Below are 72,089 nucleotides of genomic sequence, written 5' to 3' on the forward strand. Positions count from 1 at the left end.
ACCCAGACCAACCAGAATTCTCTGTGATAAAGCCATGCCAAATGTGAGCTCATAATCCAAAATTTCAAAACACACATGAAAATAATCCACCAAAAAGTGAGCACCAGCAGAAACATACAGTCCAATTAGACTTCTAAGAGCTTCAGATAATAAAGACTGTCAGATATAAAGTATAAAATAAGTATGTTAAAATTAAAGAAATTTAAAAGCACTTAAAAACATAAAAAAGGATAATATGATTTTTTTAAGATAGATTAAAAATAACCAGAGAGTAGTAGAAATTTAAAAATATAGTCATTAAAAGTAAAAATGTAATAGAGGAGTTAAACAGCTGATTAAACACAGCTGAGGAGAGAATTAGTAAATTGGAAGAGAAAGCTAAGGAAATTACCCAGGATGTATATACCACAGAACACACTGGTGGAAATTTAGAACATCAAAATAAAAATAAAATTCTAAAATCTTACAGAGAAAATAAAAACAATCATATACATTACCTATAGAGAAACAATACAATAATCAAAATGATATCAGATGTCTCAACAACTCTGATGGAAGACAGTGATGGAACTAAGGGGAAATACTTTGAGTAAGAGTTATTAACCCACCCAACTTCATTAAATTATGAGGGTTTTAAAAACTAAAATAGTTTCACATATTATAGTCCCAAACTGGAAATAACCTAAACATCCATCAACAAGTTAATAAAAAAACAAATTGTGGTATATTCACACAATGGAATACTGCTCAACAGTAAAAGGAACAATCTCCTGATATATATAACAACATGGATGAATCTCAGACATTATGCTAAGGGACAGAAACTTGACACAAAAAATCACATACTGCATGTTTCCATTTATATGAAAGTCTAGAAAAAACCAAATCTCATCTGTAGTGATAATAAAATAGGCCAGTGGCTTGATGGGTATGGGCAGAGAAGGTGAAATAGGAAAGGGCACAGGGAATATTTCTTGGGGAGGTAAGATGGAAATGTTCTACAGTTGAGATGGTTGTTGTAAGAAAATTGCCAAACTCAAACACTACAATTGATATCTCTTCTTTTTTATTGTATGTAAATTTTGCTTAATAAAAATGAATAAAATTGTTTTTATTCATGTATTCATTCATGATTGTTTCTGTAAAAATATTTAGTTTCAACCCAAACTAAAATCCCTTATTATGCCCACCTGAGAAGTTAGCTGACTGACATGAAGTAAACATGTGCTAAGGAGGCTATAATTGTTGATTGACTAGATGTTTATAAGAAATAGAGGTTTAAATGATGAACAACACAATAAATGAAATTAAAAATTCTCTAGAAGGAATCAATAGCAGAGTAACAGAGGCAGAAGAACAGATAAGTGACCTGGAAGATAAAATACTGGAAATAACTACCACAAAGCAGAATAAAGAACAAAGAATGCAAAGAATTGAGGACGGTCTCAGAGACCTCTTGGACAACATTAAATGTACCAACATTCGAATTATAGGGGTCCCAAAAGAAGAAGAGAAAAAGAAAGGGGCTGAGAAAATACTTAAGGAGATTATAGCTGAAAACTTCCCTAACATGGGAAAGGAACTAGTCAATCAAGTCCAGGAAGCACAGAGAGTCCCATACAGGATAAATCCAAGGAGAAACTCGCCAAGACACATATTAATCAAACTATCAAAAATTAAATACAAAGAAAACATATTAAAAGCAGCAACGGAAAAACAACAAATAACATATAAGGGAATCCCCATAAGGTTAACAGCTGATCTTTCAGCAGAAACTCTGCAGGCCAGAAGGGAGTGGCAGGACATATTTAAAGTGATGAAAGGGAAAGACCTACAGCCAAGATTACTCTACCCAGCAAGGACCTCATTCAGATTCGATGGAGAAATTAAAACCTTTACAGACAAGCAAAAGCTAAGAGAATTCAGCACCACCAAACCAGCTTTACAACAAATGCTAAAGGAACTTCTCTAGGCAGGAAACACAAGAGAAGGAAAAGACCTACAATAATAAACCCAAAACAATTAAGAAAATGGAATAGGAACATACATATCCATAACTACCTTAAACGTATATGGGTTAAATGCTCCAGCCAAAAGACATAGACTGGCTGAATGGATACAAAAACAAGACCTGTATATATACTGTCTACAAGAGACCCACTTCAGACCTAGGGACACATACAGACTGAAAGGGAGTGGATGGAGAAAGATATTCCATGCAAATGGAAATCAAAAGGAAGCTGGAGTGGCAATTCTCATATCAGACAAAATAGACTTTAAAATAAAGACTATTACAAGAGACAAAGAAGGACACTACATAACGATCAAGGGATCAATCCAAGAAGAAGATATAACAATTGTAAATATTTATGCACCCAACATAGGAGCACCTCAATACATAAGGCAAATGCTAACAGCATAATAGGGGAAATCAACAGTAACACAATCTTAGTAGTGGATTTTAACACCCCACTTTCACCAATGGACAGATCATCCAAAATGAAAATAAATAAGGAAACACAAGCTTTAAATGATACATTAAACAAGATGGACTTAATTGATATTTATAGGACATTGCATCCAAAAATAACAAAAAAACACTTTCTTCTCAAGTGCTCATAGAACATTCTCTAGGATAGATCATATCTTGAGTCACAAATCAAGCCTTGGTAAATTTAAGAAAATTGAAATTGTATCAAGGATCTTTTCTGACCACATGCTATGAGACTAGATATCAATTACAGGAAAAAATCTGTAAACAATACAAACACATGGAGGCTAAACCATACACTACTGAATAACCAAGAGATCACTGAGGAAATCAAAAAACACCTAGAAACAAAAGACGATGAACACATGACCACACAAAACCTATGGGATGCAGCAAAAGCAGTTCTAAGCAGGAAATGTATAGCAATACCATCCTACCTCAAGAAATGAGAAACATCTCAAATAAATAACCTAAACTTACACCTAAAGCAGTTAGAGAAAGAAGAAGAAGAAGAACAACAACAACAAACCCAAAGTGAGCAGAAGGAAAGAAATCATAAAGATCAGATCAGAAATAAATGAAAAAGAAATGATGAAAACAATAGCAAAGATCAATAAAACTAAAAGCTGGTTCTTTGAGGAGATAAACAAAATTGATAAACCATTAGCCAGACTCATCAAGAAAAAAAGGGAGAAGACTCAACTCAATAGAATTAGAAATGAAAAAGGAGAAGTAACAAGTGACACTACAGAAATACAAAAGATCATGAGAGATTACTATAAGCAACTCTATGCCAATAAAATGGACAACCTGGAAGAAATGGACAAATTCTTAGAAATGCACAACCTTCCGAGACTGAACCAGGAAGAAATAGAAAATAGAAACAGACCAATCACAAGCACTGAAGGTGAAACTGTGATTAAAAATCTTCCAACAAACAAAAGCCCAGGACCAGAGGGCTTCACAGGCGAATTCTATCAAGCATTTAGAGAAGAGCTAACACCTATCCTTCTCAAACTCTTCCAAAATATAGCAGAGGGAGGAACACTCCCAAACTCATTCTACGAGGCCACCATCACCTTGATACCAAAACCAGACAAGGATGTCACAAAGAAAGAAAACTACAGGCCAATATCACTGATGAACATAGATGCAAAAGTCCTCAACAAAATACTAGCAAACAGAATCCAACAGCACATTAAAAGGATCATACACCATGAGCAAGTGGGGTTTATTCCAGGAATGCAAGGATTCTTCAATACATGCAAATCAATCAACGTGATACACCATATTAACAAATTGAAGGAGAAAAAGCATATGATCATCTCAACAGATGCAGAAAAAGCTTTCAACAATATTCAACACTAGTTTATGATAAAAACCCTCCAGAAAGTAGGTATAGTGAGAACCTACCTCAACATAATAAAGGCCATATAAGACAAACTCACAGCCAACATCTTTCTCAATGGTGAAAAATGGAAACCATTTCCTCTAAGATCAGAATAAGACAAGGTTGTCCACTCTCACCACTATTACTCAACATAGTTTTGGAAGTTTTAGTCACAGCAATCAGAGAAGAAAAAGAAATAAAAGGAATCCAAATCAGAAAAGAAGAAGTAAAACTGTCACTGTTTGCAGATGACATGATACTCTACATAGAGAATCCTAAAGATGTTACCAGAAAATACTAGAGCTAATCAATGAATTTGGTAAAGTAGCAGGATACAAAATTAATGCACAGAAATCTCCAGCATTCCTATACACTAATGATGAAGAATCTGAAAGAGAAATTAAGGAAACACCCCCATTTACCATTGCAACAAAAAGAATAAAATACCTAGGAATAAACCTACCTAGGGAGAAAAAAGACCTGTATGCAGAAAACTATAAGACACTGATGAGAGAAATTAAAGATGATACAAACAGATGGAGAGATGTACCATGTTCTTGGATTGGAAGAATCAACATTGTGAAAATGACTCTACTACCCAAAGCAATCTACAGATTCAATGCAATCCCTATCAAACTATCAATGGCATTTTTCATAGAACTAGAACAGAAATTTCACAATTTGTATGGAAACACAAAAGACCCTGAATAGTCAAAGCAATCTTGAGAAAGAAAAATGGAGCTGGAAGAATCAGGCTCCCTGACTTCAGACTATACTACAAAGCTACAGTAATCAAGATAATATGGTACTGGCACAAAAACAGAAATATAGATAAATGGAACAGGATAGAAAGACCAGAGATAAACCGATGCCCATATGGTCACCTTACCTTTGATAAAGGAGGCAAGAGTATACAATGGAGAAAAGACAGCCTCTTCAATAAGTGGTGCTCTTTAAACTGGACAGCTATACAAAAGAAAGAAATTAGAACACTTTCTAACACCATATACAAAAATAAACTCAAAATGGATGAAAGACCTAAATGTAAGGCCAGATACTATAAGACTCTTAGAAGAAAACAGAGGCAGAATACTCTATGACATAAATCACAGCAAGATCCTTTTTGACACATCTCCTAGAGAAATGGAAATAAAAACAAAAATAAATGAGACCTAATGAAACTTAAAAGCTTTTGCACAGCAAAGGAAACCATAAACAAGACGAAAAGACAACCCTCAGAATGGGAGAAAATATTTGCAATGAAGCAACTGACAAAGGATTAATCTCCAGAATTTACAAGCAGCTCATGCAGCTCAATATCAAAAAGACAAACAACCCAATCCAAAAATGGGTGGAAGACCTATATAGACATTTCTCCAACGAAGATATACAGATTGCCAACAAACAAATGAAAGGATGCTCAGCATCACTAATCATTAGAGAAACTCAAATCAAAACTACAATGAGGTATCACCTCACACCAGTCAGAATGACCGCCATCAAAAAATCTACAAACAATAAGTGCTGGAGAGGGTGTGGAGAAAAGGGAACCCTCTTGCACTATTGGTGGGAATGTAAATTGGTACAGCTACTGTGGAGAACAGTATGGAGGTTCCTTAAAAGACTAAAAATAGAACTACCATATGAGCCAGCAATCCCACTACTGGGCATATACCCTGAGAAAACCATAATTCAAAGAGTCATGTACCACAGTGTTCATTGCAGCACTATTTACAAGAGCCAGGACATGGAAGCAACCTAAGTGTCCATTGACAGATGAATGGATAAAGAAGATGTGGCACACATATACAATGGAATACATACATATACACTCAGCCATGAAAAGAAACGAAATTGAGTTATTTGTTGTGGATGGACCTAGACTGTGTCATACAAAGTGAAGTAAGTCAGAAAGAGAAAAACAAATACCGTGTGCTAACACATATATATGGAACCTAAAAAAAAAAAAAAAAAAAAAAAGGTTCTGAAGAACCTAGCGGCAGGAAAGGAATAAAGACGCAGACATAGAGAATGGAGTTGAGGACTCGGGGAGGGAAGGGTAAGCTGGGAGAAAGTGAGAGAGTGGCATGGACATATATACACTACCAAATGTAAAATAGATAGCTAGTGGGAAGCAGCCACATAGAACAGAGAGATCAGCTCGGTGCTTTGTGACCACCTAAAGGGGTGGGATAGGGAGAGTGGGAGGGAGGGAGACGCAAGAGGGAAGAGATATGGGGATATATGTATATGTATAGCTGATTCACTTTGTTATAAAGCAGAAACTAACACACCATTGTAAAGCAATTGTACTCCAATAAAGATGTTAAAAAAAAGAAATATAAGTTTAAATATCTTAAAAACTTGTGAGAAACCTCTAGAGCAGTGGTTCTCAAACTCTAGCAAGCATTGTATTCATTTGGGGGGCTTATGAAAACAGAGATTGGTCGATACTACACCTAGAATTTGATTTAAAGGGTCTGGGGTTGGACTGAAGAATTTACATTTCTAATAAGTTCCCTGCTGCGGGTCCATGACCACGATTTGAGAACTACTGTCAGAGAGTAATGGAAATAAAAAAGGAAACCAATGGAAAAATAAAATCTTTAAAAAATTTTGGAGCTGGACATACGCAGTTTTGAATCAAGTTTCACTACTTCCTAGCAGTGGGATCCTTGGACACCTATCTTGTTTGAGTTTCAGATTCAGTTTTTGAGTCTTGATAAGGATTAAAGGAGATCACAAGCATAAAGCTGTTGGCAGAGTCTCTGCCACATAGCACACATTTATTCCAAGGTAGTGGCAGTGGTAGGTGTCGTAGCTCAAGCTCTTAGCAATGCTTGACATATGTCCTTAACAGAACACAGCTTTGACACACTCTTCCATCTCAGATCGTGTGTGTAGAGGATGGGGTGGGCAGGGGAGGGTTCTAAGGGGAAAAAGTGAGGGACAGTGGATGAAAGAAGACAATTGTCACTCAACAACTCAGCCAGTATTGTCCCCTACACCTTTTATTGAAGGAGGACCACTCATTTTAGAATTGGCAGCAAGAGCCCAAGTTTCAAAAGTTCTGTCCTAGGGCCTCTTAACTCTCCACTTGTGGTAACAAATCACATGCCTGGATGTTCCATTTTCTCAGGTGCCTGGTGTCTCCACTTCTGAATTTATGTACCTGACTCTTTGTGAAATCACTCAGGTGACTCTTAAGACTGGGAAAACTCATCAGTCATAAACTAAATCTTTCTAGGTTGCAAGAAGCTTTCTGGAGACCACACTAAAAAGTGAAGATGGGCTTCCCTGGTGGTGCAGTGGTTGAGAGTTCGCCTGCCGATGCAGGGGACACGGGTTCGTGCCCCGGTCGAGGAGGATCCCACATGCCGCGGAGCGTCTGGGCCCGTGAGCCATGGCCGCTGAGCCTGCGCGTCCGGAGCCTGTGGTCCGCAACGGGAGAGGCCACAGCAGTGAGAGGCCCGCGTACCGCAAAAAAAAAAAAAAAAAGTGAAGATGTGGACCTGTCAAGAAGCTTGGGTCTGAGATAGATCAGTCAGCTAAGAGCAAACACAGCCAAGATCCCGAGGCGTTTACCGTAAGTCCTGTGGAGCATCTGACTGCGGGCAGTTGGGGTCCTGGCTGGCTCCTGGAAGCCAGGAAACCCCTCCATCCCAGGCCTGCTTAGCTCCGCCCTCTCTCCTTCTCTTGAGCTGAGAAGGCGTTTCCTTAGAAGACAAATGGCATCAGCTGGGTGCTCATTGAGCTTCTCTGCATGGCCCACTCCTTCCCTTCCCATTGGGCAAGGCCCTTCCTTTTTTTTTTTTTTTTTTTTTTGTGGTTGTGGTCTCTCCCGTTGCGGGCCACAGGCTCCGGACGCGCAGGCTCAGCGGCCATGGCTCACGGGCCCAGCCGCTTCGCAGCATGCGGGATCTTCCCAGACCAGGGCACGAACCCGTGTCCCCTGCATCGCCAGGCGGACTCTCAACCACTGCGCCACCAGGGAAGCCCTAGGTCTTATTTTCTAATTGAGGAACATAGTAGTTACCTCTTAAAGCAGGCGGACTCTCAACCACTGCGCCTCCAGGGAAGCCCTAGGTCTTATTTTCTAATTGAGGAACATAGTAGTTACCTCTTCAAGCAGGGTTGGGGGTTAAATTGGATGTCTGAAAAAATTTAGTGCAGTGGTTCTCCAACTTTGGTCCTATCGGAATCACCTGGTGAACTTGGTGAAAACACAGAGGTCAGGCCCTCTGCTACTTTAAGGATCCTCAGCCTCTGTGTGCCTTATTCCTCCCCCAGGTGATTCTGATACCTGCCAAAGAGGGAGAACCATTGATACAGTACATTATATACACTAAAACATGGGGAGAGATAGAAAACAAACAAGCAAATATAAAATTCCCAAGAGGTCAGGTGTAACGAGAAAAGAGGGTGGCCAAAGATGTTGGGCCAGGAAAACCACCAGATTTTGATAATCCCCTCAGTGCCCTGCTTTCTGGAGGCTCTGCCCCCTGGACTTGGGAGAGCCAGGCCTCAGGAACAGGTATTAGTAATGGCTATGGCCATAGCCACGGCCATCCTCGTGCCCACAGTGTCCTCAAGACAGCCACTGGGAGCATGTAAGTGTGTTTGGATCAGTGCTGGGCTGGTGAGGAACATCTGGTCATGCTGCCCTTGGCTGGGCAGACTGCCCACCTCAGCCATGGATGTGAATCAGATTGAATGTTTCCCGAAGAAGCCACTGGATTTGTCTTCACCTGGAGACCCAGGAGGAAAGGGACCTGGGACTTCCTTCAGCCACCAGGCAGCAGTGGGCCTTGCTTTAGTTTTATATAAATTGTGCTGCTTCTCCACTTTTGCTCCCAGAAGGCAGGACGGAAGAGCAGGAGTCATAAACCCTCATTGTGGGATCAGATTGCTCTGACCCAGGAAGGGACCCATTTGCAGTTCTCTTGTCCTCCACCCTCCCCATCCCCTTACTCAGGAGAAGGTAGAGAGCTGGCAGGGGTCACCCTAGACCACCTTTTCCCAGGGGGGATCTTCCTGCCTCTCCAGGAATCCCTGAACTGCCCTTGGCAGTCACACCGGATGGAAACTTCTTCCCACTGACCTTTCCTTCCACCAGACCTAAGGAGTGTCTGACATTTCCATTTAATATATCTTGGAAATCTTTTCAAATCAGCACATGTGATCTACTTCATTCTTATTTATTTATCTCTTCATATTTTATTGCATTTTTGAACAGGTAACATATTCACATGGTTAGAAATTCAAGTAGTATGAAAAAATATATCAATAAAATGAAAATTCTGGGTCACCTGTGCTCAGGTCCCACTGCTGCTACTGCCAAATACGAAACCATTTGTATTAATTGCTTGTGTATCTTTTCAGGGTCTCTTTATGCACGGAAAGCCAAATATCAAGATATTTTCTCCCTCTTGCCTGTTTATCCAAAAAGGAAAATACAACAAACTTGGATCTGCATTTTTCTTTTTACTTATCTTGGCAAACTTTCCATATCAATACAGAGACTTTTCTCATTCTTTCTGACTGTCTTATAGTATCCTATTGATTACAAGCACCATAATTAATTTAGCCTGTCCTGAGTGGAAGGTCATTGTGTTGTTACTATTACTTGCAGTTACAAACTATGCTGTTCTGATCTATCATGTACATATGTTTTTGTGCAAATTACAGAAAATGTCAAAGTGGTTTTCAAGTAGGTTGCCCCAGTGTATGAGAGTTCTTATTTCATCACATTCTTGGCAACCCAGTGTATGAGCAAATAATTTTAAAAAACTTTGTCATTCAGATAGGTTTTTTTGTTTGTTTGTTTGTTTGCGGTATGCGGGCCTCTCACTGTTGTGGCCTCTCCTGTTGCGGAGCGCAGGCTCAGCGGCCATGGCTCACGGGCCCAGCCGCTCCACGGCACGTGGGATCCTCCCGGACCGGGGCACGAACCCGCGCCCCCTGCATCGGCAGGCGGACTCTCAACCACTGCACCACCAGGGAAGCCCCAGCTAGGTTTTTAAAAATGTATTTTGTTGTTTTAAAATAGATTCTTTATTATAACTACAGTTGAATGTATTTTCAAATATTTGTGAACCTTTTTTCTTTTTCTATGAGCTGCCTTTTCATGTCCTTTGTTCATTTTAAATTTGATTGTTAGTCTTTTTTATTGATTTAAAGAGTTTTTTGTATATTAATGAAATTAATCTTATTATATAACTGTTACAATTATTTCTCTCAGTTGCTTTTACCTTTATTACACCGTTTTTTTGTATTTTCTACTTTTCTCAAAACAGTGCATGCAGATATTACAAAAATCAAAGTACTACAAGGCTTATAATAAATGGAGAAGTTTTTCATATGACTCAGTAATTCCACTCCTGGGTATATGTCCAAAAAAACCAAAATCACTAGCTCAGAAAGATACATGCACCCCAATGTTCATAGCCTCATTATTTTCAATTGCCAAGATATGGAAGCAACTTAAGTGTCCATCAACAAATGAATGGATAAAGAAGATGTGGTATATATACACAATGGAATATTACTCAGCCATCAAAAAGAATGAAATTTTGCTATTTGCAGCAACATGGATGGACCTACAGTGTATTATGCTTAGTGAAATAAGTCAGACAGAGAAAGAAAACTATGTATGATATCACTTATATGTGGAATCTAAAAAATAAAGCAGACTAGTGAACATAACAGAAAAGAAACAGACTTGAAGATGTAGAGAACAAACTAGTGGTTACCAGTGGGGAGAGGAAAGGGAGAGGGGCAAGATAGCAGTAGGGAATTGAGATATAAACTACTGTGTATAAAATAAGCTACAATGACATGGTGTACAGCACAGAGAATATAGTCAATATATTATAATAACTATAAGTAAAGTATAACTTTAAAAATTGTGAATCACTGTGTTGTACACCTGAAAGTTATATAATATTGTACATCATCTATACCTCAATAAATTTTTTTTTAAATGTAGACGTCTTTTATCCCATCCCTATTCACTAACTTCCTACTTCCCAGAAGCAACTCTTTTACCACTTTTAGCTGTTTTGCTGGCCCTTGCCTCTGCATTTCTAAAGAAAATTATATCGCTTCTAAAATTATATCAATTTTAAACATTTTCTATTGACTTCTGTCAATGGGTGTTGAAGATGTAGCACCCATACCAGCTCCTCCTTCCCCTCCCACATATACATTTATGTCCTCTATTTGCTCTCTTTTATATATATATAAAATATAAATATATATATATATAGTCCAGTGGAGAATATAAATCTCTGTAAGTCAAATCCTCATTTGAACCAGTTGCAACATCTTACTGTTTGCCTCATTAATTAATGAGTTAATTTAAAATCTTTGTTAAGTGTTCATTTTATGTTTGCATGAGAGTTATGATTTCATCTTTCTTTTTAAAAAATCATCTTTTAACAGTTTTGGAGTTCTTGCTGAGATGCACAATAGATTCACCTTGACAGAGTCAGGTAGTCTCTGTGCCCAGAGAATCCTGCATGAACAGCTGAAGCCAGAGCACATGTCTTTCTTGGATCCTAGAGGTGAGTCCCAAGTGTCAATAGAACTTTAACTTCGCCAACTCTATATTCTCTGGGGTTTTTTCAACTCTCAATTAATTTTCTGTTTTGGTTTTGGTTTACTTAGAGCCCATAAGTTATACCTCATGGGTGACAGCAATGACTGGGAATTTGGCTTAACGGTCTGACCATTGGGTGATTTCTGTAGATGAATGATAGGTATCTATTCTCTGCTGGGTGAGCGATAACAGAGAATCTGGATATTTATTTATGTTTACTTATGTGTTTGACTACAAATTAGTTAAAAATTCATGCCCACTAGGAAAGAGAACATTTCTTTTGGATATATGAAATGGTAAAGAAAATTTTTTTGACTAAAATCCTAAAATTAAAGCTGTCAGCTCTCTGTCTATAATTTGGAAAGACCTTACCTTTCTTCTTTTTTAAAAAAATATTTATTATTTCTTTATTTGGCTGCGTTGGGTCTTTGCTGCTGCCTATGGGCTTTTCTCTAGTTATTGCGAGCAGAGGCTACATTTCGTTGCGGTGCGTGGGCTTCTCATTGCAGCGGCTTCTCTTGTTGTGGAGCACGGGCTCTAGGTGCGCGGGCTTCTGTATTGTGGCACATGGGCTCAGTAGTTGTGGCTCACGGGCTCTAGAACACAGGCTCAGTAGTTGTGGCACACGGGCTTAGTTGCTCTGCGGCATGTGGGATCTTCCTGGACCAGGGGTCGAACCCGTGTCCCCTGAACTGGCAGGTGGATTCTTTTTTTTTTTTTTTTTTGTGCGGTACGCGGGCTTCTCACTGCTGTGGCCCCTCCCGTTGCGGAGCACAGGCTCCGGACGCACAGGCTCAGCGGCCATGGCTCACGGGCCCAGCCGCTCCGCGGCATGTGGGATCTTCCCGGACCGGGGCACGAACCCGCGTCCCCTGCATAGGCAGGCGGACTCTCAACCACTGCGCCACCAGGGAAGCCCCCTTGCAGGTGGATTCTTAACCACTGCGCCACCAGGGAAGTCTGGAAAGGCCTTTACCTTTCAATGTGTGTGTGTATATTTTCCTATTTCTGGAGGTGTAAATGAATTAAATTACAAAGTCTTTTAAATTAAAGGAGCTATGTCCTGATTGGTTTATGGAGTAATTAAGTGCCAACATAAAATCCTGAAAAATAAGATAAGTAAACTTCTAATACTTTAAATGTGCTATAAAAATGTGCCAAGAATTGTTCTTTGTGCAGCTCACTCAGAAACATTTCAAGAATCCAAATTCACATAATTAAAGTAAATGTTTGGCAAACAAGACCAGTTTACTAATGTGGGTTTAATAAAAACAACTTTGTCTTCCTCTAATTTATCACTGTTAAGTATACAGCTGATCCTTGAACAACACAGGTTTGAATTGTGTGGGTCCACTTATACACAGGTTTTTTCACTAAACAATTTTTTTCATTACACAATCCACAATTGGTTGACTCCACAGATGCTGAACTGTGGACAGGAAGAGCTGACTGTAAAGTTCTATGGGGATTTTCAGTTGTGTGGAGGGTTGGTGCTCCTAACCCTCCTGTTGTTCAAGGGTCAACTGTAATACAAGCAAACAGTTTTTTCTAATTGGGTATATTTTCCCCAAACATTATAACAGGTTTGCTGATTGAATTAGCTCACTTTACTCCTCTATAATGCTTAAGATGATGAAAAATGTAAACTTATGTCTGACTCAATCGAATCATCATTCTGACAAACTTAATTTCAACAGTAATTGTGTTTTGTAGTATGTCAGCTTGAAGATCATTTGCAAGATCTCTTGGTAACTTAAAAATTTTAAGCTGATATTAAATTAAATTAATCATGTAATCAATGGATATCTAGGCACTTTCTAAGTAGCCTGGAACACTGACACATTGATTACTAAGCATAATTTTTCTTATTTGTATGTGCTATAAGTAATAACCACAAGTCATGTTAATGAATGTGCTCATTTTTGCCACACAGGAATGTGTGTGACTGTAAAAAATTGTATTATAAACTTCGCTAATCTGCTAAAATGCTTCAGTGTGACAGAAAGTTCTCAATGATCTGCTCTCTAGTTTTCTCTGTGAAATAGAACTTAATTACTTTAGTGAAAAGTTATAATTAATATGAGTGGTTGCAACTCCAATAATCACAGAGAAATACAACTGAGAATATGCTTTTGCTTTTCCATAAGCAGTGGTTCTTGGGATTTTTGTTCTTCAAACTACTTCACGTGTATCGAGGGACACAAAGAGCTTTTATTTATGTGGTTACAACTATTTGTGTTTACTCTATTAAAAATCAAAACTGAGAAATACTTAAAATATTCATTTATCCATTTGAAGATAGCAATGATGAATGCATAGCATGCTAATAGAAATAGCATCTAAATACTATTATGAAATTAGAGGTGAACGTGTGGACCCCTTGAGATCTGTGTTAGAATAAAAGTGTCACCAGAGTATAAAAGAGCATAATAAAGGATAAAACTTGGATTTGTCCTGAATCAAGCAAGTGAATTTTACTTGTCCTGGTTTATAATACAAGCTATAAAATGTGTTAAAATGTTTGCAAAGTTCTCAATCATGATGGACTTGCTCCCTTGGTTTTCTGATTAATGTCTTCAGCTACAGTGTGAATGGTTTTTCTTTCTAGGGTGATCCACCTTTCTGATTGGCCTGGGACTATGGGGTTTCCAGGGATGTGGAATTTTCAGTGCTAAAACCAGGAGAGTCTTGGGGAAACCAAAGTGGATGGTTACCTTTTTTACTCTCTGTGTAATCTGCCTAGAAAGCAAAGATTCTGTGATTTACCCGAATAATTTTGCACGCTGTATGTTGATTTTACACTCTTAATTATAAAAAAGAAGAGGAGGAGGAGGAAAAAGAGGAGGAAAAAGAGAAGGAAAAAGATTCCTTGTTTATGAAAATATTAAGGTTCTTGTTTATTTTTAAATGTTTTATTCTCCCTTTGATTCAATAAGCAACCAAGTATTGTTTCACAGGTACTCATGAACCTGTCTTAATCAAGTGCCCAAATCTCCTCTGACAACTCTTTTGATTTTTGCCTTCCAAAAACCAGGTCTGCAAAATAGAAGAAAATACAACTTGCCAGACATCTTATACACCTAAAATAGTCTTGGAGATTTCCCATAGGGTTCCTGGAAAAAAATAAGGAAAATTTGTCTTTTTACCTTATAAAGAGGGATGCTAGATGTAAGCAGGTTTGGTGAGTTGCGTGGGAAGAGTTGTCATATCAGAAGAGATGCTCACCCTTCCATAGGTTAAATTTGTATAGGTAAGATGTTATTAATAAAAATATTTCAGAAACTTTATGCTTTATGGGAAGCCCCTGGAGATTTTTCAATGCCTCACTTTCTGTATATGTTTTAATTTCAAGGAAAACACATTGAAAGTCTTATAAAATTGTTCTGTTGAATTTCCCCCTATTTATCTGAGCCTTGGTAGTGTTTTACCTGATGATACTGAGCAACAATATATTTCAATTATTATTTAAAATGTTGATTGCCACTCTTTTTTCTTTTTTAAAAGACTTTGAACCAAGTCATTTTTAGGCCAGTGGTTCTCAATGCATATCAGACCTAATCATGAAGTTTTACAGCAATACAGATGTCTAGGCCCTACTTCAGATTTATTGATTCTCTTTACTCAATTGTCTAGGTATATTATATACATATCACATCAAAGGATTATCATGTTATATCTCAAGATTCTTTTCCTCTATAAAATCCAACTTTATAAATCAGATGCAGCATTCACTGGCTTCTTAGAAAGTAGACTTCATCATTGAGCTAAGAAACATTTGTTTAAAATTTTTTCTTGGAGAATGGGTTTATTATCTTTGTTTTGCATGTCATCAACCAAACACCCATATATCCTTGTCATTTGTATTATTCTTTTTTTTTTTGCAGTACGCGGGCCTCTCACTGTTGTGGCCTCTCCCATTGCGGAGCACAGGCTCCGGATGCACAGGCTCAGCATCCATGGCTCATGGGCCCAGCCGCTCCGCGGCATGTGGGATCTTCCTGGACCGGGGCACGAACCCGTGTCCCCTGCATTGGCAGGCGGACTCTCAACCACTGCGCCACCAGGGAAGCCTAGTTGTATTATTCTTGCATTATATTTGTTATAAACTCTCATCAGTCCTTCCACACTTGAAATTTTTCAGTAATAAAATAACCACAGCTTTGTCATTTATAAATAGTTTGTGTTTTACTCTAATGCCTGCTGAAGTCTCTCTTATCAGCAGCAAGTCAGAGTTTGTGTCTTCAACAAAGAAGGAAAATCTCAGAGCCTTGTGGAAAGAGGTCCTTCAAAATATTGACCTTTCAAAGAATCAAGTCTTGGATAGAAGTATCTGAGCTGGAATCACTTAAGCAACTATATCAGTTGGACTGATTTAGGATTTCCAGACCATATCAGTGGACTGATTTAGGATTTCCAGAACTCTTTCTAGTTGAGAAACAGATGGCTTCATGCAACTACTAACCCAAGATCCAGTAGAACAAGAATTAATTATATAGAACTGAATGAATCAATAAGCAAAATTTTATCGTGGTTATTTACTTGGAATATTGCTAATGTTGTTTTAATGTACTATTTTCTATATCTGTAAGGAAGCCCTTGCTGTTTCTTCTCATGCTCCCTGTAACCCATAGCAATTTGGTGGACTCTGCTTTTTTAAGCTAAAGTGAAATATTTAAAAGTGATATCTAATTGTACCAACTCTTTAGAGTTCAGAAACTCTGAGTCTCCTTTTCATGGCAATATAATTATTTGCATAAGTTTAATAAGAATCTGTCTTTCTACCAGAACATAATTAAACGAATTGATTAAACATCCAAGGCCTTCCTGCAGTATCATATTTGAGTACGATGCTCTTTTAATCAGGCTTGACAAGTCACGCTTAAGGTACAAAGTCTGGTAGTACTTAAAGAGACATTGCATATTATGACCTCCCAGGAAAACTGGCCTGAGTGCCTCATTTACAGGGTTCAGTCTCACAGGTAGTAAGGGAGGTCACTTCCTGGTGGGCCAAGAGACCTAAGTTATTTTGGGAACCTTGAGAAAAGAAGAATTCATCGAACTTTACAAGTAGAATCTGGTAGAGGGAGTTTCTTAGCCTTGGGATGACAAATAATAGACGTTTTTATTTTACTTATTTATTTATTTATTGGCTGTGTTGGGTCTTCGTTGCTGCATGCGGGCTTTTTCTCTCTAGTTGTGGAGAGCAGGGGCTACTCTTCGTTGTGGTGTGCAGGCTTCTCATTGAGGTGGCCTCTCCTGTTGCGGATCACGGGCTCTAGGCATGTGGGCTCAGTAGTTGTGGCACATGGGCTCAGTAGTTGTGGCTTGCGGGCTTAGCTGCTCCGCAGCATGTGGGATCATCCCAGACCAGCGATCGAACCCGTGTCCCCTGCATTGGCAGGCGGATTCTTAACCACTGTGCCACCAGGGAAGTCCCAATAGACTTTTTTAAAAGTTCAGTGAGATGCCTTATGAAGATTTTCAGATGGAAGTTAATTTTGTAATTGTTCAAACTTGTTTTGCCCTTGGTATCACAAAGCAAATTTAAAGAGACCTGTATGAACACTCCTCCTGCACCTATGTAAATAATCAGGCCAAACCTTATGAAAAGAGTGTTATTTTGTCATCAAGAATAATCTTTCTTGAGATTATTATGATTACAAATGGGGGAGACTATCAGGAAAATTGCAAAAGATTTTGAAATGGAAAAAAAATGTTAATGTCTAGCCTACCCGTTCAAGTTATCCTTGGTTGTCTTTGACTAGGCTGTTTTCCAACTCTGCAGGGATAGAAATTAACTTGTAGGACTAGTAATAATGAAAATGCTTCCAGTCTACAGCTATGCAAAGGACTCCTGGACAGGGCCATGTGAACAGATTCTGTTAGGTGGGGAATATAAATCTGTAAGCCAAAGCTTCCTTTGTAAGAATTGTAACATCTTTCCAGTTCCCTCATTAATTAATAAGTTAAATAAAATCTCTGTCAAGTGTATATGTTTGTATGAGGGTCATGATTTCATCTTCTTTAAAAATTTTTTTCTTCAACACTTTGTCATTTTAGTGAAATTTGGGGAAAGAGCAGTGATAAATTCATGTAAACAATCCACATTTTTAAACTGAAAGTTCTGTGCAGACATTTTAATTTATAAGTACTTAAAGATATCAAACTTACTTCATTGGTTCTGAAGTTGTGTTTTAGACTAGCCTTCCCTACCTTAAGATTAATTTTAAAAATACAAACAAAAACCTCTCATTTACTTCTAGAACCTTTACACTTTCATTTCTAGCTTATAAACTTTGGTTCAGCTTAATTATTTCCCCAAATGTGTGATTGATTACCTAGCACCATTTCAAATCATTTCCTCACTAATGTAAAATTCCATTTTGTTATGAAAATGAGAAAATTTTCATATTCAATTTATATATTAATTTAGGAAGAAAGGACATTTTTATAAGGTTGAGTTCTCCTATGCAAGAACAGGGTAGGGCTTTCCATTAATCCAAATCTCATTTTATATGAAGACTTGAGTTTAAAGCTTTTTGTGACTATATCTTTCATATTTTTTATTAGTTATTTCTAAAGATTTTGTCAGTTGTTACCACTATAAATGGAATATTTTCTCCCACTCTATTTTCTAATTGCTTCTGTTTGTATATAGAAAAGCTACTGACTGTCTTGAGCATATTTTGTGGCCAATTACCTTTTGGAATTTTCTTATTATCTGTAATAGTTTTTTGTTTTTTGTTTTTTTTTTTGTGGTACGTGGGCCTCTCACTGTTGTGGCCTCTCCCGTTGCGGAGCACAGGCTCCGGACGTGCAGGCTCAGCGGCCATGGCTCACAGGCCCAGCCGCTCCGCGGCATGTGGGATCTTCCCAGACCGGGGCATGAACCCGTGTCCCCTGCATCGGCAGGCAGACTCTCAACCACTGCTCCACCAGGGAAGCCCTATCTGTAATAGTTTTTTAGTTGATTTACTTGTATTCTTGTATTTTCATGAATATAATATCATCTACAAATAATGATAGTTTTGCTTCCTTATTTCCAATTTTTCTACTTTTACTCCTTTCGATTGTCCAGCAGCAATGTCTAATCCTTCCACAAAAATATTAGTGGTATCTATAGCTTATTCTTGACTTCAGTAGAAATGCTTTTAATGTCTTGCCAATAGGACTGATTAGTTTTTAGTCTAATATATCTTGTTAAGAAGTCAATCATCTATGTCTGTTTTACTAAGCTTTTATTTTTAAGTTAGTCAGAAATGGATGTTCAGCTAAGGAGATGATCATATAATTTTCTCCTTTGACATATTAATGTGATGAATTACATCAAACCTACCTTACTTTCTAGGAATTAACACCATTTTTCTGGGTGAATTGTTCTTTTAATGTACTTTTTGTTATTTTTATTTAGGATGTTTACATAGATATTTATGAATTAGGTTAATATGTAGTTTTCTTTGTTTAGACTATCTTGTCTGCTTTGGGTATAAATACTGCACTAGTTTGTAAAACGAATTTGGAGCTTTTCTTCTTTTTCTCTCTGCTCTTGACTGCTTTATATAAGCAGTGTAGGGATTGGAAGACTTAAAACTGTCATTATTTGAGGTGATATAATCATTTACCTAGGAAAAATCAGAATCAACACACAATTTGTTAGAACTGATAAGAGATTTCAGAAACTGCCAGGTATAAGGGCAAACTACAAAAATCAATAGCATTGCCTTATGCCAGCCATAACTTACTAGAAAATATAATAAAAAAGAAGAAATTTTTCACAATGGCAGGAAATCTACAAAGAGTATAGGAATTAACAAAAATGAAAACATACACAATCTCTCTGGAGAAATCTTGAAACCTCTATTAAAGGACACATAACATGATTGAATAAAAGAGGAGATATGCTATACTCTTGGATTAGATAATTTAACATTCTGAAGGCTTCTATTCCCCACAAATTCATCTATAAGTTCAATATATTCCAAAACAAAATTCTAGGTAGAAATTTTTAGTAGGGGAACATGATAAAATTGCTCTGAAATTTATATGGAGGAATAAAGGTCCATGAATAGCTTAGTTTAAAAGACTGAAGTGTGGGGATTTGTCTTAACAATATTAAGATATACTACCATGCCCAAGTAATAAATACACTATGGTATTAACACAAGTAGGGACAGATAGGCCAAAGGAGAAGAATAGAGAGCTCAGAGACAGACCCCTCTGTGTATGGGAAGTTAATGTATAATAGAAGTGACACCACAAATCAATGGGCAAGGGACAGAGAGTGAGCAAACTGATTCATTATACAGAGAAAAACAAAACCATATATCTCCCTGATTCCCCATGCAAACGTGTGTTCTAAGCGAATTAAAGACCTCAGTGCGAATGGTAAAACTATAACATTTTTGGAAGAAAATGTAGGGGACTGTTTATGCGCCTAAGGGCAAGGAGAGACTTCTTACAATTTCGGAAGCACAAACCATAAGGCAAAACAAGGATTACATTTATTACATATAAAATGAGGATTTTTATTCAACAGATACCATTGACAAGTTTAATTTACAACAGGATGGAAGAAGACAGTTGCAATATCTAAAACCAACAAGTAAATAATATCTAGAATATTCAAGGAATTCCTGCAAATCAATGAAAAAAAGACAGCAATCCTAATTTTTGAAAACTTGTCAAAGGACACGTACAAGCACTAGTACTGGTTCAGAAGAGAAAACTCAAAATTCTAACAAACATGTGAAATGATGTGTAAACTCATTAGGGCATCTGGATTGTGTTTAGATTTTGGCTATTACACATAAAGCAGCTATGAACATCCACACACAGGTTTCTGTGTGAATATGAGTTTTCATTTCTCTGGGGAAAAGAGCCAGGAGTGTGATTGCTGGGTGGTATGATAAGTGTACATTTAATTTTTTAAGAAACTGCCAAACTCATTTCCAGGCTGTCCCTACCATTTTAGATTCCCATAAAAAATGTATGAATGAGCTAGGATCTTTGCATCCTTGTTAATACTTGGTATTATCAGATTTTAAATGTAGCCATTCTATGGCAGAAAGTATTTGCAAATGATGTGACTGACAAGGGATTAATTTTCAAAATATCTAGACAGCTCATACAACTCAATATCAAAAAAACAAACAACTCAATCAAACGATAGGCAGAATATCTAAATAGACATTTCTCCAAGGAAGGCATACAGATGGCCAACAGGTGCATAAAAATTTATCAACATTGCTAATTATTAGAGAAATGCAAATTAAAACTACAATGAGGTATCACCTCACACCAGTCAGAATGGCCATCAACAAAAAATCTACAAATAATAAATGCCAGAGAGGGTGTGGAGAAAAAGGAACCCTCCTGCATTATTGGTAAGAATGTAAATTGGTACAGCCACTATGGAAAACAGTATGGAGGTTCCTTAAAAAAATAAAAATAGAGTTATCATATGATTCAGGTATCCCACTCCTGGGCATATATCCAGAGAAAACTATAATTTGAAAAGATACATGCAATCCAATGTTCATTGCAGCACTATTTATAATAACCAAGACATGGAAGCAACCTAAATGTCCATTGATAGATGAATGGATGAAGAAGATGTGGTACATATATACAATGGAATATTACTTAGCCATAAAAAAGAATGAAATAATGCCATTTGCAGCAACATGAATGGATCTAGAGATTATCATACTAAGTGAAGTAAGTCAGACAGAGAAAGACAAATATCTTATATTGCTTATATGTGGAATCTTAAAAAAAGATACAAAAGAACTTATTTACAAAACAGAAACAGACTCACAGACACAGAAAACAAATTTATGGTTACCAAAGGGGAAAGGTGGGGGGGGAAGGGATAAATTAGGAGTTTGGGATTAGCATATACACACTACTATATATAAAATAGAGAACCAGCAAGGACTTACTCTATAGCACAGGATACTGTAATCAGTATTTTGTAATAACCTGTAAGGGAAAAGAATCTGAAAACAATGTATATATATCTGTATACACACACACACACACACACACACATATGACTGAATCACTGTGCTGTAACTGACACAACATTGCAAACCAACTATACTTCAATTTAAAAATATAAATAAATAAATTAGCCATTCTAACAAGTGCATCAAGTTATGTATTGTGATTTAATTTGCATTTTTCCAATGATAATGATTAATGAACATCTTTTAATGTTTTTACTTGCTATCCTTATATTTTCATTGAAGAAGTATCTAATCTGGTCTTTCACCCATTTTTTAACTGGATTCTTTGTTTTCTTACTGTTAAGTTTATAGAGTTCTTTACATATTTCATATATGTGTCCTTTGCCAGATATGTGATTTTCAAATATTTTCTCCCATGTAGTCTTTTTATGATTAATTTCTAACTATTTTTCAATTTCAGTTTTGATTTACTCTTTGATCCAAAATGTTCTTAAGTGAGTTAATGGGCCACAAATAAGAATGGAATTTAATAATAATACAATGTTGGTCTGGAGAGGGGTCATCCAGGGCTGATGGGAAAATGTGTCTTGCTTAGGCAGGGCCTTTATCTGAGTCTTAAAGAATAAGTAGGGCTTGGGGAAAAAGTCTGCAGTGATTACAGCAACCTTGAGGGTTATCAATTAGGGGCTATAAAATGGTAAGAGTCCCAAAGTACAAAATAGCAGAGACTTTCTTAAGACATCCCCAGGCATTATCTTGATACCCCAGATTAGGTGATGCAATGCCCACTTCATCTGAAGAGCAGCACCCCCTCAGACGTGGCCTTTTTTGTGGGCCAAAGGTCCCCACCTACTGCTGCGTGGCAGGGAGATTTCTTAACATGGTCTGGAGGTCGCCTTAGAAGGACCATAAATGAAAGTGTGGCCAAGGTTGGGCTGATAACCACAGGTGTGTGAAGTTCGGTCTATTCATTAACTTACTTGCAGAGTCCAGTCGCTCAGAGAACACAGGGTGAAGTGAGGAGGGAGAGCAGGATGGCAGGAGACCAGGTCCTGCCTGGCTGGAGAAAGCCTGATGGAGGTCATGCAGGGGTCAACAAGAGAGAGCTCCTAGATGGGAAGCCTGACTGGCCCTTCTCTGCCAAGGTCACAGCAGCACCAAACCAATCAAAACTGAGTGGAATTTTTAGGAAAGAGTCAGTCAAAGAAGTCTTCTTGGAGAGGGAGGGACTTTTTTTTTAATTGAAGTATAGTTAATATATTTACAAGGTTGTGTTAGGTTCAGGTGTACAGCAAAGTGATTCATATATATATATATTCATATATATATATATATGTCTGATTCATTTCAGATCCTTTTCCATTATAGTTAATTACAAGATATTGAATATAGTTCCCTGTGCTACACAGTAGGTCCTTGTTGTTTATCTATTTTATATATAGTTTGCTTTTTGTTTTTGCTTTTTGGCCATGCCTCATGGCATGCGGGATCTTAGTTCCTTGACCAGGGGTCAAACACGTGCCTCCTGCAGTGGAAGCATAGTCTTAACCACTGGACTCCAGGGAAGTAGTGTGTATCTGCTAATTCCAAACTCTTAATTTAATCCTTCCCCCCACCTTTCCCTTTTGGTAACCATTTAGGAAACATCAGAAAAGTTTGTTTCCTATGTCTGTGAGTTTGTTTCTGTTTTGTAAATAAGTTCATTTGTATCATTTTTTTAGATTCCCCATATAAGTGATATCATATGATATTTGTCTCTGTCTGACTTACTTCACTTAATATGATAATCTGTAGGTCCATCCATGTTGCTGCAAATGGCAATATTTCATTCTTTTTTATGGCTGAGTAGTATCCCACTGTGTATATATACCACATCTTCTTCTTTTTTTTTTTTTGCGGTATGCGGGCCTCTCAGTGTTGCAGCCTCTCCCGTTGTGGAGCACAGGCTCTGGACGCACAGGCTCAGTGGCCATGGCTCATGGGCCCAGTCGATCCGCAGCATGTGGGATCTTCCCGGACCGGGGCATGAACCCGTGTCCCCTGCATCAGCAGGCGGACTCGCAGCCACTGCACCACCAGGAAAGCCCTATACCACGTCTTCTTTATCTATTCATCTGTCAATGGACATTTAGGTTGCTTCCATGTCTTGGTTATTGTAAATAGTGCTCCAATGAACACTGGGGTGCATATATCTTTTTGAATAAGAGTTTTCTCTGGATATATGCCCAGGACTGGAATTGCTGAATCATGTGTAACTTTATTTTTAGTTTTTTAAGGAACTTCCATACTGTTTTCCATAGTGGTTGCACCAGTTTACATTCCCACCAACAGTGTAGGGGGGTTCCCTTTTCTCCACAGGAGGAGAGACTTTTTGAGCAAATTCGTAAGAATTTTCTAGAAAGGGAAGAACTAGGCATTTTTCAGGGAGAACAGGAAGAACACTAGTGTGGGGCAGGGACCGTCACATCACTTCAGGAGACAAGCCTGGCTCAAACAGAGAGGGTGTGTCCCGGAGCTTCAGGGGAGGGTCTTCTGAAGGAGGCCTTGAACATCAGAATGAGGAGACAGGTGCTATAGTGCAGGGGTTAATACGCCCCTTGTCCCTCTGGTTTTCCGCCCACATGATGGACCAGCCCAGAGTGCATCACCTGGGACTGCATCTCTGTGCCTGCTAGAAATTTCCACCCTCTCACCTTTCCAAATATCTACCCAACTTGCTCAGACCACCCCCTGCAGGGGGCGTCTTTTTAGATCCTGTACTCCACCCTGCTCTCTATATGCCAGTGAGCTCCTATAGCACAGTCCGTCGGAGGAGTTCATTTGGCCCCTGGCCCTGATGTAAAGTTTCCAGTGTGAATGGTCCAGACATGGCCCTGGCACTGATCAGGTGATCAGTGTACATTTACAGAGGAACGAAAGACATCAAGGGACATCCCAATCCACTAAGGCCATTTAGAAACTGGTATCTGTTATTGCCCCACTATTTATTTAATATCATTGGCTGGGGTTTTGATTTTGGATTTTTTTGGGGTTTGTTTTTGTTTGGCTTAAAATAACAGAAATTTAGTTTTTCACTTTGGGAAGCCAGAAGTCCAAAATCCGGTTACTGACAGCGTTGGTTCCTTTTGGAGTTTCTGAGCAAGAATCAGCTGAGTGCCTCTCTCCTAGCTTCTAGTGGTTACTAGCAATCATGGCATGCTTTGGTGTGTAGACACATCACTCCAATTTCTGCCTCCATATTCAAATTGCCCTCTTCTGTGTGTGTCCCTTTCTGTCCCATATAAGGATAGACTTGTTAGATTTTAGGGCCCCCCTAATCCAATATGCTTCCATCTTGATCTCTACCCTAATCACATCTCCACTGGGTTTTAAATAATTAAATTAATAAGAGAAGCACCGGGACTTCCCTGGTGGTGCAGTGGTTAAGAATCCACCTACCGGGCTTCCCTGGTGGCGCAGTGGTTGAGAGTCCGCCTGCCAATGCAGGGGACATGGGTTCGTGCCCTGGTCTGGGAAGATCCCACATGCCGCGGAGCGGCTAGGCCTGTGAGCCATGGCCGCTGAGCCTGCGCATCCGGAGCCTGTGCTCCACAATGGGAGAAGCCACAACAGTGAGAAGCCCATGTACCGCAAAAAAAAAAAAAAAAAAGAATCTACCTACCAATGCAGGGGACACAGGTTCGAGCCCTGTTCTGGGAAGATCCCACATGCCACGGAACAACTAAGCCCGTGCGCCACAACTACTGAGCCTGTGCTCTAGAGCCCGCGAGCCACAACTACTGAGCCTGCAAGCCACAACTACTGAAGCCCGCGCACCTAGAGCCCGTGCTCTGCAACAAGAGAAGCCACCGCAGTGAGGAGCCCGTGCACTGCAATGAAGAGTAGCCCCTGCTCTCAGCAACTAGAGGAAGCCCACGCGCAGCAACAAAGAACCAACACATCCAAAAATAAAAATAAATAAATAAATAAATAAATAAAATAAGAGAAGCACCATCTTATTCTGTCCTCTAATTCTTGGCCTCTGTCAGATTCAAAGGAACAACCTGAGGTTTCTCAGCTCTTCTTTCCTGCTCTTCCAGCTCCTTGACATCCAGACGCTGAAATATGGCCCCATGAAAAGGCACAGTCTTCGGCATCACAGAGGCCCAGGTGCCAACCCCAGCGCTGCCTCTGGGTTCTGCCTAGAAAGCCCTACAGAGAAGAAAGGAAGTCTTGCCATTGGCGGACATGTCGTACTCATGGGGTTCAGAAGACAAGGCATAGCTGTCAGTTATGGTTTCCACTGAGATACTGTCAGTCCACACAGAGGCCACCCTGACTGCGTATCAGACAGTTCCTGTATTAGTTATTAATTGCTGTGTAACAAATTACCCCCAAAACTTAGCAGCTTAAAACAACATAAACATTTATTATCTCGTAGTTTCTGTGGGGGTCAGGAGTTTGTGAACAGCTTAGCTGGACTGGAGGATCGGCTCTGGAAGGTGGCTCACAGGTTGTTGGTGAGAGGCCTCCACTGCTCTCCCTGTGGACAAGGGCTGCTCACGTGTCCTCATGACGTGGTGACTAGCTTCCCTCAGACTGAATGATTGTAGAGTGAGCAAGGAGGAAGTTGTATCCTTCCATGACCTGGCCTTGGAAGTCACATACCATCAGTTTTTTTTTTTTGGGGGACGCGGGCCTCTCACTGTTGTGGCCTTGCCCGCTGTGGAGCACAGGCTCCGGACACGCAGGCTCAGCGGCCATGGCTCACGGGCATGTGGGATCTTCCCGGACTGGCGCACGAACCCGTGTCCCCTGCATCGGCAGGCGGACTCTCAACCACTGCGCCACCAGGGAAGCCCACGTACCATCACTTCTGCCACCAGTCCACGTTCAAGGTCTGGGGCTGTCCGGGGACAGTGAGGCTTCACCTTTCGAAAGAAGGCACGTCAAAGAATTGGCCAAACTATTTTTAAAACACCACAGCTCTCTTCTGCACTAGGTCTCCACCTTTCTTCTACTCTGTCTTCAGCTACTTGGTCTAATTACTATTCTGCTCATCCCCACCTTCTCTCCCAGAGCCCCAGGGTCCAGGGTCTCTGCCAGAGTGGGGTGTGTATGTGTGTGGGGCTGATGGGGTGCTGGATTTGCTCACAAAAATCTCTTCCTGTTCTGTATGCCGAAGAACCTTCTCAATAAAAGGTGAGGACAGAGAGAAAGGGGCTGGGGGAAGAAAACATCCTATTTCACACATGAAAGTGCGTAATTTTAAGCACTTTCACTGACTTGTCAGAGATTCCGTGTTTTCATCAGGAGGTTGGGGATGCTAATATTTATCACACAAGGTTGATATATTAGGACTATTTTAGTCACAGGTAATGGAACTCTGACTCATACTAGTTAAGGAAAAACAAAGGAGCTAATTGGCTCATAAGTCAACAGCCCAGTGTTAGGGTTGGCATCAGGCAGGGCTGGATCCTGATGCTTAAATAATGAAGCATCTCTTCATCTCTTGCCTCTGCTTTCCTCCGTGAAGGCTTCAGTCCAGTAAGGCTCTCTCCATGTGATGGCTCTCAACAGTCCCAAGCTGACATTCTACTCTTTCAGCATCCCCAAATGATAGAGAGTATCTCTTTCCCAGTGGTTTAAACTAAAAACCCAAGATTATGTGCCAGGGCCAGTGACCCTGGGTCTGATTGGCCAGGCTGGTGTTGTGTGTCCAACCCTGGAACTGGCTGGGGGCAAGGGAGTTAAGTCCTGTTTGAACCACATGGACCAAGTGTTATTACCAGAAGAAAGGGGACCAAACTTGGAACAAGCAAACTGTCAGTGGTCTACTACACGGATGGTGAAGGTTGAAGGAGATAAAGTGAATAAACTGCCTGGCACTTTATGGGGAATGATTTTTTCTAGATTCTTCTCTTTTCCTCTCTCTCCAAATTTAATCATTTGATAAGTCAATGGATTCTCTGTTAGGTTTGTTGCTTGCAGCCGCCCCTCCTCTCCATCCCGCTGCCTTGCTATGGCCTCTCACTGCCACTCCCCTGGACCATTGTTCGAGGACCACTTCACTGACCCCACTCCAGCTCTCTCAGAGCGCCTAAACCAGAATCTGGCTCTGAGAGATCCATCACCTCCACACACTTTCCAATGTCCCCTCGGCTACAGAGGTCCATATGGATGGTTTATGGCAGAGAAAGCTGGCTGCAGTTGGGTGACAGCTAGCTGGGATGGAGTACAAATGCATGGTAGCCATGGAGCTGGGTACCACAGTTCCCATTGCAGCCCTGGAAATTGGAGCATCTACGGGCTGAGGGAGACCAGATGGCCAGAGAGTACTACAGATTCTCAGCCTCCACATCCAAGTAGCTCCACCCTCCATCTCCCCCAGAGGAGAAGAAATTGCTTCCCATGCTTTGATCTACAATGGAAAGTGCCTGGCTAACCCAGCCCATCAGTTCTGTGAGGGTGTTCATAGTTAAGCCAGATAGAGTTTGATTTAATGCAGAATCATCTATTTATTTTAAATTTTATTTATTTTAACTGGTTTTTAAAAACGTTTTTATCATGGAATATTTCAAACATCTACACAAGCAGACAAGATAGTTTAATGAATTCCATACACCCATCATCCAGCTCTGACATTTATCAAGTCACGGCCAGTGTTATTTCATCTCTATTCCTTCTGCTCTTCCCCTCCATAATTATCTTGAAACAAATCCCAGTCCGTATGCCATAAATATTTCAGTGTGTTATCTCTAAAAGATAAGAACTCTTAAAATACATGGCCATAATGCCATTATCACACCCAAAAATCGAACAGTATTTCTGGTAATATTATCAACCGTTGTCAGTGTACAAATTTCACTAGTTATCTCCTGTCCTTTGTGATTCGTTTTAGTTTTTGTGTTTGTAGTTCATTTGTGTGAATTAGGATTCAAATAAAGGCTAAATAGTATGATTAGTTGATATGTCTCCTGAGTCTCTTTTCGTCTATAGCTTCCCTGTCTGTATTTTTTTTTTGTCCCTTGCAATTCATTTGTTGAAGAAACCAAGTTGTTTGTCCTCTAGTTTCTCACATTCTGAGTTTTGCTGATCGCATTCCTGAAATGGCCTTTAACATGTCTTTCTACCCCTGTGTTGTTTGTAAATACGTGGTTAGATTGGAGACTTGACCAGATTCAAAGTTGAATTTTTGGAGAGACCACTTCAGAGGTGGTGTGTGTAGGAAGCACATAGGCCTGGTGGCCTCTCTCTTTTGCATCCGCTGCCAGTGTAGATGGCAACCATGACACTGGACACCAGGAACTGTAAGCTCTGCCACTGGTGCCATCCCAAAGCCAATCGCTGTGGATTCCCAAAGAACCCAGTCAGCATTATCCACCTCACATAGTTCTTTTTCCACATCTTTTCTGTTGGGGGCATATAATTGAGGGCACCTCGGTCTTACACCTGGAGCCTGGGTGCAAGTAGGCTGGGAAAGCTAGTTCTCCCTTCTATTAATACCTTGAAGAGATGGACTTCCTAATGAAGAAAGTTCCTTAAACATGGGAGAATTGCTCACAAGATGGCAGACAGCCATAAATGTGATAAATGTCCACTAGGGTGTCTGAAACAATGGTAGGACTGAGAGTTAGGTGTTAGGAGTTCAAATAGAGCCTCCAGTGGGAGCCTGCGGTGTTGGGGAAAGGGACCCATTGGCCCAGACATCACATTCATGAGGGGCTCTTCAACTTTTGACCAAAGGAAGTTACACATGAAGGTCACAGAGAGACAGTAATGAAGTTCATTCTCCACCTTTAAACTTGTGAACCATTATTGGACCAGACTGCCTCAGGGACACTATGAATGCGCTAATTTTACAAATTCTGTAATGATCTTGGAATTAGCACAGCATAATTATATTACACTGTACTTTTGTCTGCTAAACAGTTGGTTACATGCAACCATTTAAAATAAACAACAATTTTGTCCTTCTGATCTGGTATTTCTTTATTGAGATCATCTCAAAAAGGGGAAATGGCCAGGATCACCCTTGAGAGGATGAGAACTCAAAGAAGCAGGGGTTGTGGGCTGTGGAGAAGGGAAAAGAGGACCCCAAAATTGTCTCTGAAGGATGGGTCGGGTTTTGGTTATTGGAGGGGAAATGGGAGATGTCATGATTGGTAAGTATCCTTCCCAGAGCAAAACAAGTCCTTTTTTTCAAAGAGACAGCCATCCCTTTCCTTGTCCCAACTCTGCCTGAGAGGAAACCCATTCCTGTGACGTGGGGGATTAGCAGGTCCCCGCCACCTCTGTTGACTCAACTCTGCAGGTCTGCAGGTCCCCAGCTCTGGGTGGGATGTGGGGCTGGGGCTGAGTGGGTGAAGGCCCTGGAGACTCAGTTCTGCAGGTGGGGTCGGGTAGCGTGGATAAGGGATATTTCAGAGAATTAAGCAGAGTTGAATTGCAATGCAGCATAGAGCTGTTTAATTTGCACGTGAAAGGAAAGGTAGTGGTGTCCTAATTAACCGAGACAGAGGTTATGTATTTGGGCGTCCAGAGAGGTCCTTGGGGTTCACGTGTTAGAATTTTCTTGTGGGAAGGTTTGGGAAGCTGCCCAGAGAATGACATTTTAGGGGCCTTGGGGGTTTCATGTCAGAAGTCCATCCTCCTGCCAGCCCTGGGATGGAGGGTCACTATGTCTGCATCAGAAGCTCCGGGGTCCCTGTCAGTATCCTTTGGGGGTGTGGTGGCAGACAACCTGCACTGGGGTCTGCACCCCCAGGAGGTCGGAGAGAGGCTCTGCACGAGCCTCCTCCACCCACCCCGCTGCTGAGGCAGCCTGGGGGCTTCCTGCCCTAGAAACCCACCCCTCCTGATTTCTGTTAACTGCTTCCCGGCTGCCCTGACCTTGGCTTCTCCCACTCTTCTGTCACACACACCGTGTTGTGTTGTCGTGTCTGCAGTGAAGTTATGTTGCTTCTACCCTGAAGTGCCTCTCAGATCTCTGATTTTTTCTTTTACCCATACATAAATTGGCTTGTTATACAACAGGCACTGTTCCAATCTCTTTGCAGATAAAATATACATCTGCTCTAAGTTGCTTACATAGATTAATTTAATCCTCACAAAAAGTCTATGAGGAATTATTAGTCCCAATTTACAGATGAGCAAACTGAGGCACAGAGAGGTTGCATGACTTGCCTTAATCTCACAGAGCTAGGAAGTAGCAGAGATGGGACTCGAACCTGGGCCACGTGGCCAGAGCTTAGCCACTCAGCCACTTCACCCCGAGTTCCCAGTGAGGGCCTTCCATTGCCTGAAGCCCAGCCTCAGCCCTCCCACCTGAGTTGCTGCACGTGGCAGTCCTGTTTTTTGGGGGGTTTTAAAATTCTTTTATTTTTTAAATTTTTTGGCCACACCATGCAGCATGGGGGATCATAGTTCCCTGACCAGGGATCAAACCCGTGCCCCCTGCGGTGGAAGGATGGAGTCTTAACCACTGGACGATTAGGGAAGTCCCCTTAGGTTTTGAATATTTGAAATTATGTGATGTAAATACTTTAATAAGGTCTCACTTCAGGTGTATTTTGAAATAATGTAACCCTTCCGTTTGAAAAACGTGAAAAAAACAGCAAAAGTTTCCAAGTTGGCAGGTCCAGGGATTCGTGAAGTGGAGTGACACAATTTCCACAGCCTCGTGGCACCAGGTGAGCTGGTAAATAGGCAAACTCCATCATTTGTCATCCTGTGGGCATCACAGTATTTTTGCCATGCTTTGGAAATTCGGTAAGTGAATCCATTCCTAGTGCCCAGTTGATCAGTCACTGTTGTTAGAATTGAAAATCTTTTTTATAACCAGTAACAATGGCATCCAGTGTCAGTTAAGTGGTGGAGCTTGCGGTAGTGTTCCCAAAATGGAGCCAACCTCAAGAGCTTTGCACTGGAAGTCAGAAGTGCTAAACTGCCTCAAAGAGGGCTGAACAAGCACCATGATACATACAGCTGCCAATTTAGGAGCAAGCCCTTTCCAAGCCATTGGAAATGGAGCTGAGAAAACGGAAAGCAGTGGTTAAAAGCCTAAAGTCTGCTTCCCTGGTTATAGATTTATGTACAATAAGAAACATCCCTCCCACTTGACCTGTACTTCTTTGGGAAGATTAATCTCATATGAAGTGAATTTCAATTAAATGTGACCGCCCTGTGCTAAACTCCAACTGGACTCCGCACCTTTTCTTACTATGGAGAGAACGGCCACCAGATTAGTTCTGCTGAAAGGTGGATCATGCCACTCTCCTGCTCAAAAACCTCCTGTGGCTCCCACTGACCACTAAAATAGGTCCTAGTATTCAAGCTATTCAATCAGAGTGAGGAGTCTCCTCTGGGTACCAGAGGCTCCCAAGGGTGGGGTCAGGACACCTACGTCACATGCACACCTACACCAGCAGGACCACACCACTGAGACCCCCGTCAGAACCTAACTGTCGGGTTGAGGCAGTTACGTATCGGGAGTGGAGGTCTGACGGGGTCTCAGTACCTGGGATGGGATGGGGATGCCTGAATCCCCAACAGGTGTGGTGTTCAGTCAGTGCCTGGCGCACAATAGGCCTTCATTAAACATTTGTGTGATGAATGAACGAACGGTCTTTACAAGAATCTTTGCCTTTGAGTTCTCTACCCTCAGGGACAAAGACCCAGGCCACAAACGTGAAGGGGGTCTCCAGGATCTTAGGCCATTCTGGGCTTTCATCTCCTTGGTGTAGGCTAGGGAAATGACCTCGGTAATCAAAAAATTTTAACATTTCTTATTTCTTCTAGGGCAGGGTTTCTCAACCTTGACATACTGGGCTGGATAATTCTTTGTTGTGGGAGCTGTCCTGGGCATTGGAGGCTATTTAGCTGCATCCCTGGCCGCTACCCAACTAGATGCCAGGAGCGCCACCCCCCAGCCCAAGGTGTGAAATCAAGGATATCTCCAGACTTTGCCAAATGCCCCTGGGCGGGGGCTGGATTACCCCCAGGTTAAAAACACTGGTCTAGGGCAGTGATTCTCAACTCCAGTGGCATACTAGAATCACCTGGGGAGCTTGGAAAAAAAAACTGATGCTTGGGTCCCACCTCGAGACATTCTGATGTAATTGGTCCTGGGTAGTGGCCTGGGTACACGGAATTTTAAAAGCTCCCCAGGTAGTTCTAAGATTTAGCTAAGTCTGAGAGCCACTGATTTAGCACTGGGCAGTCTACAAGTTTTATATGCATGACAAGCCTCGCGAACCTATCTGTGCAGGAAGGGAGCAGGATTATTACTGCGAGTTTCTGACTAGAGAAGTGAGGTCCAGAGCGGTGTGGCAGCCCTGTGGTGTTGGGATTCCATCCCAGCCCATCTGACTCCTAACCCAGTGCTCTTCCCAAAGGGCAGGGCCCAGCCTGGGCAGGTTTGGTGTTCAGGGTCCTCAATGTGAGTCTTTCCTTTCCCAGTGGTTCTTCCTACCCATGGTGTCCCACCTCCTCACTCAGTGTCCCCATTTCTTTATGCAAAGGCACAGCTAGCAGTCATTTACACTTTAGTGAGAACACGAGGCTGCTTTGCTTCTTCCAGGGGGATTGGCAAGTTATGCCTCATCTGTAACAGTGAAGAGGAAGGCTTTACATAAGCCCATAGATGGGGTGTGGATGGTTTTGGGGTGATGAGGTGTGTATTCATGACATCTCTGAAATTAAATCCAATTGGCAATTGTCTTTCATTAATGTTCACCTCATTCTAGCTTTGAGTTTAAAAGTCTATCCAGTTCCATTTCGTTTACAAACAATTTTTGGAGCATCTCTTGTACACTTGTAAGTGCAGTCATGAAGTCACTGTTGGTCTGACCTTAACAAGGCTCTAAGTTCTGAGGTAGAGGGCACCCTGGCCTGCTTCTGGCACTCACTACACCTTGGCCCTGACTGGACATATGATATGGTAGGCACTTAAAACACAGATGACTGAATGTCAGGCCACAGAGCCGGGACCCAAGCCTGTGCCCTGGAGAGAGACCGTACAGGTGTCACATCAGGACTAAATCTGCAGGCGTGTGGCTGAATCTCTCCCTTCTGCTCAGAGCTGGCGTCAAGAGCAGCCAGCTTCAGAAGGCTTCAGAGAAAATGTGAGCACAGTGGGGTTTCAAAGCTTTTCCAAAATAGAGATATCGAGCAGAGACCACTTTTACTGGGATGGCTTCGTTTGAAGAAAAGGGAAAGAGACAAAGCCAGGAGACAGACCCTGCTAACAGATGCAGGCTGGCTCTCTGCCCCATGCTGAGCAGAGAGGGGGACCCTGGCCCCCACCCATCCATGCCACTCATTCCTCGAGACTAAGGCATGTTCAGGCTTCAGTTCACCTTTTTGAATACTTGCTTGCAGACCACACCCTGCACTCTCATCTCCTGAAACAAAAACAGATTCTTGTTATTGGCCAAAGCAAGGTCACACTTGGGGCTCAGCGGATCCAGGGGCAGGGACTTGGAAAATACTCCGTGACTGCTATTTTTCCCCAAGAGTTGGTCTGAACTAGACAATTCCTTGGCGAGTCAGTTGAACTGGATCAGGGGACATCGGTCTTGGCTATGCCCTATAGACAGAGCTGGCTGGAGACAGATGTGGCTCAGAGCTGACTGACAGGACTCTCAGATGCCTCCCTCGTCTACTACCCTCGACAAGCCAAAGGCTTTAAGAACGTCAGGCCTGAGCCCAGGTCAGAGTCTGTGTGCAGGGCTGCAAGAAATCAGGGCCAGACACAAGGCTCAACCCCCAAAGGGGTCACTGCAGACCAGGGCTGCCAACCAGCATGGTGGTTCCAAGCTTCAGCTGCATATTAGAGTTACTGGGGAGTTTGAAAAATGCCTGGATTCTAGGCTAGACGGGTATCAGTATCTCGGAGGGTGAGGTCCTGCAATTGCTATTTTTAAAAGCTCCCAGGTAGCGCTAAATGCAGCTAAGAAAGTCCAGGCTCTGCCTTCAGGACAACCCCTGCTGAGAGGTGCCAGCAAGAATGACCGCACAGTGTCGCCACACCTGCGAAGCTTTTTGTTTGTTTGTTTGTTTTGGTAGGAGTCTAGAAATCTGAATATTTATGTGACATCTCCTAATCTTTAAATTACTGGCTGAAGGAATTTGAAGCCCATGGATGGCCAAATAAAAGAGGCCTGTGGCCCGCACTTTGCAACCTCTGGCAAAAAGCCACAGAACTGTTGAGCTGACAGGGCCAGTGGAGATCACATAACCTACACTCATTGCTCTGCAGGTGAGGAAACAGAGGCTCAGGAGGGAGAAAGGCTCAAGGTCAGGCATTGCAGCCCAGGCTCTACACGAGCCAAAGCTGCCTCTGAATATGATGTGTCTCCTCTCAGCGCTCACATCTCCCAAAGCTCCTGCAGATCCTGACTATGTGCTAGGATGGCGTTTTGCAGATGAGGTTGAGGGAAGGAAGGCACCTCCCCAAAAGTAACTGGTGAGTCAGAATAGACCCCAGGTCACCTGGACGAGGCTCCTTTCTCAGAAGTAGCTGGGGAGTTCCAAGGTGGCAGACGGAATGACAGGAGGTCTCTGCTCAGAGGGCAGGTGTTATTTTTAGCCCCCAAGAGGCTAAGGCCCCTACTCTGGATTTGGATGTGCTTTTTCCAGACAATGGATAGAGTAGAAGTGGCTTTGACGAGCGATCCCAGGCTGGAGGACAGGGTGAGTGGGGCCCACACCTGAGCCGAGAAAGGCTTCTCCTCCTCCAACCTAGATTGTAGAGGTTGTAAGCAGATAGGGTAGGGAGTGCCCGGACAATAAAGAAGCCATCTTTGGCCTAAGCCATTTTGTGATCTAAGCCTGGCTACGGTGCTTGCCCTTGAACAGGTCTCAGTAATTACTGATCTTAAGGGAAGTGAAGACATGCAGGAGCCAAGGAAAAGCAGTCAAGTTCAGTGACTTGTTTATCACAGTTCAGTGATAAAACAGAGGCTTAGTTCCTCCTCAAGGAATACACAACACCATCTTTGAGCTCCTTGGGAACTAAGGCCTCCACCCAGGTGGAGGATGGGATTATGATGTGGACCTTTCCTGACCCTCGTGACTTCAATCAATTAAAGCTTGGACTCTGTTGACCTTTGCCCCATTTCAATGCTGAATTCTCCTCTGCTCAAGCCCCTTCATGAATACACATGCGCCCTTAGTTTAAAACCTCCCCAATTTTGCTGTTCAGGGAGACACAGCTTTGGGAAAGGTCCCCGCTGTTCTACTCACTTGATCCAAGTAAAAAACCCTTCCTTCTCCCGATCTCTGGCTTGGTTGTATCTTCTGGCTCCACACCCACCAAGAGGGGAACCCAATTTTCAGGTAACAAGATCATGTCTTGAGAAGCTTAGAGAACTCGCCTGGTTCTGGCTAGCCACAGTTCGGCATGGTGACAACAGGAATCGTTTGGGAGCAAATGTAAGTTCTGCTACCTTCTGGCTGTGTTACTTCGATGTGAGCCCCTGTGCCCTCATCTCCAGAATAAGAACCATAACAGTACCTGGCCCATCGGGCTGCTGAGACAATGGAAAGAGATACAGAATGCTCCACGTCTCATGCTTAGCACGTGCATCTCCTCACCTCCTCCCTCTGATCGGACAAGTGGGTCAGCCTAGACCTTGAAAACACATTGCTCAATTTTTAAAGTCACTCAAGCATCTTCCCCAGGGCCTTGGAAGTGACGCTTCAGAGCAGAACCAAGGTCCACCCATGGTGCATACTTCCAAAGTCCATCCAGACCCCAACATGCCCAGGGCCTCTGGGGCCCAGCTTGGCTTGCCTACCCCCGTACCCCCCGGAACCTACCAGGTGCAGCTCGTCACCCTCAATCCACTGGGTCCAGCCACGTCCCTCCTTCTCGCCCTTCTGCACACACTCGAGCTTGTCGCCGTCCCAGCTCACGGTGGTCTGCGGAGCCAAAAACCACAGCTGTCAGTCCGGAGCCAGCAGCCCCTGGGCGCTGGGGGAGCGGCAGCCCCAACCTTGAGAATCCAGGGTGCGCTCACGTCAACTTCATGATGGAAAATCTGAAGCCTCACGCTCCTCGTCCATCACGTGCTCTTATTAAAGCAGGCAAATCGGTTTTAAAATTCACAGAAACCTTCATAAATTTCATTTAAATGGAAAATTAGGGGAGAAAAAGTCACTGGGGCGGGAGCTGTCGGTGCGAAGGCTGAGAATGGGGCTGGGAAGGGAGGAGGGGTTTCTGAGGACTGAGCGCACATGGGGTTTGGGGGTGCATGAGGGCTGCTGGCCTGCATCTCGGTGGTGAGAGGTAGACTTCTTAGAATATCCTGCTCATCCCCAGACATTCATTCATTCATCCATTCACTGTTTCAACCTTTGCAAGGTCTTGGGACACCAAAAAAGAGGCCCCCCACCTGCCTCAAACACCTTTTCACTGCCTGGAGAATGACCTTAGATATACATCACCATCTGCGGGTACAAACGGCAGCTCTTCCAGGCACTCTCGGCGCTGACTCTGGATCCCCATGACTGTCCACGTGGAGCACGGGCTAGCATCTCTGCTCTACAGATCAGCCTACGGGACTTGCCAAGTCCACCCAGGTGTCAATGGCAGAGCCAGGTCAGAACACGGACCTGTGATGTTCGGAGGTCCCCCTCCCCACTGGACTACGCTGCCTCCCTAGGTGCCCGGCGTCACCAGAGTTACAGACCAGAGGCTGCGGGAGCCCAGATGAGACTCAGGGAAGGGAGGCGCTGGGAGGAGAAGGCACCAGGCTGGGCTTTGAAAGACAGGAGAGCAAAGCGGAAGCAGAGACAAGCAGGCGCTGGGAGAGAGAGCTTCTCTGCGGCCCATGACCAGACGAAGGCACAGAGACTGAACAGCACGGGGTGTGCTCAGTAAACTCCTCAGGCAGGTTCCACATTCCAGGGGACCTTGGGGGAAAGAGGAGGAAGCCCCCGGTCTGCCCGCCCGGTCTGGCCTCCACCGTTGCCTCCGGCTCCACCTTTGAGCGCTCACATCTTCCCTGAGCCCCGTGTGCCCTGCCAAGTACTGGGCATGCTGAAGGGCAGACAGACGGCAGGAGGAGGCCCAGCCTGTGCCCATGGACCCACCCAGCAATACAGGGCTCCAAGTGCTGGAATTTAGAGGGGAGATGGTCCAGGAGCTCACGGTCTAGACTGGGACCTGTGTGCAGTGGGCATCTCCCATGTCCGCAGCTACCCACCTCCCATGCACATGGGCCCTGCCTCCCCCTGTAGAGGTTAGAACCCCATTTGCCCCTTCGCTGTGTGGCTCTGAGCAAGTCCATCACTTCTCTGGGCGCCCCCCCCCATCTGTCATATGAGGTGTCAGAGGCCATGAACTCAGAGGCCTTGGCTTTACAGAGGTAAGGTTCTAGGATTCTTGTGTTCCTGCCATGCTCAGCTGAGAGGACAGGCAGCTAGAGCCTGATAAAGATTTAGGAGAGAAAGAGGAATCTGGGAAATGGGTGTGGAGCGAGGGGGCCTCTCCCTAGGGAGCACCACCTCCCCCTTCCTCCCCAACCCCCAGTCTCACGCCTGAGCTTGTTGATCTCTACCGCCCTCTACTGTTGGGATGAAGTCTGCAAGGAGAGGCGGGCACAACGGGGACAGGTGGAGCCAGTGAGCCCCCGGCTCTGCACAGGCATCAATCTGCCCTCTGCTCCTGCAGCCCAGAGGGAGAGGGGCACAGGAGGACCTGGTGGGGGGCGGGCGGTTCCTCTCCCTGGTACGCAGATCACTCGGGGCACATGTCCAGCCCCAAGCCAGAAAGAAGGTCCCACCTCCAAGTCAGGACACAATGAAGTGAATGTCTGACGAGGTGGGTCGAGGGTAAAGGCCGCTAACGACCTCAAGCCACAGACAAGATGCCCATTCACTGGGCGCCTGGCCCGTGCCCAGACTGTGAAGGGAAGTGGGGACTGAAATCAGACGGTCCTCAACTTCAGGGAGCTCGTAAGAACACTTGGCCTCCTCATCAACTGAGCTTCTCTTCATGTGTTTATCCAGAAGTCTACCCTGCACACTGAGGGCTCCAGACACTATCAGAGGCCAAGAGAGACTCACTGGTGCTCAGTTACAATAGATACACTTCTGTCTCTACCGGAAATATTAGAGTCTATGGGCATATTCATACCCTCTGTCCTGGAAAACTCGAGAAATGCTCAAAAAAGAATACAGTAGTAACAAGAATACCTAAAATCTTGCTTCTTCAGAGATAATTAGATTTTGGTGTTTTTCTGTCCAGTCTTTATATGTGTGCGTGTGTGTATATACACACACGCACACATATATTTTTATTTTTTATTATTATTATTTTTTTGCGGTACGCGGGCCTCTCACTGTTGTGGCCTCTCCCGTTGCGGAGCACAGGCTCCGGATGTGCAGGCTCAGCGGCCATGGCTCACGGGCCCAGCCGCTCCACGGCATGTGGGATCCTCCCGGACTGAGGCACGAACCCATGTCCCCTGCATTGGCAGGCGGACTCTCAACCACTGCGCCACCAGGGAAGCCCTATATTTTTATTTTTTAAAAATTTGTATTTCATCATTTATGGTTTTGCACCCTAGTTTCTTCACTTAATAAAAGCAATTTTCCACTTCAACAGGTATTCTCCATAAGCATTATTTTAATTGTTATACAATATTTAGGAAATGGCTATGTAATTTGTAGTGCCCACCTAGCACAAAATGAAAATGAGGGCTCCTTTTAAAAAAATGATTAAGAATTTTAAGACGGTGACCGCAGAGCATTAAACCAAGTGAGGGGCCCTTCTGGGCACAGAAGCCTCTGGGACTGCACTGGTCACAGGCCCACGAGGACAATCCTGGTAGTATTTCATTGTACATACATACTTATTTAGCCCATTACCCATTCTTGGACTTTTAGGTTATTTATAATTCTGTGCTACTACAAAGAAAACTTCCTTGTATACAGTTTTGAGCACAGCGTTTCTTTAGAATAATCTCCAGAGGAAAAACTGTCGCATGAAAGAGTGAGCATGGGGCTTCCCTGGTGGCGCAGTGGTTGAGAGTCCGCCTGCTGATGCAGGGGACACGGGTTCGTGCCCCGGTCCGGGAGGATCCCGCGTGCCGCGGAGTGGCTGGGCCCGTGAGCCATGGCCGCTGAGCCTGCGCGTCCGGAGCCTGTGCTCGGCAACGGGAGAGGCCACAGCAGTGAGAGGCCCGCGTACAGCAAAAAAAAAAAAAAAAAAAAAAAAAAAGAGTGAGCATGTTTTTAAGGCTTTTGATAAGGATCATCACCTTGATCTCCAAAAGGCTCACACCTGCTTCCCTTCCAACGTCAATGTCAGAGAATGAGCACGAAAGAGATGTTCATTAATAGTAAAGCAGGTTAGGTGCTTCCCTGGTGGCGCAGTGGTTGAGAGTCCACCTGCTGATGCAGGGGACACGGGTTCGTGCCCCGGTCCGGGAAGATCCCACATGCCGGGGAGCGGCTGGGCCTGTGAGCCATGGCCGCTGAGCCTGCGTGTCCGGAGTCTGTGCTCCACAACGGTAGAGGCCACAGCAGTGAGAGGCCCGCGTACCGCAAAAAAAAAAAAGCTAAATTAAAATTAAAAAACCCCAGTAAAGCAGGCTTTGCTCCTGTGCTAACACGTTACACTTTCTGATTCATTTGACATCTTTTAACAGGGACCGTTTGGAGATAGATAATAAAAATACCTTACCAAAAGAATGGTGGATGGTGCAATTTCAGGCTTCATGACAGATCGAGGGATTCAGGGAGCGGAAGGCTCTTTGAGCGTAGAGAACCCCTTCTTGGAGCCCTACAATTCAGACCCTCAAAGAGAAGGATCCTTAACGCACAAATGCTATGGCAGTGTCCAGAGCAGGCACTTTCTCAAGCCCCGAGTTCCCGCTGACTCTTGACCCAGAGTGAGTTGGACAGAAAAGAGACTATTCTCGTCTGTATTGGATATACAGAGGAGGCTGAGCTCAGAGAGGTTAAGTGACTTTCTCAGTGTCACCCAGCTAATGAGGAAAACAACTTGGGCTGGAACATGGGCCTTGCGTGACTCAGTGCCCCCTTGTTTCCCAGGCCAGGCTACACAGCCAGCCGACGTCTGCTCACGTTTTGGGGGGTGCAGAGAAAACATGGGCATTATGCTCAGACTCTGAGAAGCCCCCGGGAGGAACACACTTCAATTCAGCCCAACCATTGCTGGGTGTGGGGTGCTGGGAGCCAGAGATGGGTCCTGAAGGCCCCTGGGCTAAGAGATCACCGCAGAGACGGACAGACAGAGACGTGCCAGGCAGTTACGGCTCAGTGTGGTAGGTGCTGCCGTCAGGGGAAGCACAGGGGCTGCAGTGCCCAGGAGGGCCCCTCATTCTCAGAGGAAACACAGCTAGTTTTTTAAAGTGGGAAGGCATCCCAAACAGGGTGAATAACGACAAGCAGGCTGGTGCTGAAGGAGGGGCAGGTCTGAGGCTGGGGGGTAGACAGGGTCCTAGCGCCCGACTGTAACTGGGACTGTGGCCTGGAGCATGTTTTCCATGCCCCCCAATGCTGCCCCCGCCCTCACACAGCCCCATGGCTCTGATCTGCTGGTGGAACACTCCCCAGTGGGCCAGGGAGTCTGCCGGGCTGTCCTCTGGGAAGCTCAGCTGTAATTTACCCTGGGCTTCTGGTCCCTGCCACCCTCCCACCCTGTATCAGGCTGACCCAGTATTGTCAGCATAGAACGTTCCTTGGAGTCAACAGACCTGGGTCCTCGGTCCCTAACTGTGTGGAATGACCTTGGGCAAAACCTCTCTGAGCCTCAGTGGCCTCATCTACAGAAGGGGGATTCATGGTACCTGCTATGGCAGACTGTTCCATCAGGGCTCCCAATGGGCCACATGACATTCACGCCCTTGTGAGGCTCCTCCCACATTGATTCTGGCCTTGGCTGCGTGACCGGCTCTGGCCAACAGGACAGCAGCAAGTGTGAGGTAGGAGGCGCCTTCAAAAGCCCTTGTATGCTGGGGGCTCAGCCTCTCGGGACCCTCCCCTCTTGGAACCGAGCTGCTGTGCTTCAAGGAAGTGCAGGCTATTCTACTAGAGGGAAAGCCCACATGCTAAGCCCTAGAGGATGAGAAAGCAGTCACTGCCAGAGGTTGTGACAGTCTGTTGGTCGCCCCAACCGAGCCTTTAGCTGAGCGCAGTCACACGGAGCCGTGGACACTGAATCAACCTACAGCATCCTGAGAGCAAGTGGTGGTTGTTTTAACGTATTACATTTTGCGGAGGTTTGTTACGTGGCTTTGGATAACTGCAGGACCTGCTTTACCAGTGTATGCGGAGGATGAGGGAAAATATACACAAAATGCAGAAGGCTGGCACAGGGGGCCCGAGGTCATGGTAATCATGATGTCCAGAGCTTAGATAATGGGGGGATTTGCCTGTCGAAGCTGAACAATAACGAGAGCCTTTCTTTTTTAAGTTGGAGATTTGTGAAGAAGTGATGGACAAGCTATTCACCATGGCTAAATGTTTCAGAAGCTCCTTCTTTTCCGGGAGACTTGGATCCAAGAAGAGACCCTGCAGGGGCTGCCTACTGAGCCGGGTGCCCAGGAGCCCTGCGATGTCCGCTTCCCCTAAAATTTAATTAGTCTTTGTTTAAGCAGAAGATCTATTTGGAGACTCCCCACTGACAGCCACGATGGCTCTGAAAATGCGATTTAGTTCTCCCACTTTGCTGTTCCATGTTCACATGTGGTGGGCATGGGTCTTTCTTTCTAAGCTTTGTACCCTGTGGGAATAAACCGGCCATTTCCCAGAGGATCAGATTTGTCCTAAGAACAGAAAAGGGGGGCGGGGAGTCAGGGGGAGGACGATCACCTACAAACAAATGAGAGGAAAGAAGGAAAAGAAGGAACGTTGGGAGGGGGATGTAGCAAACAGTGGTCACTTGTTTTCTTGTGACACAAAACATAGCTTCTGATAACGAGGACCCCTTCTGTGACCTCCCTCTGTGGTGAGCAGCCACCTTTGCCGCACCAGGCAAAGTCTGGGACAAGGCTCAGCTTGCCCTGTGAATGCAGATCTGAAAGGGTCCTTAAGAGGTCATTCAATTCAGTCGCCCAGCTTGGACACTCACCATTGCTTAATCCATTTAATCAGGGTCTAGTGGGGGAGTTTCAGGCAAGAAGATGTTCCTGGTGCTTTTCAAGTGACACAGGAAGGCAGGTGCCAGTGGGGGTTGAGGTGGGCATGGTACCAACCACGGGGATAGGCAGAGCTGCCCAGCACCCCACTTCTGGGAACTCCACCTTGGAAACGAAGCCCAGACAAACCCAAGAAAAAGGGGAAAGTATGGCCACCTTCAACTCCCCTCCCAATGGTAATTCTCACCACCTAGACCATCTGAAGTCTGCAAAAGAGCTGGTGCCCAGGGCAGATGGTTCTAAAGTAAAGCCGGTCTCACTTTTCTATTAAAAACTAATAACCTCCAACACTTTGGTCTTGTCAGCAGCTTTCCCGGAGATACATGCATCAAAAGATGAGTGAAGACAGCTTTGTATTACTGTGACAGGGGACTGTCACTTCAAAAGCCATTATCCAGCTCCCCTGACCACTTAGAAACCCGAGCAGGCCCTGGGGTGACATAGAAAACTCAGCTCCCGCAGGCAGCCTGGGGAAGCTGGCTCCAAGGAAGCCTCGAGGCCCCTCACCCTGTATGAGTGACCTATACTGGGAGTGACAGACCATTCCCACTAAATGGACCCATCTCTTGGCAGTGACCTGGCATGAACCACAAATAGTAGGGTTCAACTTGGCTGCCAAGAATTTGTGACGTTCCTTAAAGCTCCCATGTGCCCCAAACATCCACTCTCATGAGCAGGGGCAAGATGGATCAGCGGTCCCCCCACTCACCCGCCCAGCTCTGAGAAGCCCTCTGCTTACAGAGCCGCTTCCCAGAGGGCTGGGACTGGACCTTACTGTCTCTGTGGTTCCAGAGCCAGGTCCTCAGAGGGGAGGTCTTGTCCATGGTGGTTCTGCTGGCAAAGGGCAGAGCTAGGACTGACCCAGGTCTGACTCCCAAGCCTGTGCTCTTTAAATTTAAGGGGAAAATGGAAAAAGCAGACAGTGACTAGACACTTTCTAAGCCTGCAGTGAATCGCTAAAAGATACAAACTGGCCATTCCTCTTGGAGTTTGATGTTACAGTGTGCTTCACCCTTTGAGGGTTTCTGGAATAACGAGAAGGTTCTCAGCCTCCAGTGCCTGTGAAATAAGTGGGTGGGTGGGAAGGGCCGGGAAGGTAACTGAGAACCTGCCAAGTTCCAGGTATGGTGCTGGGGGCTTTCCACCTCAAGATTTACAGCCAATCAAAATTAGGCTTGTTAAGGAACCAGTCCAAGCCTCCTCGGGGTTAGGGGTTGAGCCATCATTTGAACCCAGTTCTTTCTGGCTGAGTCCATGAGCTTCCCTGCCTGGGAGGTCAGGTTGGGTGAGCCTCTGATCCTTTCCCAGGGGAATGGCAATGACCTAAAATCAGCACATTTGGGGGAAAAGCCGATTCATTCTGTAAGCATATTAAAACTAGATTAATAAGGCCTTAAAACACGAACGAGTAATTAGGCACATAAAAGCCATTAGAAGCAACAGTGACAGACCAGTAAAGCCACAGCAGGCCTTCGTGGGCATGGGCAAATGTGATTCCAACACCATGAAGAAGCGAACAGCAAATGATAACACAATTCTTGGGACAAACTAAATGATAAAATGTTAAGACTAATCTTGACATGAAATTTTGTAAATTCCTTAAACATTCCAGAAAGTGCCCAGGCTTAATTTTAAAACAACAAACCGCGAGAGAGCTCAAGGCCCCATGAGGTCAAGGTTCTGGATGCGGTGGGGGGGAAGTGAGGCTGGAGAAGGTCATAGGGATCCTGTGGAACTGGGCTCAGTCACTGCAGGGGCCCAGCACTGAGGGTGGCCCTAAGGCTGGGCTGGACCCAAGCTCTGCCATGGGGCAGCTCAGGCTGTAGGGAAGACACACATGTAAACTGGCATCGACAGCATCTGTGTGTTCTGTGCTGGGTACTTCCTGGTATAAGTAATAACAGCACTGTCATTATGACCATCACCATCATCGCCCTAAAATCATCTATTTAATACTCACTATGTGCTGGGCAGGGTGTTAAAGAGTGGGTCATATCAAGTTGATTCTTTAAACCTCCTGGAGCAGTTATGCCTCTCCCCATTTTACAGATGTGGAGACTGAGGCTTTAAGGTCACCCAGCCATGAAGTACAGAGATGAGGTTTGACTCTACAGCCCATGCTCTTGGCTACTGGGCTCTGCGGTTCCCTGGTCTAAGCTGACCCTTGAATGAGCAGTAAGACTTTGCATCATGGCTCTGTGTAAGGAAGCATCATTCAGCAAATGCGGGTTCCACACCTGCAGACCAGCCTCGTGTGCTAGAAATAGAGGCAGGGAAGGTGAGGATTCTGTTCTCAAGAGCTCACAGGCTATTGAAGACAAGCAGACAGAGAATTCCAGCAAAACGGCAAGTGCTGGGTAGAGGCAGGTGATGGTGATTTTGGAAGTGGGAAAGCACCTCGTCCGCCTCTGAAGTAGAGACAGAGGTCCATCAGGGAAGGCTTCCCAGAGGAGGTAATGCTGGAACCGACACCAAAAAACATCAAGAGAGTTAGGTGAAGAAGTAGAAACTGGAAAAGAGGAATGAGGGAATCCCAGGCAGAGGGAACAGCCTGCACAGACGCAGGGAGGTCAGGGGCTGCATGGGTGAGGCTTCTAAATGGGCTTTGCCAGGCTGGACTCGCATGGCATGATACTCCCCAGGGAGTGTGATCCTGCACCTCCAACCCTAGAAGTTACCAGCATCTCTTCTTCCTCACTTCACATCTATGTGGCTCCAACCAGCCAAACCGGGTACAATGGAAAATCCAAATATTTGCTTATCTGGCGGGCAGAGCTGGCTTTGCTACTTGGGCAAGTGTAAGAAATCGGCCTATTCTCAGGTTCACCTGCAGTGGGGGTGGAATAAAGGAGGGGCCGTCCTGCCAGAAGGTGCTCAGAGGGGCTCAGAAGGGCAGAGCCCACCCAAGGCCTCATCTCTTCCACGAGAGCCTCTGGCCCCTATTTTTTATCTTTCAAGGCGAACAGAAACAAACAGTTCCCAGAAGATAAAAGACGGTAGCTCAGTAACCAGGGAAGAGTGAGCAGGTCAGGATCTCTTGACCAAGAGTTCTCTGGGCTCTGGAATCCTTTTATTCACTGTAGGATACCAGCCCCTACCTTAGAATCTATGGCAGAGAAAATGCACATTACCATTTGTTGAATCAATAGAATGAATGAATGGCAGAAAACATTCTAGGGGTACTCTTGTAATTTACACCTTTTTTTAAATGACAAAATATCCCAGGCCTATGTTTCTTCTTCCATAGATTAGTCTTATATAAACAAGTCAACCATTGGAGTGACATTGGCCCCGAGTTTCTGAGGCTTGGAGTGCTTAGTCATCATGCCAGGAAGAGCATGAGTCATGGTTTCAACCCCCTTCTCCCCAACTCTGAACCCATGTCCTGCCTACTGCTCCCACATGAACATCTTGCTGCCATGGATGCCTTTGCCATTGAACCTGGCAGGCTGTGGGGCTCGTCTGGCCAGCAGACAGCAGCTTGCCTGACTGAGCTGGGCGTTCAGGAGGGACCTGATGATGGCCTTGGATAGAGGCGAGCCTGAGCTCCAATCCATCCCCACCTCTTTCTAGCTGGGTGACCCCAGCAATTTACCTTTTGAGCCTCCATTTCTTCATCTGCAAAACGGGGTTAATGAGTCCCGCCCCAGAACAGAGCCATCAGGATGAAATGAAACAAGGGGTTGCAAGGACCTGTTGCAGCTCTGGACTCTCAGGAAGCACTGGTTTCCCCTTGTGGCCCACCCCACTGCCCTGCACCGTCCTCCATCAGGGTGGAGAGGCAAGTGCCCTTTCAGGCCAGCCTCTGCACATGTAACTCTTCTCTGGATGGCCAGGTGTCCCTTCACACATCGCCACCTGCAGAATTTGTCTTCTGGAGCACACAGTTTACAAGGTGAGAGAATTACTAATCACAGCTCATATTGATGGAGCAGTTGGCTGCAGGCTTTCTTGCATCTAATCCTCATTGTGAAGTAGCTTGTGAAGTAGATCCCTTACTTGATAATAACTCCCATTTCACAGACAAGTGGAGGCACAGGGAGGTGAAGTAACTTGCTTAATGCCACCCAGTTTGTCAGCGGCAGAGACAGGATTCCAAAGATGGCCGTCTGGTTCATGGACTAAACCAGTTATGACACAGCCGGACTGCCAGGTCGTGCCTCAGAGGGAGATGGTCTGTGGACAAGTAAGAGCTTAGAGGAGGGCCGGGAACAGCTGCCCTCAGCCCGGAAGCCGCAGATCTCGGCCAGCAGCGCCAAGCCTGGCACATAGTAAGCATAAGAGACATTAATTATTATTATTACAGGCAAGAGATATTCAGAAGATGGGGAAAGGGGAGAGATATATTAAGAAGCAGAATCTATGGAACTTGTGGACTGATTGCCCATAAACGCTTTCCACTTATCTTCACAGCGATCACTTTCATGGCTACCTAGTGGTCTATGGAATTAAAAACCCACAGTCACAGGTCTTCCCTGATGGCGCAGTGGTTGAGAGTCCGCCTGCCGATGCAGGGGACACGGGATCGTGCCCCGGTCCGGGAAGATCCCACATGCCGCGGAGCGGCTAGGCCCGTGAGCCATGGCCGCTGAGCCTGTGCGTCCGGAGCCTGTGCTCCGCAACGGGAGAGGCCACAACAGTGAGAGGCCCGCGTACCACAGATAAATAAATAAATAAATAAATAAATAAATAATTTAATTAATAAAACAAAAACCCACAGTCACTCTAACGGCCTGTGGTTCCTGGGCACTTAGGGACACCAGCAGAAGGCAGCCTGTTCTGTAAACCACACAAAGTTGGGAGTCAGAGAGATCTGAAGTTCAGTCCCTGGGCTGTAGCTAACTGGGAGTGCAACCCTGGCAGGACCTCAGGTCCCTGTCTGTTAAATGGGAGAGTAGCCCCTCTGTGCTAGGAATGTTGGAGGGTTGAATACATAACATATATCAAGTACTTTTGGAGGTGGGTGCAGGGCTGAAGGTGAAGCCCTGCACCACTTCCAATACTCTGAGGCCATCCTTTTCCCCTTCAACTCACACGCCAGCCTCCCATGCAGGGCCTGCCTTGGGTGGCAGGCAGCCCAGGGAGGTGGAGTTCCCACCCTGCCTGCAGAGACCCAGCTCCAGGCACCACATACCTTCTCCCACCTCCACAGAGTCCTTGTGGGCTCTGCTGCTACTTGAGATCAGCCAGAAACAAGACCCCAGCCCTGACAGACCTGCAAACTTCAGCCAGAGAATAATATTCCAACTCCCACTGTGTACTCACCAGACACCAGGAATTGTGGTCACAGCTTAGTTTGCATATAGCACACTGACCTTTTCTAAAGTATCTTCCACCCGACGTGCTCCCCCACTGAGATGTGGAGTCCATGTCCCCTTCCTTGGGAAGATGGGTGGGCCTTTGTGACTGCTTCAACCAACAGAGTATGGCAAAATTCTTGCCATATGACTTCAGAGGCTAAGTAGATTATAAGAATGTCATACACTCTGCCTTGTTCTCTTGGCCCTCTCGTTCTTGGGACCCAGCTGCCATGTTGTGAGGAAGCTCAAGCAGCCAGTAGAGAGAGTATGAGTGAGCCATCTGGAAAGTGGACCCTCCAACGCCTCATGGACATGGCATGCCGCAGGGACAAGTCATCCCCTTTGAGCCCTGCCCTAACTGCAGATTCATGAAGAAAATAAACAACTGTTATTGTTTCGGAGTTTCGGAGCACTTAAGTTTTGAAGTGGTTTGTTACATAGCAATAGAAATTTGAAATAATTCATCACCACATTTAATTTTCACAACATCCCATCAGTGGTACTACCTCTGGTTCCTTTTTACAAATGAGGACACTGAAGTCCAGAGGGATAGAGTACCTTCCCCAAGGAAACACAGTTGGAGAGTGGACCCAGGATTCAAATCCAGGTTCATCTCACAGCCAAGGCTCCCAGTTGCTCTGCTGTATCCCATGCTTGTCCAGCTGCACACACTACTGGTATCACTTACTCGGACCCTCAGGTGCGAACCATCATGGGCTGCTGCAAGTTTGGTGTCCCCAGGCAGACTCCATCCACGGGGACTGCATCTCTCCACTCTCATTCATCCCCCATAACTGGGCACCCTTAACCCCAGCACAGGCTTATTACACTGAATCATGACGAGAACATCACTGGAACCTGGGCATGGGCCAGCCCACTTCCTCAGTTCTCTTTCTTAGTAGTTATCACAAGCACGATCTTTGAATCCATGGCATCGGCATCAGTCAGGAACTTGTTAGAAAAGTTCTTGGTCCCTACTCTAGACCTTCTGAATCAGAAACTCTGGATGTGGGGCAAGTTCAAGTCTGAGAACTACTGCTTTAACTACTTACGTGGTTTTTAACCTATGATCTGTGGGCTCTGTATGTCATAGGATGTTTTTAGGTGCAAACAACAGGAAACCAGTTCAAATAGTTTCAGGAGAAAGAAAGGGCATGTATTTGCTGGTTCAAGTACAGACGAAAAGTCTCAGAATGGCATTAAGTGTCAGGAGTTCCAGCAACCCTCCGATGCTGAGGTTTCTCTCTCTCTCTCTCTCATTTCTGTTTAGCTACCAGCCTCATCTTATTTTTTCCTTCTGTTGGATTTCTGCATGCAGCCATGGAGGGTGGCAGGAAACGTACGACTGGCCCAGTGCAGGTCAAACGCACAATCATGGGACAGGCCACGGGACACTGTCATGGCCCTGGTTTAAGGTGCTCATCCCAGGAGACACAATGTACTGGGATTTGCAGCTTCACCAGAACCCACAGGTAAGTAGGGGTCATTCCCACCACCAAATAAGGGGAGCAATGTCGGTCAGAAAAACAAACAGCTGTAATCCTCCAGTAAACATCTGGCCAACAGAAGCTCGCTTTGCCTGCAGTCTAGGGTATCAGAAAGGCTTTGCCTGCTTATTGCACATAGTATTGTGGCTTCACCAGGCCCTGTCTTCTGTGCTATCACCATGGTCCTCAGAATTTGCTGTGAGCCAGGTGAAGCAGCAATCGTGATGCCCATTTTGCAGATGTGAAAACAGAGGCAGCGGGTCCAGTCATTTAAGGTCACTTTGTTAACTAAGTAATAGAGGAGGATTCAAAACCAGATGTCTGACTCTGCTACCAGCACTCCTTCTCCACACCCCCAAGCCTTGTCAGTACTGTCTGTGCTCACCTACAGGTTGCGATGAGCCTCACGATAAGGGACTGAGGTGCTGGCCCTCAGCAGAGCTCCATAGGAGACCGTGTAATAGCTTTATAAATAAACTAGTTAGAACCCTTCCTCTACCACCAGCTGGCTGCATGACCTTGGGCTGAAAAGGTTCAACTCGGAGCCTCAGATTCCCATCTGTAAAATGGGCATAATGATACTCACTGAACAGCATTTGCTGGGGGGACCAAAAGAGAAAAAGTGCTAAAATCATCTGGGACAGGCATGGCACTCCTTTGTTCCTGCCTAACAAAAAACAAAACCTAACAAACAAGTGTGATTCTTGAAAGTTCCTTTGTGAATTTTATTTGGGTTGCTTTAAATCTTCCTTTTGTAATCCTCAAAAGTATGCGGCTGACACAGATTTCAAAGGTCGAAGAACTTTAGCTAAGACATGAAAGAGACTCCGTGTTTCCTTCCTGGAAAAGACCCTGCCAAATGCTGGGGGCCTGATCTGAGCAGGGGCGGCTCTACAGAAGACTTCCAAATCCAATGGCATTCTCAGCTCTGCAGCCCAGGGAGTGAATTCTGCCTTTGGCATCGTGTTTTTTAAAATAAGAACCAAAAAAAAAAAAAAAACCTCTTTAACGAATCAAGAATAGGATCAGAAGAAAGCTGGCAAAAGAATTTAAACCAAAGCATTGACAGCAGTTTGGTAGATATCATGTATTACCATATATACTTAGATGAATGGATGGATGGAGGAAAGTAAGTCAGGGAGGGAAGGGAAGGAAACATGTATGTGCTGATACGGAAAGATGCCTAAGAAATATCGAGTGAGAAAACAATGTGTTAAGAAGTAGATTTTTTTTCTTTCTTCCTTCCTTCCTTCCTTCCTCCCTTTCTTCTTTCTTTCTCTCTCTGTCTCTCCCTCTTTCTTTTTTGGCTTTAGATAGAAATATTGACAAATCACCTCCTCAATAACTGCATGGCTGGATGGCTTCTATATTCGAGGAAGATTTCTGCACAGATCCACCAGAAACAGTAACCGTGATAACCTCTGGGGGGTGGGAATGGCCAAGTAAGGGAAGGGGTCCTTTCCTTTTCAGTCCACTTTCTCCTGTGCCATTTGAATTATTTTTTTCCTTTTACAGTGAGAACAAAGAAAGCAACAGAGGGCTGGAAGTGGAAGGCAGGCTCTGTGGAAGGGGTCATCCTGAGTTCAAGGCTGGAGATGAAGGCAAGGCCTCAGCCTGGGAGGAGGTGCTGGCTGCTGAGTGAACAAAGCTGCCTCCCCCCAGGGAAAACCTGACCTGGTGTCCACAGGGATGACAAACGGCCCTTCTGCCACCACCACGCAGAGCCAGGCTCCCGGCCGGGATTCCTGCCGAGGCTGTCTTCTCCCACAAAAGCTGCTTGTGCCGGGGGAGCTGGGAACCAGGAACCCGATCCTTCCTTGTGCCAGAAGGGCTCCCTGGCCCTGGCGTGGGGAACGGCATTTGAAGCGAAGGAGCACCTCCTTTTTGGAAGGTCCCCACCCTGCCAAAGCCTGCATCTGCTAGATTCAATAAATAATACTGGTTTCAAACTGGGCCTGAGATTTCATTTTAATGGATAAAGGCGTGCAGAAGGCGGTGGAGAAAGGCTGAGTCCAGTCTTGATGCACTTCTACCAGAACCACAGCCCTGGCTGCTTGTGGTCATGTAAAGATCTGACTAGAAAAGACTGCAAATGGGAGCTGAGTGATCCCGGCTACACAGATCTGAGCCCCTCCACCCACCAGCCTGGGGAGAGACCGCAGAGCCATTTCAGGTGGTTCTGGGCATGGACTGCCACGTCCACAGGGGTCCAGCGATGGACTAAGCCAGCATGTGGCCCTCTACACCTGAGGGCCTAAGAAATATCATGAGTGTTTTCCACTTTTTACAGAGACACAGGTCCAGAGAGGCTTCTTTTCTCCAAAGCGGTGGTTCTCAAGGTTTAGTTGCACCAGAACCACCTGGTGGGCTTATTGAAGCCCAGATTGCTGGCCCCGCTCCCAGAGTTTCTGACCCACCAGGGGTCTGGCTGGAGAATCTGTGTTTCTAGCAAGTTCTCACGCTGTTGCTGCCCCCGCCGCGGGTCTCAGCTTCGGGAACCGGTGCTCTAAGGAACACACGGTGCAGACAATGACGTATGGCTGTTTGATCCTTGACTTTAGTTACTAGGGTTGGGGGAGGGCTGTGGAAGAGTGGAGAAGGTCGCACCTGAGAGAAGGAATTGCGACAGTGTCCTGGGGATCCACAGGGTGCAGGAATAAAAGGGCACCCAGCATTTTCAGCAGTCTTGATTTTACTGGGGTACAAATAGCCAGAAATATGGATTTTTCTATGACATCTTACCATCTTTGGCAAAATTGGCAGCTGGCTCTTAAATTTGTCAAACATTGTGTGAGCCAAACAAAACACATCTGCAGGCCAGATTTCATCCTCTGGCTGCTGTTCCAGAAGACAGATAAGGTTCCCATGGAAAGAGGCAGGAGCAGACCTCTCTGAGCCTCTGGGCCCTTTGGGGAGGACGGCAGCCTGACCACGCCTCTCCCAGAAGGCTCCCTGGGGCCTGTCGGGGCCACATCCAGGCTCCCCACTGGGTCCTCAGCACTGCCCTCTTCCCCAGCCACACCCTGCGCTCTGGCCACATGAAGTCTTTGCAGACTGCACCTCTGTCCCGGATGAAACCCCTCCCAGCCAGGCCTTTTCTGACCTCTGGGCCTTTGTGCATGTGGTTCCCTTCGCCTGAAATGTTCTCCACATCCGCCCTAATTCTGACTTGTCCTTCAAGGCCCCCTCAGCCGTCACCTCCTCCCGGGAGCCCTCCCTGACCACTGCCTGTCCCCCATCCCCCCCATCCCTGCCCTCCTAGCCTGCTGTGCTTCCATCACTGCACTGGGCTGTAATGGCCTGAGGCTGTGTCTGTCTCCTCCACTGGCCTGGGTGCTCCAGGAACCCTTGCTGCCTCTGTGTCCCCAGGCTGAGCCCAGGGCTGGTGTGGGATAGATCTGAAATAGCACCTACCAAGTGCTGTTCTCTTGGCCTTGGCCTTCCTCTCGTCCCCTTTCTGTTTGCCTACTTCCTGCCTATCCTTCAAGCCACTACTCAGACTCTACTTCCTGTGGGAACAGCCCCTGACCTCCCAGACCCGGGGGGCCCTTCTCTGCCTGTCCTTCCCCATCAACACACCATCTCAGTATGATTGACTGCTTTGGTCTGCCGCCCCCACTACACCGAACTGCACGAGGGCGGGGCTCTTGTGCGATTCATCTTAATAACGCAAGGGCCGCAAAGACAGAGTGAGCGCCACGAAATGCTTATAGACCGAGAAAGGAATGAACAGAACAGGGGAGCAATGAGATCCTTGTAATGTGCTGGGAAGTGCATGTTAGAATGAGGCCAACCTGATGCTGAGAGCCGGCTTCCTCCGGCCACTGCTCCGGCTGGTGGCTGCAGAGCACGGGGAGCAGACGCGGTAGCGGTGCGCTCTCTTTGGCAACCACCTTGCCCAGGACCCCCCGAGGGGGGTCCCCGAGGACCCTCCAGGCCTTGGCCACGTGGCCTATTGCAGGCAGCCCCTCTTCATTCACAAGCACGAGGCTGGACAGTCGCCATCCTTCTATTACCCTATGCTCTCCCCCAGCCGTGCTCTTCCCTGTGGCCCGCCTCCAGCTGGGCAGCAGGGGAGAAGGGCTTCTCTGCAGTGCAAGGGCCAAGGGGAGGCCAGAGCAGAGGGCCGTCCATCCACCCAACAGGCAACAGCACGGTTAGCGCGTGCCATCTATAATACTTGGGAGGGGGCCGCCCCGAGTCCTGGGACAGCAAAGGGGACCACGAGTCCTCAGACAATGTCATCGAGTTTGCCCAGCTGCTGGGCTCCCTGCTCTGTTCACCCACCACCCCGTCCTTTGTGTCCAAACCCGTCCCTTCCACCTCTTTTTTTTTTTTTTTGGCAGTACGCGGGCCTCTCACTGTTGTGGCCTCTCCCGTTGCGGAGCACAGGCTCCGGACACGCAGGCTCAGCGGCCATGGCTCACGGGCCCAGCCGCTCCGCGGCACGTGGGATCTTCCCGGACCGGGGTATGAACCCGTGTCCCCTGCATCGGCAGGCGGACTCTCAAGCACTGCGTCACCAGGGAAGCCCCCCACCTCTTTTTTGTTACGAGTAAGTGGAGAAGTCACCACCTCCAGAATTCCTTCTGAGATGCCCTCCTCTGGAGCTTCGCTTTGTCACCACTGATCACACTGTGTTCTGACTGTGTGTGTGTCTGTCTCCACCACAAAGACTGTGAGTCCCTGGACATCAGAGATTGTGACATGTTCCGCTGGGTCAGACCACATTCAAATCCTCCCTCTGCCACTTTCTTAACCTCCCAAGGTCACACAATAAGAAATCCTGCCTTGGTTTTCTTATCTGTAAATTGGGGTTGAAACCAGCATTGTGAAGATTCACCGAGTTAAAATAAAATGGGAACGGTACTTCAGCACTTGAAGAGTACAGGCATACCTCGTTTTATTGTACTTCAAAGATATTGTGTTTTTTACAAATTAAAGGTTTGTGGCAACTTTCATCAAGCAAGTCTATTGGTGCCATCTTCCCAACAGCATTTGCTCACTTTGGGTCTCTGTGTCACATTTTGGTAATTTCCGCAGTATTTCAAACTTTTTCGCTATTTGTTACGGTGATCTGTGATCAGTGATCTTTGACATTACTATTGCAAAAAGATTACTACTTGCCACAGGCTCAGATGATGGTGAGCATTTTTTAGCTATAAAGTAGTTTTTCTTTTTTTTTTTTTGGCCGCACCACCTGTGAGATCTTAGTTCCCCGACCAGGGCTCGAACCCATGCCCCCTGGTTTAGAGGTGTGGGGTATAAACGACTGGACCGCCAGGGAAGTCTCTAAAGTAGTTTTTTGTTGTTGTTTTTTTGTTTGTTTGTTTGTTTTGCGGTACGCAGGCCTCTCACTGTTGTGGCCTCTCCCGTGTGGAGCACAGGCTCCGGATGCGCAGGCTCGGCCATGGCTCACGGGCCCAGCCGCTCCGCGGCATGTGGGATCTTCCCGGACCGGGGCACGAACCCGTGTCCCCTGCATCGGCAGGCGGACTCCCAACCACTGCGCCAGCAGGGAAGCCCCCTAAAGTAGTTTTAAACTAAGGTATATACACTGTTGTTTACACAGAATACTACTGCATACTTAATAGACCGCAGTATAGTGTAACCATAAGTTTGATATGCACTGGGAAACAGAAAACTTCGTGTGACTTGCTTTATTGTGATGTTCATTTTATTCCGGGGGTCTGGGGCTGAACCTGCAATACCTCCGAGGTCTGCCTATATTAACTAGTATTGTTAGATGATCAATAAATGTTTCATACAGTAATGGATGAGGGTGGGAATGAAACAGCCAAGATAATTAGCCAAGTAAGTACAAGCCAGCACATTCCAGCAGTGGCAGTGACCCAAAATAAATAGAGATGTTTGCTGTGCCCTGTAAGTACCTCATGAGTGGGCTGAGGACAAGGATTGTTCTTACATGCATTTCCAGGCAGCGAGCCAGGGACCAGACCTTGCGCAGTGGTCCGACAGGCTGGGCCCCCTCCTCTCACCAAGGCAGGCCCTGTCTGAAGGTCTCCTTTCCCACTGGGAGCCTCTCCGAGGATTAAGAGGCCTTGGGCCTTTTACAGGAACGACCTGACATTTCCCTCCAACAGCAGTGTTTTCTCCCCGCAGTGGCCTCTCCAAGCATCCTCCTTGGCGGCCACCCCCTCCTCCGCCGCCATTCCAAGCGCAGACTCAGACACTCGCTCAGATCCCCTTCAGATGAATCAACAAGTAGGGGGGTGAGTCATCCTGGCCTGGGGTTCCGCATCCCCAGACACCGGCACTCCTTCAACCACAGTCCTGACAAACCTCAGACACCTGGTTTCTGCAAAGGCTAGCCACAGAGGAGCCTGGCCCCGAGCAGGAGTGTGGGCCTCAAAGTCCAGTCTCCGGAATCTCCTCCTGGAGCCTCAGTCATTGTAAAATATGGGATTACTAACCCCTCCCTCAGTGGGCTGTTGTGTAAAATAGCTGGCACGGTGCAGGGCACGGAGCAGACCCTCAGTAAAGGGTAGGAGGGGGAGGGGAAGAGGAGTCGGGGGGAAGCTCATCCGTAAGCAAAGCAGCTCCCTGGGGATGGGAGTGAGCTAGCTCTGGACCCAAGACTGGGAAAGGGAGACAGGGAGCACCCTGACCTCCCAGCGACCCCAAGAATGTTGATGGAGGCTTCCGGAGGCTGCTGTGGTGGTGCTAATTGGGGTCTCCGGGTCACCAGCTTCCCACCCTTGGGGGCAGGCGGCTCACTCCCTTCCCCCACTGTTGCCTCCTCTGGCCTGGGCTGCTGTGGCACTGACCTAGTGAGTAGGTTGCTGGCTGCAAGCTTCAAGGGAAGCTCGGGGGTAGGGGAGGATAGGGTAGGGAAGGGGACGGCCAGGAGTCAAACCCCACTTTGGGGATGAAGAGGGGCAGGTCAGAAGGCAGAGTCACGGTGTCCCCTGCTGCCTAGAGTGGCTTCACGCTAGGTCCTGTAGGAAGTTTACACTTCAGAAGGGTTGCCTGCGTTTCATCTTGCTTTCCTCCCTTCTCTCCTTCCTCCCCCAGCCTACATACAGTTCATCCAGAGAAGAGAGTCAACAGATTTGCCTGGGATTCCTGCCCAGCCCCTCCCTAGCTGTGTTACTCTGAGCATGTTGCTTCGTCTCTTTGAGACTGTTTCTTCATCTGTAAAATGGGCGTACTGAGACCTCCTTCAGAGGTTGTCATGAGGATTAGATGAAGGCAAGTGTATAAAGCACCAATGCCGGGACACAGTAGAGACTCAACAAACCACAGCTTTCATTTCGGAGGGTATGCTTGGTAAGTCGAGAGCTGCCTACCTTGGGGGCTGGGAGTGTGAAGATCTTGGGTCCCTAAGAACACAAAGGCGCCTGCTCCCCACTCAGATGAACTAGCCCTGCCTTCGGTCAGGACCCCTGGGCAGCAGATGCCCAGGTGTACGCAAAGCCTCACCATGCACTTGCGGTCGTCTATGCCCGTCAGATCCTCCTCAAACTCCTCCCCAACCTGGAAGTCCATGATGTAGTTCCTAAAAGTGCTCAGCGTTCGGATAATCATGTGGTCGCCGTTCTGCACGATCTCTTTGTCTGGCTTCAGCAAGTTGGCGATTTTGCGCAAGGCCACATTGACATCTGTAGGGAGTGCCGGGGCAGAAAGGAGCAGAGAGTTGACTGGAAAATTCAGAGAACTGTTGCCAAGGTAGCAGGCCCTAGGAGCCCGCTTCTCCCGCACCCTCCCCCAAGAAAACCATGGGGTCCTCGCTCGATTAGCAAGGCCTCTGCGTGCAGCTAGCTGGTCTGTGTCTTTTTCTTTCTTTCTTTTCTTTCTTTGTTTTTATTTTTGTTTTTTTTTTTTTACAACAAAGTTTTCTACCCTTATGCTAACCTTTTGAAAACTAAAGCTAGCCAACCAAGCCCAGCTTTCCTAATGAAATTATCCACTTCGAGAGTCAACCATCAGACATTGACCACCATGAACCCTAATAACCCCCGTCCTCCAATTCGCACTTGCTGGCTCCCTGGAGACGCCCCTTCCCCGGTCGGGGTGCTCAGGACGGCGCCTGGGCCGGCGGAGGCAGGCGGGTGGGCGGCCGGCTCGGGAGGGCGCCGGGATCCCACCTCCAGCGGCCCGGCCGGGCGCCCCGGGCAGAGCGCGGCGGGCAGCGCTTACCCAGCGCGCGCAGGTACTCCTCGAAATTCTCGTTGGCCAGCATCTTCCAATACCCGGTAAAGTCGACCGGCATTTCAGGGGGCGACTGGGGCCGGACCGGGACCGAGCGGGCGGGAGCAGATCTGGGCTCGCGGTGCGATCCGGGTGGTGGGCGGCCCGGAAATGTGCGCCCTCGGGGGGCAGGGGCTCGTGGGGGCGGCGACAGCTGGATTGCAAGCGCGCACAAAGCCAGCGGGAGGATCCACCGTAGCTGTCGCTCCTCCCCCCTCAGCGGGGCGGGGCCGGGGATGTCGGAGGGCCAGGTTGTCCCCGGCCCGCCGCCGCCTAGTTCAGACCTCCAGTTTCCTTCCCTAGGAAGGAAAAGGAGATGGCGGTGGAGGTGAGGGGTGTTTTATTGATTCCAACTTTTCGGTTCCTGCGGGATTCCTTCAAGCGCCTTGAACTTCTCACATTCAGCGGCCACTTGAGGGTGAGGAAACATTCTCCTGCGTTTGCTGGAGTAATTAGGGAATGAGACCACTTACAGGCTTACAGCGCGGGTGGCCGGTGGGGATCCAGGATCCAGAAAGCTGGGCAGTTCAACTCCGGGAAAGAAAAGTGGGGCACTCCCCACATCCCTCCCCCAAATAAAAGCAAGGCTGGGGGACTTCCCTGGTGGTACAGTGGTCAAGAATCCGCCTGCCAATGCAGGGGACACATGTTCGATCCCTGGTCCGGGAAGATCCCACTTACCGCGGAGCAACTAAGCCCGTGCGCCATAACTACTGAGCCTGCGCTCTAGAGCTCGTGCGCCACAACTACTGAAGCCCACACGCTTCAACTACTGAAGTCCACGTGCCTAGAGCCTGTGTTCTGCAACAAGAGAAGCCACCACAATGAGAAGCCCACGCACCTCAACGAAGAGTAGCCCCCGCTCGCCGCAACTAGAGAAAGCCCGCGCACAGCAATGAAGACCCGACACAGGGCCTCCCTGGTGGCGCAGTGGTTGAGAGTCCGCCTGCCGATGCAGGGGATACGGGTTCGTGCCCCGGTCTGGGAGGATCCCATATGCCGCGGAGCGGCTGGGCCCGTGAGCCATGGCCGCTGGGCCTGCGCGTCCGGAGCCTGTGCTCCGCAACGGGGGAGGCCACAACAGTGAGAGGCCCGCATACCGCAAAAAAAAAAAAAAAAAAAAAAAAAAAGACCCGACACAGCCAAAAATAAAAAATTAAAAATAAAAGTAAAAAATGAATAAATAAATAAATAAATTTAAATAAGCAAAGCTGATGTTGCTTGAAGTAAGTATGGTTAAAAAAAGGCCCTCTGCAGAGTGAAGTTTGAGATCCACTGCTTTATGCAAATGTAAGCAATTATCAATACGCTGTTGACTTTCCCCTCCGCTTTCACCTAGTGGCAATACAGCACTCCACAGTGTTGTGCACTTAGCTTTATTCACTTACTCTGTTCTGGAGACCTCATTCTTTTGCAGGATATTCCATTGTGTATCCAGCTTGTCCCCCACTGCTGGACATTTATGTATATATTATTGCCTGATCTTATACTATAAGAAGCCGTACTGCAATGCAGATCTTTGAGCACATCTCATTTCTCACCTGGTGGGTATGTCATGGTGCTTTAAAACCTCTGTCTTTGCCAGCAAGGAGATGACATAATCATGTGGGTTGACTTTTTGACCTCTATTAAAGACTAAACGACCGGGGCACGAACCCGTGTCCCCTGCATCGGCAGGCGGACTCTCACCCACTGCGCCACCAGGGAAGCCCTAAACAACTCTTTTAAATTGCTTTTTGCACAACTCACAGCCTAGGTGACAGCAAGTACATTCTCCTCCCACTCTAGCTCTACCATGGCTCCAACCCCACCCCCTCCCCGCCCACCCTCCCCAGGCTCTTGTGAGTCCTCACACTACATCTGGCTGAGTTAGGAAAAGATACCTCTTCATCAGAGTAGGGGCAGCTTCATCCCAGGGAGTGGCTTGGATTTCAGCCTCTCTCACCTGCCCTGCTCTACACCAGGGTTTCTTAACCTTGGCACTGTCTCCGGTTTGGACCACATAATATTTTGTCGGTGGGGAGGGGTCTGTCCTACGTAATGTAGGAGGTTTAGCAGCATCCCTGGCTTCTACATGCCAGATATCAGTTGGCACCTCCCACAAAGATGTCTCCAGACATTGCCAAGTGCCCCAGGCCGGGGGCCAGGGGGAGCAAAATCACCCCTGGTTGAGGGCCACGGCTGTGGACAGCTGCACCCCTCATCAGGCCTGTTTCCATCTTGTCTCACGCTCACACCAGCAGTCGTCCACACAGGCCTTGCCTCTGCAGCCGTCCCTGGCCAGCCCGGGGCTCCTCTCAGTGGGACAGCGGGGCAGCCTATCCCCGCCCCGCCCAGTCTGAAGGTGCACAGCAAGGGCCGGTCAGTGCTGGCTCTCTGCCATGCCCAGAGGGTCCCCTCGTGCACTAGGCAGAGGCCCGCCCCTCCCCCACCTCTCTAGTCGGTTCTCCTTTGTTCATCCCAAAGAGCCAAGGTCTGGCCACTCCTCCCTCCCCTGGCAACTCTGGTCATCTGCTCACCCGGCCTCAGTCTTCTGAGCTGGCTGGCCGGGCACATGGCACTTAGTTCAGCCTGGTTTTGCCTGGTTCCTCTCTGTCTTTGTCTAGGCTCCCAGTGGCTACGTATACTCCTGCCCTGCTGGGTTTCCTCCCAGGAGGGTTCTCCCAAGTGTAGCCCCTGCTGGCTGTGCTGTTCCCTGAAGCTGGGGGGCAGGCTTTAGAGGCAGAACACTTGGTTTGAAGCTGCCTGTGTCACTGCGTGGCTGAGTGATCTTGGTTAAGTTGCTTATCCCTTCTGTGCCTCAGTTTCCACATCTGTAAAATGGGGACGCTCTGGCTACCTACCTCTTCAGGTGGCAAGAAGCAAAGGAGATAAGGGATACAAAGGGCATGGCACAGAGTACTGCTCCAGATACACGGCTGTTTGAGCCAGAGGAGTGAGGGAAAAGGCAAAGGAGAGAAGAGGTGCTGGGCTGTGCCCCCTGCTTCTGGGGCCTTAAGATCAATCCAGTGAGTTGAGTGAAAGTGCTCTGTGGAAGTGTCGCAGGAGCATTAAATATCATCACCCTTATCCTTCCTCAGCCCACTCCATCATGCTTGCTTTACTCCATTAATCAGTATTGTTGGGTGCTCCTTTCTATCTGGGGTGATATCTCTTGGGATGTGTAAAGCAAGGAGAGCATCTGAGGACAGAGTGTGAAGAAGAGAGAGGGGACCCGTGAGGGGCTGGCAGTCAGTGAGGGCTCCCTGGAGGGGGTGAGGCTCCAGCTGGATGTTGAGGATGGCCGGGATCAGAGAGGTAGGGGAGGGGGGGGAACGCACAGGCCAGGGGAGGAGGGGGAGAGGTGAACAAGGGGGTGCTGAGGGAGGGGCAGACTTGTTAATGGCTGAGAGATCTGTAAACACTCCAGGACATCCTAACCAGACTTTGGTCATTCACTAGCCTTAGAGAAGAGCAGTGGAGATCCAGAGGTCCATGACCAGTCCCAGAGAGCCAGCCGGACCACGAAGGAGGGGAACCAGGCCAGTGGGGAACCACCCTGAGGCTGTATGTGTGAGGTCTGTGAGCAATCCTGGGCTGGGTGGTGGGAGGATGGGAGAGAGCCAAGGGCCCCCAAGGTGGTCGCCTGGGGGAGAGGATTGCTCAGAGGAGCTGGGGAGGAAATGCGCCGTTGCATTCTTTAGCTGATCAGTCTGCTCCCTGGGGATAAATCAGAGCTCAGGGAACCATCTCCATGAAAGGATGCCTTGATTTCCCATGATCCTTACAAGCTCTGTGTGAGGCGGGCAGTCCTATTCCTGTATCACTGAGTGGTCAAGCAGCTTGCCCTGTGTGTCCCTAGCTGGTGGAACAGCAGAGCTTCCCGAGGACAGTGGGGTTGGAGCAGAGAGCCCTGGGACAGACCCTGAGGCTCCATCCCTCCCCCAAAGATGCTCGTCTCAAGAAGCTGGGCAGGAGCATGCTTTCCAGTGCCTGCCCTCTTTGCTGGGTTTCCAACTCCCTGAGACTCAAGCGTCCTAGCCGGGGACAGGTGGCCTCATACTCCTGCCTCATGCTGATAAAGAAAACCTTCCTCATCCACGTTTCTCTTCTCAAGAGCTCTTTTTACCTTAGAGACTGGTAAACTCTTCTCTTTTCCTGTGTTCAAATATGTGTCTGGAGTTATGCTGTGGAGAACAACCTCCCTCCAGTCCCTGAGCTGTTGCTGTGCCATCTGTGAAGCTAATAACGCCTGAAAGTATGAGGGTGGCCCAACAAAGCTGCCTCCCTTTGTCCACCATGTTCGGGGGTGAGAGGGCTTGTCAAGAGGCCACAGGGGCTGAGGGGCACCAAGGTCTACACAGGACGCTTGTCTTTGATGCATTTATGAATATGCAAATATGCAAATGAAACACCAGGTCTTCAAGTCCCAGAATCTTAAACCCACTTTGGGGAGGTGGACTGGGGATTTATTTCTGTATAGAAAATGGTTCTGCAGAGTGGGTTAGCTACCTTTCATTGACACATGACAATTGTTTCTACAGACTGTGATAAACCCTGCGTGGGACGTGTTTCTCTTTCGTTCTTTCTTTCTTCCTTTCTTTCCCACCCTCCCTCCCTCCCTCCCTTCCTTCCTTTTGCCCTCCCTCCTTCCTCTCTCTCTCTCTCTCTCTCATTCCTCTCACTGTTTTTTGCTTTCTTAACTATTCTATTATGGAAACATTTAAACCTCCATAAACAGAGAGATAATTAACTGTACACTGACCTCCCACGGATTCAACCTCACCAGCTTCAACAATTATTAACCCATGGCCAATCTGGTTTCATCTATATCCCCACCCATGCCTCATTTTCCAAAATTATTTTGAGTCAAATACCAGATATCACATCCTTTCATCTGGAAACATTTCAAGAAGTATCTCTAAAAGATAAAGACTCATTTAACAAAAATAACACAACTCCATTATCACAACTAAAAACCAATAATATTAATTCCTTAATATCATCAAATATCCAGAAAGAGCTTACGTATAATTTTTTGTTTCCATTTGTTAGTTTGAATCAGGATCCAAACAAGTTTCATACATTACGCAGTCATGGTAACAGGCCTTGGGCATGAGCCTCTGTGCAAGCCGGCCAGCCCAGAAGGAACAGAACATCTGGTGGAGTACGGTAGACAGGGAGGTGACTCATTTGCCCACCAGGAGACTGCAAGGGCTGCACAACACAAGCACAATTGTCTTGTTCCTTTGTGACCATGCCCCCGGGCTCTAGGGATGAGAAGTAGGATGTGAAAGAAGGCAGAAGGCAGATCCAGGACACTCAATGAAGAGACATTTTTGGTAGTGGTAGTTGTGGGAAGACCAGAGCACCCTTTACTTTATCTACTCCAGTCCACCTCCCCAGCCTAACATCCTGCAAAATACCTGGGTCCCAACTTTCCAATCCTGTGGCCGCACAGACATATATCTGCCATTGCCTCCTGGAAAATGAAGCCTGGGTCCTGTGGAATCCTGTGATTTCTGTGGGGCAGGCATAGATGTCAAGTAGGTAGGGGGATTACCCATAAGCTCTGTCGACTGAAAAAAATGCACAATTGAGAATTATGTTTTATTCGGCGGACAAAACTGAGGACTTAAGCCTGGGACACAGCCTCTCAGATGGCTCTAAGGGACTGCTCCAAAGAGGGCAGGGAGGAGCTGGGATACACAGGGGTTTTTGCAACAAAGTCCAGGGAGTTGGAACATCAAAAGATTACTGTTAATTAAAGAAAACCAGAAATCTCAAGTTCATGAACTTAGCTCTTTTCTACATATGGGAAGATGCAAGGGTCTGGGCTTGCTAAAATCATTCCTTTGATAGGCACTGCAGCTATCTGGGGCCAGTATCCTGTGTTTCTCATACTGAGTCTCCTCAGGCTGTACTGTCAGGAGCAGCTGCAGCAACTGACTGCTAGATGGCCGGCATTCTGTGTCCATGCTGAGTGCCCTCGGGGCTCACCGTAGGGGCGGCTGTAATGTGATGGTTTGATGGCTGCAGCATCCTTTGCTTACTGATATGGCAGGCAACATTTTTTCATCGGCAGTTGTTGTAAGCCCCCCACCACATGAATTCCAAAGCTGTGCCAGGGAGGCAACTGTGCTGGATGTCTCCTGACCTGACAGCCCTAGAGTGGGATGGAGACTCTATGGAATAGAGGCTCACCAACCCAGATGACAGGACCAAGAGGATTTGGGTGGAGTTACAGATGTCTGACAGGAAGGTTCCCCAGGGCACTGGTTCAGCTGAGACATCTTGTGTAGTGGCATAGCTGGTAGGAAATCAGAAGTCAGTCTTTGAGTTCCAGTCTAATTTCGGTCTTTAAGTGGCCATTTCACCCAATGAAATGGATGAAATTATACAGTGGATGGAAAGATGGGAGATGTCACGATTCCATGCCTTGCCATGTCATGACAATGGTGCGGGAAGGGTTTTTGGTCAAAAGCAAAGCAGAGGAATTTTTAAGTGAGATGTCATTAGCAGTTGGGTCATACCAGGGTCACTAAAAGGTGGGAAAAGGGTCCACATAATTTGTCTGCCTACTGGTGGCCAGTCAGCCTACCTCCCCGGGACATGCCCACAAAAGGACTAAAGTAGGACGTGGCATAGCTTATCTGAGAAGCTAGGCAACTAAGAGCAGCCCTTGCCAACTATTAGATAGAAAATAGGTGTAGGCAGATTCTTGACCCACGTGGTGTTTGCTGTGGTTTCAGTAGGTCCATTGGGCCAGTGGCTGGGTAGAGGTGGCCAATTTTTTTTTTTTTTAATCGCTTCTCTTGAGCAGCCTTTCTCTAGTACTTGGTGTGCTTGGCCTTGAGGGTTTGAGATTTAACAAAAGATTTATAAATTTTGTGTTTTCAGTTTGATGATACTCTTTTTTTTTATTGAAGATTTACAATGTTGTGTTAATTTCTGCTGTACAGCAAAGTGATTCAGTTATACATATATATATATACACACACACACATATATATATATGTGTGTGTGTGTGTGTGTATATACACACGTAATGATACTCTTAAAATATATTTTTGGCCAGTAATGAATTTGAAAAAAAAATGCATCATACATATTCACAACTTTACCCACCTCCCTGCCTTTTATGGAGGATTGTGGTTTTGTGTACTTTACCCCAGGCCTTCTCATAGGGCTAGTCAGAGGTGCTGGGTGGAAGGCAGGATTAGAGGTGGCCCCCAAACGTTGACTTAGTGGACAGAGAAAGAGCAGGCAGCTACACTTAGAAGAAAAGGGGAGGCTGGACAAAGGTGAGGAATGGGGCTGAGGAGACGGGAGTCCTTGCAGAGTCAAGGACTTTTCAAAAGTAATTGTTATGACTGTGTATGGGTTTTGTGCTGATTATACAACCTCGGGTGAGATATGACTGCCTTGGGTCTTCATTTTCAGAAGACAATGAGCCATAGAGAGGCTTGCGAATTGCTCAAGGTCCCACGGGTGGAGTGGCAGTGCTGGGGACTGGATTTGTGTCTGGCTTTGTGTTACCTCAAGCCCAAGGTCTCCTGACCTTGCAGATTATCTCCTGAATGAGGCAAAGATGTATGGAGATCTTGGTGTCCTGGCTCTGATGAATAAGCCCACAGAAGAAAACCCCAGAGAGAACATAAGTCTCCCAAATCGTCATCAGTATGGAAGCAGAACTTGAATCCCCACGTGAAATGCAAGCACAGGGCATATATTCTAAGTGGAAAAATCTATAAAGAGTTAAAGATTAATGGCCTTAGTGAGGCTCCAGCCAGATTTAAAAGGAACAAATCTTGCCAGACCAATGTTTTTGCGTTCTGGGGGCAGAATTATACAATGAAGAGATGAACGGGAAGCAGCTGGTCGGACACACATTGATTTCTGGGCAGCACGTGACCTGTCCTCTGAGGATTTCCCTGAGATGGAACACAGAGCTGGCTGTGCTGACCGGGACGAGGGGAGGCCTCGGAGGGGAGGCTCGCTGGGGTAGGACGGGCCAAGGTCACCTGTTCGGTCCAGGGCTAGTCTCAAGGCCTCGGTCTCTGTCCTGTCTCCTTAGAAGCAGTGGAGGTAAACACACTGTTTAGGTGGTTCATGGAGAGAGTTAGTGTTTCCAACAAGGGAAGAAATAGGCCAGGAGTTCATTGATACAGGGACAGAGAACACAGTTCAAATAGCGTTATCGTAATCTTTGTAAAGGCTCTTCTCATCTGTGACCTCCCTTCCTGCTGCATCCTGCCCTCTGCCTCTGGATTAGAGTCCAGTGGAATGAAGAGCTGGGCCTTAGAGTCAGACTGGTTTTGAACCCCAGGCCTACCATTTCCTAGCCGTGTGATCTTGGGTAAGCTGCTTAACGTCTCTGAGCCATCATCTCATAGGGTGGTTTTGAGCTGCCTGGCCCACACATCCTCAATAAATTCTAGTGTCCTTCTCGTCCTTGTCATCTGAGGCCCTTCACTGTCTGATCTCAGCATCTGTTCCCAGCCCTATACGCTTCTTTCCCTTGAGTCACCCTCTTGGGCTGGTGGCTTTGTCTTCTGTGTCCTCACAGCCCAGCCTCACTCCTGCAGGTCCCTGGCCCCAAAAGCCTTCTTCTCCTCCTCATCCATCAAAGTCCTCATGTTTCAGTGTCACTGTGATCTCTTCCCTGAGTTCTGAGCACCTGAGCTCTCCCAACACATTCCTGTTGCTCATTGGCTCAAGGGAACAGAGCTTTGATTTCCGGGGAATCATGTGTGCACACGCCTGCTTCTGCTTCCTCAACGAGACTGTCAACGCTTTATGGCCAGTGACTGTGTCTCCCAGCACCAGGTCAGGAGCTGGGCACACAGTGGACACACACCGAGAGAACAGGGGGAACGTGTCAAAGCTGCAAGGGATGGATGCTTTCAGCAAACACTTACTAGGTGCCTAGAACTGGGCTGGATGCTGAGGACACTGCCATGAGCGAGACACGACCCCAAGCAAGTTAAGTCTAGTGGAAGAGAGAAATGTAACAAGTGGAGGCTTGTACAAGGTGCTTCAAGGACAAGATGGCGGTTGAGCACAGGGATGAAGTCTTGGAGGACAAGTAGGCGTTTGCCTGGCTGAGCGGGGAGAGGGTATTCCCAAGAGGGAACAGCTCGTGCAACATCAGAGAGGTGTAGGAAAGCCTGGTGTCTTCAGGGAAAGTGGGGGGTCACATGTGGCTGCAGCATGGCTAAGGGGGAGTTCTGGGGGGACAGGAGGGATGGCACGGTGTGACACAGTGGAAGAAAATGTTGGAGGCACAAGTGGAGCCAGGCCGTGGGGACCCTTAGATGCTGCAGCAAGGTACGTGGCCTCTGTCCCGAGGGAAAAGGGCGGCCACTGAAAAGTTTAAGTACAGGAGTGTCACCACGAGGGAAGGGAGAGACACGCAGTCATGGTAACAGGCCTTGGGCGTGAGCCTCTGTGCAAGCCGGCCAGCCCAGAAGGAACAGAACATCTGGTGGAGCGCAGCAGGCAGGGAGGTGACTCATTTGCCCACCAGGAGATTGCAAGGGCTGCACAAAGGCGAGCACAATTGTCTTGTTCCTTTGTGACCACGCCCCCGGGCTCTAGGGATGAGAGCAGGATGTGAAAGCCTCTGTCCACCATCCCCAAATCCACCGTCCATCCAAACAACCTCCGTTTATCCACCCTCTAGCACCCAGAATGCGTCCAGCACCTACCCATTCACCCATGTACCCACTCATGCATGCACAGCAGTGTCCCAGTCCATTCCAGTCTTTCCAGGTCAGGCAGTTTCAATGGAGTTCACCTCATTGACCCTCTGACCTTCCTCTGACTCACAGGGACGGGAAACCCTTTGTCAGCCTCAGTCACCTGATACAAAGCGGTCCCAACATGGGTTTGGAGGAGGGGAGGTCCCCGGGGACCGGAGTGGGGAGGGAGGTCTTTCTGGAAGGTGGAGCCTGGGAGGGTCCCAAGGAATGAGTGGTGTTGAGAGAGGCTTAGAGAAGCAGGAAGGGTGTCCCAGCTTAGAGAAATGGCTCACACAAACAGTGGGAAGCGGGAAACCATGGTTGGTTACAGACATGATCTCAAGCTGTCCAGAGGAGAGGGCTCCTGGATGACCATTCAGAGAACAGGCAGGAGCAAAGGAGAGTGACCAGGGCTTCCCTGGTGGCGCAGTGGTTGAGGGTCCGCCTGCCGATGCAGGAGACACGGGTTCGTGTCCCGGTCCGGGAAGATCCCACATCCCACGGAGTAGCTGGGCCCGTGAGCCATGGCCGCTGAGCCTGCGCGTCCGGAGCCTGTGCTCCGCAACGGGAGAGGCCACAACAGTGAGAGGCCCGCGTACCGCAAAAAAAAAAAAAAGAGAGAGAGTGACCAGACTTGGAGGCTCAATGCTGACTGAGAAGTTGGGCTTTTCCCATGAGGTGAGGGAGGACGTGGAATGTTTTTGACACCAGACTGACAGCGGCTCAACGTAAAGATAGTTGAGGAGTTGCCTTGGGAGGGGGTGAGGGACAGATGCACTCCATCTTCTCAAAGCTCCTCAGAGGATCGGCCAAGCTGCTTCCTGAACAGGACACACCCCTCTGAATTTCTTCTTCCTTCTCCCGACTCTTAGACAGCGTCTTCCAGAGAGAGTCCGCTCGCCTCAGGCTCCTGGGGTCTTGTTAAAACTTGGATCTCTGGGCCCACTCCAGCTCATTGAATCACAGTCTGGGTGAGCCCAGAAAAGGGCCCTTTTGCCAGGCTCTCCAGATGATGCTTATGCCCCCGGCATTTTGAAGGCCTGACTCCTGGCATCTTTACTGCTCGGTTGTCCTGGCCCCTTCCCTGCACCCTGACTCAGCACTAGAGGATGCCGGGTGTACACTGGATGTGGGGTTCTCCCATGAGGCTGGGAGCGACCAGAGGGTGGAGGCCTGGGCTTTCCTGCCTCTACTAGCAGGAGCTTGGTAGGTGTCTGTCAGTACCATGACGGGAGGACACCCGGAGCCTGACGGCATTTGTGAGCGCTAAGAGAATTGTCTGAAACCATCTCCATGGCTGGTCCAGCATTAACATAGATGTGAATGTATGGGCTTGGCCTGGCTGTTCCAGGAAGACAATACTGCTCATCACGGCCACCATCACCCCGTCCACAGCTGCCCTGCTGATGGCAGGCTTTCCAGCTGGACTGCGGTCTGGTCTCAGTCGCTCACTCACCGCATGTTTGAGTTAGCTTTCCTCCCTCCCTTCCTTCTTCCTTCCTTCCTATTCTTCCTCTCCCCCACTCCCCGCATAGTTACACGCAACAGAAACAAATTCTGGAGAATTTAAGAAATGAGGAAATTTACTAGAAGGATTACCAAAGGCACACAAATTTGGGGAGGGAAAGAGGAAAAACAAATGGGACCCTCTATGGGGAACTGTCAGGACATGGCCACCAGGACAGACTGACTCCAGCCATTTTTAGTGGTCGATGTGTTCTAGATTTAAATTCCGGGGAAGGAGCATCTGGGTGTGCCCTGCCAGACTCAACCCAGTGAGGAAGAGAAGTCCTTAAAAGGAACTCAGGGTGCTGTTAGGAAGGAGAGTGGGTGCTAGGCCTTCACCAGACCATCTGGATGTTCACCGCGTGGGGCACTTGGTCCGGGCACTGTGAGACATTGAGCCCCTTCCTCTTGTAACAGGGAAGAACAAATCTGACGCCATGTTGGATGTTTCTTTTACTTTAACCTTTGTATTCTATTGCTTTTGCTACAAGTTTGTCACTAAAGGGATGTTGCCTGTAAGCTTAAATTATACATAATGGTCCATCTCTGGGGACCCTGCCTCCCATGTAATGAGTGTTAAGCTAAAACACCTTTGTTTAGCTCACAGAAAACCTCCTGACCAGGCCCACCTGGCTGCAGGAAGGAAGAAATTAATACATCCCCAAACCAGGACCTTACTTCCTCCTCTTTTAGTATAAAAGAAGCCTGAACGCTAACTCAGGGAAGATGGTGCTTTGGGACCCTAGTCCGCCATCTTCTCGGTCTGCTGGCTTTCTGAATAAAGTCTCTGTTCCTTGCCCCAAAGACTCATCTCTCAATTTACTGGCCCGTCATGTGGCAAGCGGTACGAGCTTGGACTCAGTAACACTCTCTAGGTGCAGTCAGGTCAGGGAAACGGGCACCCAGGGTGGCTGGGACCAGGACGGGGACAAGCAGGGGCTCTAGGATCACCAAGGAGAGGCTCTTCCCACAGGAGAGAGAGGGAGGTCAGGGCAGAAATTGGGAAAGACAGGTCTCTGGATGACATCACATCTTGAGAAGCCCGGGAAATCCACACTCACCTCACACACGTCCGTGTACGAACTTGCTGTCCTGCCAAGAAGCCAGTTGAATTTTGGCCAAGTTAGGACACCCAGTGAGGTTGTGAGGTCCGGACAAGGCTCTGGGCTGCTGCCGAGGACTGGGACCCGCCCCTGGCTTGACACTTCATGTTCTATGCTCGATGCTGCATCCTCTGCAGGATCCGGCTGAGGGGACCGGCTCACTAGTCCAGCTGCAGCCCATGTACTCTGCCCTCTCCTGGGAGGCCAGGCTCTCCCAGACCCACGGCTACTCAAGCACAGGCCTGTGGGCCCTGGGGGACTCCCTCTAGTTTCTGCCCTACCCGCCCTGGGCCCCGGTCTGTCTGCCCACAGTGGAGGGAGGAGAGATTGACACCTGGCTGTCGTTCTCCGCTCCCTTCCCTTTCTCCCTCCAGGAACGTGCATCTTCCACCAGCATCCTTTCCTATAGCACCACCCACAATGGAACAGGAGCGTACACAGATGGCTGGGTTACTGTGCGATTTTGTGGGTGCTTACCCGAGTGTGGGAAGTGTCCGTCACTTCTTTCCTGCCCACCCTCCCCCCTTGCAGAGACGTCACTGCCACATGGACCGGGTGGACAAGTCCATCCAGGGCCAGTGAATCTCTTGGGGAATCTAGCATTGTGACACTGAGACAGGGGTTAAGGTGGAGGGTCACGTGGGCACAGGTGTGCCAGCTGCTGGATGATGAGCAGGGGCTGCGGAGCAGAGATAGTCTGGGGATGGGGCACAGCAGGAGGGAGAGAGAGAGAGAGTGAAAGGAGGAGGAGGGAGAGAGGGGAAGGGAGCGGGGGAGGGAACGCCAATTTCTTCCTTCTCTCCAGAACCCCATATACATGTTCTATCCTTGGGTCCTCCCATTCCTGACATCCTTATGACAGCTGTGCTCCCACCTCTGTTATTTGGGTGAGTTTGAGGAGTTCCTGTGTACCAAAAAGAAAAAAGAATCCTCGACTGAGGCACCCAGCAAACACTAGGAACAAGGTTTGCCTGCAAACTGCTATGTCTCTCTAAGGCGAGCGAGTCCCTGAAACTCTTCCACACAGATTGTCTGTTGGAATAAAGAGACGGATATTGCAGTGGCTTGTATGAAAGGTAATGAAGGTGACTCCCTGCAAAGGAATAAGGAGATGAAATTTTCAGCCGCTCTATGAGATTCTGTTTTTTTAAAAAATTCAGTTTACTTGAAAAAAAATCAATCTGGTAACACTGATTAGAATAAAAAGTACACATACCGTTTGACCCAGCAGTACCACTCCTGGAATCTATCCCAGAAACGCACTAGCTTAAAGGGCTTATGTATAAGGGAGTCTATTGCAGCAAAAAACTGGTAGAAAACTTTAGATAAGAACTTTGTAAACTGCTCCTTTGAGATCTGTGTTCCTCAAACAGATACACAGCCTCATGCAGAGGCTGTGTTCCTCAAGCGTGTGTGTATAAAAAGGATTCCAAGTGCAAACATGCTTCAAAAACACTGATTTATATAAAGTCAAACAGGTGTGTTTATCCCGGGCTTCTCAGAGCTCATAAGATTCTTATTTGGATATTATTTTATGAAGTATTTATTGAGCCCCTACTATGATCCAGGAGTTGTGCTGGGGAAAAAGAACAGTGATCGAGACAAATTCTTGCTTTCAGGGAACTTGGTGTCACCATCGAATCAGTCATTTCACGAGTGATGAAATTCTCTCACAAAAGAGAGCAGGGAGCTGGGAGTACTGTGGGCAAGTCTAACTTAATCAGGACTCAGAGAGGGCTTCCTGGAAGAAGCGACTTGAGGCTGAGAACTGAAGAAGAAATGGGAATTAGCCCAAAGAAGAGGAGACAGCTTGTGGGCAGAGGGAAGGGTATATGAAGAAGCGCTGATGGGCCCGGGAAGGGAGAGTGTGAGACACTGAAAAATGCCCTGGGCTGGAGCAGAGAGTGAAAGGGCTGCGGGCCTGGGGTGGGGGGCAAGGACGGTGGCGGGGTGCGGAGCAGGCCAACCCCAGGAGAAGCTGGGTCTTCACTCCGAAAGCATGTAAAGGAAGCTCAGGAGGATTCTTTTTTTTAAGACACTTTTATTGAGGTGTAATTTAAATACCACAAAATCTATCTGTTTTATGTGTGTAGCTTGATGAGCTTTAGTAAATTTATATAAAGGAGCAACCATCACCACAATCTCGTTCTAGAACACTC

The 72,089-nt window shown here is 46.6% G+C and overlaps 1 protein-coding gene across 1 annotated transcript; it reads right to left on the minus strand.

Annotated features, from left to right (window-relative positions):
• Positions 1 to 33,611: 33,611 nt before the first annotated feature.
• RBP1 (retinol binding protein 1) lies at positions 33,612 to 57,742 on the minus strand. Its single transcript, XM_082625777.1, has 4 exons — positions 57,549 to 57,742; positions 56,832 to 57,010; positions 36,252 to 36,353; positions 33,612 to 33,832 (listed from the first exon to the last, which is right to left on the minus strand). Exons 1-4 carry the CDS (start codon positions 57,619 to 57,621, stop codon positions 33,779 to 33,781), a joined length of 408 nt encoding a protein of 135 aa, XP_082481903.1. The 5' UTR covers positions 57,622 to 57,742; the 3' UTR covers positions 33,612 to 33,778.
• Positions 57,743 to 72,089: the final 14,347 nt, after the last annotated feature.

The sequence above is a fragment of the Mesoplodon mirus genome, assembly GCF_964341445.2.
Source record: "Mesoplodon mirus genome assembly, chromosome: 6".
In the NCBI taxonomy this organism is placed as follows: domain Eukaryota; kingdom Metazoa; phylum Chordata; class Mammalia; order Artiodactyla; family Ziphiidae; genus Mesoplodon; species Mesoplodon mirus.

What these genes read in the sequence shown, in the direction of transcription:
- RBP1 (XM_082625777.1), bottom strand. Translation starts at nt 57,621, where the DNA reads ATGCCGGTCGACTTTACCGGGTATTGGAAGATGCTGGCCAACGAGAAT. An exon ending in GGAGTACCTGCGCGCGCTGG is followed by an intron (nt 57,011 to 57,548) that starts GTAAGCGCTGCC and finishes CACTCCCTACAG; the next exon opens with ATGTCAATGTGGCCTTGCGC. An exon ending in AGGGTGACGAGCTGCACCTG is followed by an intron (nt 33,833 to 36,251) that starts GTAGGTTCCGGG and finishes TTTTTGTTTCAG; the next exon opens with GAGATGAGAGTGCAGGGTGT.